Below are 72,089 nucleotides of genomic sequence, written 5' to 3' on the forward strand. Positions count from 1 at the left end.
TAAATTAAAATAAAAAGGGTAAGGAGTTATTTTTAATAACTCCCTCAACGCCTCTCTCTCATAAAAACGTGAAACACAGATTGTGAAGAAATCAACTTCAACTGTTCATCTTCATCCTCTATCTGTCTGCCAAAATTCTCTTTGTGTGAATTTTTCTCTCAATTAAAATTTCCTTCCCTTTCACAAAATTAAAAACGTAAGCCCACATAACTCCGGTGATTCTCACCTTGAGATTAATGAGGAATAACTTGTGGTGGTGCCCAAAAGAGATCATGTTGTCTTCGAGGACTTGCTGCAAAGTTCCATTCGTGTTCAAGAGAAGAAGTTCAGTTCGTGATACTTGGCTGTGGGGAGGAAAAGCAAAGAAGAAAGGTTCTTCAAGGATAAGCCTCTCGATCCCTTTTCTTCTTTGAACTTCACAGTAGAAAAGCAGGTTTAATGTAAAATGTTCATCATTGTTTCTGTCCTTTGTAATTTCATGTTTTGTAAACTAAAAGCGGGACACTACGCTTTTGTTTGGTTCTGTTTGGGGGTATTCTAAAACCTTCACATGGGTATAACCAATTATCAGTAAGTCAACCCTTCACGAATTGCTCGTAGCTACAACTAAGTCAAAACACCATTTTACTCCTGTAGTTACCTCTTACTTCTTAAATCTCACTAATCCTCTAATGAACAATATGTTTATGGTCATACCATAAAAAAATCCTCTTGAGCCAATGAGAGAAGGGCCCCATTGTTCAAGACCCGAAGTCAAGAGCAATTTATTTATTTATCCTAAAGACGAGAAGGAGTGAATTTCATCTTATATTGCTATGTTTCCAGCTCTCTGTTTGGACAAATCCACAAAATGTTAAGCTTCTTGAGTCGACGACTTGGGCTACTCTCACCCATACAAATCAAAGGACTACCCTTATAAATCACTCATGATTGAGGTTGAGTTATCTATGGTCATTTTATGAAATATTAGTCTCTTCAGTCAATGGTGCCATAAGAAAGATTAATCATTTCGTGATCCTGTCTTATACAAACTCTTTATATAGGATATCTCCACTCACATGTCTCCACATGAATGGTTTAGATCAAATCGTTTGTAACACTTATAACTTTTGTAACATTTACAAAGTCAGTCATCCATAATGTCACCAACATAAGACATCCAACCTTATCCCTAAACTATCGATCATTTAGGACCTTATCCATACTATAGATCATTTAGGTCATTTGATTCATATGTATGTTTACCAATACGGTTCAAATTACATAAAATAATATTTTTTTAATAGATAATTGCATATATAAAATAATAACTATTGTTTTAAATAACTTATCAAGTATAGGGCATACATCCCAACACCACCCTTATGTTGTACTTAAAAAATAATAATAATAACAAAAAAAGAAATTAATGGATATTGGATATTGGATATTGCATAAATAATTTAGGTGGAAATTGGATATTTCAGAAACAATAATTTTATATGATTGATTGGGACAAGGAGGGTTAAGTTCCTGGTTGCTCCAATTCATAGCAGGCAATTCAACTGGATTGACTTCTTCCTTCATTCGTTCGTTCCTCATCATCCATTCAAATACACAACTCCTTGGCCTTCCCCCTTGCATCCATTGAAGAAGAAGAAGACGACATTTCCACACAGAAAGCCGATGGGTGCAAGTAGCGATCCCAATCAGGATGCTTCCGACGAGCAGCAGAAACGCTCTGAGATCTACACCTATGAAGCGCCATGGCACATCTACGCCATGAATTGGAGTGTCCGCCGTGACAAGAAATACCGTCTCGCCATTGCTAGCCTCCTCGAGCAGTATCCCAACCGTGTCGAGATTGTCCAGCTCGATGACTCCAGCGGCGAGATCCGCTCCGACCCTAATCTCTCCTTCGAGCATCCTTACCCTCCTACTAAGACCATCTTCATCCCCGACAAGGAGTGCCAGCGCCCTGATCTTCTCGCCACTTCCAGCGATTTTCTCCGCGTTTGGCGCATCTCAGATGATCCTTCTTCTGTAGAACTCAAGAGCCTTCTTAATGGCAACAAGAACAGCGAATTCTGTGGCCCTCTCACCTCCTTTGACTGGAATGATGCTGAACCTAAGCGTATTGGGACCTCCAGTATCGATACTACCTGTACCATTTGGGATATTGAGCGGGAGACCGTTGATACACAACTCATCGCCCATGATAAGGAAGTCTACGACATCGCCTGGGGCGGTGTTGGTGTTTTTGCTTCCGTTTCCGCCGATGGTTCTGTCCGGGTCTTCGATTTGCGCGATAAGGAACACTCTACTATCATCTACGAGAGCTCCGAGCCTGACACTCCATTGGTTCGACTAGGCTGGAACAAGCAGGACCCGAGATATATGGCCACAATTATCATGGATAGTGCCAAGGTCGTTGTGCTTGACATTCGCTTCCCGACGCTCCCCGTCGTTGAGTTACAAAGACATCAAGCTAGTGTCAACGCCATTGCTTGGGCTCCGCATAGTTCTTGCCACATCTGCACAGCAGGGGATGATTCTCAGGCCTTAATTTGGGATTTGTCATCCATGGGGCAACCTGTCGAAGGTGGCCTCGATCCCATTCTTGCATATACAGCTGGAGCAGAAATCGAGCAGCTGCAATGGTCTTCTTCCCAGCCGGACTGGGTTGCGATTGCCTTTTCGACTAAGCTTCAGATTCTTAGGGTATGATGCATGTGAGTGATTCTATGTAACTTTTCAAATAGTAGCACATCTGGGATCTTACTTGTTCTGGCATGTTCCTTCATTTTCTTTTCGCAACAACACTTTGGTCATGCTATTAATTGTTTTTCATCCCTGCTCTTAGAATGTCAAATGGTTGATGTAGCCATATTTTACCTAGAGCTGTTTGTACTCTATTCTTTTAACCATTTTTCCTTTTTGTATATGCAGCAACACCTAGCTTTGGTTCTTCACCTACACAGATAGTCATGTCTGAGAACCATCATGTGTAACTTTGTTGTGCTAGTTAATGTGTCCAATCCATCCTTTAAGAACTACAGAACCTACAAAAGATGCATACTTAGTTTTCTCTATCTGATATTTACAGGGCTTTGTAGATAGACCTCTCTGTATGTAGCAAGTTACAGATATAGAATGATTTATTCCTTTAATGCCATGAGGATTCAACGTACAGTTTTCTAAATTTTGTTTTGTTTTCTTTTAATCGAAACTTCACGAAAGTTGATTTAAGACTCAAAGTTCGATTTATCCTTGGTAGTGCGTTCGGCACTCACTCAACTTTTGGTTGAATTGAGTGAGATAACAGTTGGTAGTGTACAGCTCTCAATTGATGTTGTTCTGATAAATTATAAATATTATCCAACAATTATGGAGTATGAAAATTGTGTGCATTCCTCTCAACTTGGAGAATCCTTTATTCTCATTTCTCAATGATGGAAACTAAAAGGGTTTTCTGCTGGATTTGAAGTGTGCTAACTTTCTTTTCTGGAATGGAGAGGAATTTGATGAGAATTAAGTCCATGATTGTGCCACATGGCCTCATCTTTGGTGCATGTTAAAATTGGCTGATAATTAACTTACATGACTCAGTACTTAGTAAATTGGCAGAAAGTTAGAGGAAAAAAGTTATCTAAAAGAGTAAAGTTTCTAATTTTTCCTCAAAATTCTAAGAAAACGGTTGAAATTTCAAGTTATCATTCTGTTTGGTAATATTTTTTTCTCATCTAAATGCTAGCAACAAATTCATTGAGTAATATGCCATGTAAGTTTATCAAGAATGTTGAGGAAAAAAAGCATGCAGGCGTGAGATATGGCATTGTTCACTTTGTTTGCCTCAAGCGAGATGACCACCCAGACATGAAGCTTGTCTCTTGCCTCTGCATCAGGTGTTCCCAAGCATTTACTTCAACAGAACTTACTTGATATGATTTAATATAGAAGGACTTATAATTGAAAAACGAAAATGAAAAGGAAGGATTGGTTCTGTGGGCATCATCACTCTTGAGTCTTTTGTGCACCAACCTATCAGTTATCACAACGTCTGTACTAGTCTAATTCACTTTCCCATTCTTCCACCACCCCACCCAGAATCTTTTAGCAGTATCTAGCCTAAACATTCTCTTCAACTCCCCGTTGGTAGTGTCTGCATCTCACATTTTTCTTTCCTACTTAATATTCCTTAAGAAAAAGGGTCGTGTGTGCTCTTTGTGTTCTCTTGCTCATAGTTCCCAGATCCTACTCTGAAAATTGAATCAGGAATTAGAATCCCAGTAGGTTAGCCCTTTCCTTCACTTTAATTACTTAGCTTTGTAAAATTAATATTTTATTATGATGAAATAACAATGATTCTTTATTGCTTATGACTTTTCTCTATCTTTGAAGTCAAAACACGTGAATTTTGTTTGATATTGAATATTTTAACTTTATATTTAAATTGTCATGTTTGCTGATATTATTTTATAAGGTATTTGGTATTTTGCAACATCACGTCATTCCTAACCTAGGTTTAGCCTTGTCTTTAGATCTTCTGCACCTTAGTACATGTTGCACCTTTAAGAAAATTGCATATAATTGTTCCATAGATAAGCTGGGAGGGGTAGGTTGGTTTAGGAATAAAATCAATCAAAGGATTTTTTTGTGGAATGGAAAAAAAACTGAATACATTTTGATTGAAGTTGGTATGCTTGATTTTTCCTTTCTATTTTCTGTTGATTGGCTTCATTATATTAGTTAATTTGACTTTTCTTTGTCATACTGGTGTGGATGGTCCAGGATTAATTTTTGCTCCAAATGGAGTCAAGCTGACCTGTTCATAGCCGTACCATCTAGAGTCAAGATAAAAGATTCTAGCATTTCATTCACATCTCAATTATGGTGTGAACAACTGGATAAATTTGTTGGAAGTTGATATCTTTGGTTTTTCCTTCATCCTTTCTTTTGTTCTATTTTTAGTTGGCTGGGTTCAGTATGTTGGTCATTTTGAATTTTCTTTTCGTCATATTGGTGTGGAGGTCTGGGTCAGTTTGTGCACCTAATGGAGTCGAGCGGATCTGTTCATAACCTAATGTCAAGAGTGAAGGAAAAACAAAAGTCCAACATTCATTTACATCTCTACCTCTCATTCCTCTGAATTCTGTGTTGAAGGAGGCTCACTCAAGCAGATTTCCATCATCTTTCTTAGGATTCACAATGGGGCTGCTGGTTGATGGTTCACACAGATTGACAAATCTTTCCTTAAATCTTGTGATGACATTGCCATTGGTTTTTTAAACCTGTGGAAAATTATACCACTCCAATTAAAGTGACTACGGGGGAGGGGAACGGTTTGCCAGCTTCTAAATGGATATTCACAGAGATTTTCAGGCCCACTGGCATGAGACTTCTGAACATATACCTTTCATCCTGATACCTTATCAGGTCTGGGCCTCTGGCTTTCCTATCCAAAGGATGCCTTCGGATACGTTGATGTAGTTGTCTACAAATTATTTGGGTTGGATCAAGGGTTGAGTTTGCTGAACTTTTTATCTTTGTGGGGGTTCTAGTTTCCCTCACCATACAGGAGTGACCATGATTCATTGAATCAAATGACCATCAAGGACATGGCAAAAACGGGTTTAGAAGCTAGAAACTTGGATTGTTTAGGTTCCAAGCTATAAGCCGAAGCTCATGATTTAGTCTGAAGCATACACCAATTAAATAAAAGATCCCACTTCTCAAAGTTGTCTATGAAGCAAAGCTCCCAACAACTGCTCTTCTTATTCTGAACTTCTTGGATGGTGGTTTTAGAAGTGAAATCCTGGAAGGCCCAAAGTCTATGAAGGAAACTATAAAGCTTAATCTGATTGTCATCCAACTGGACATCTTTCCAATCTCATTCTTCTTCCGTCCCCCACCCTTGGAGAAGAACAACCTTGGATGAGTTTCTCTAGAAGCTATGAGATCTAATGAGACATCTTGCGTGATAAGTGTCTTCTACATAATGCGCCAGCCAAATTCATCAGTCTTGCTTGTTTAGCCTTGGGTCATGCCAAAAGAAATAACAGATGCTTTTCAAGTTTTCTTGGAATTACATTAATGCAATTGCAGGACGTGTAACATACCTGTGAATTAAACTGTCGTAGTTCCTGATATCTAAGCTCATAGTTGTAAGAAGAGGGATTAATACGAATACAACCCTGTAGCAGCATGATAAGTTAGAACCTGAATCGACTTAAACAGTTGTTGGCCTGTGCCATGTACATTTATAGCTAAAACTACTGAGCCTGTTGTTCGTATTACCCCTTTATGCACAAATTGATGGTTTTTAGGTCGATTTTACTAAACCTGATCTCTACAGTTGCTAATTTTAGCATTAGTTTCAGTACTTCAATCAATCAATCCAGTCTTATAACATATCTCTGCAACAGCAAGTGGCGATACCATGCCATTTGTGACATTGTCATCATGAACTTTGTTCTGTAGTTCAATCCATTGATGGTGCCAACCCAAACCACGTCCTCATGTTCAAGAAATAAGAATCACAGTACAACCCAAACACAGTTCCAACCCCTTCCCATGTTCTGTAGTTCAATCATTGTTGCACATCCTTTACATTTTCCTCTTGGTGATAAAAATGTAGGCTTAGCAGATTGAAACTTTAAGTAGAGTTTCCCTTTGAAAGTTGGTTCCATTGATGCGTAATTTGCTACAACACATGGGAAGGGGTTGGAACTGTGTTTCTGTAAAATATGTTGTGCTAACTTGAGTTGAAGAAATAAGAATCAATAGATGGCTTTTTCTTCCCTCGGGTATAACATTCAACCATGAATGTGGAAAGGCAAAAGCAAGTTGGTGGAGGAAGAATTCCTCAATTGTGTAAATTCTGCAAGAATTCTATTGACTGTTCGTTTAGACTTTGTTTAATTTTCATGTCTAATGTTTTGAAACTGATAAGAGAAAATACTGTACTTGATCTTAGCCAAAAGGCCGAGGAAAAGCTATTTGTGTGTAATGATTTTCTAATTTGGTTTCTCAGTTTGCAGTTGAAATCACATTAGTTATCTGTGACTTTCAGTTCCTTAGTGGTGGATCACTAACTTGATATTATGTATATGCCAGATTTCTGATAGATACCTCCGACTCTATCAGAAATTAAAAGTTGAATGTTGAATAATGCTTTCATAACAAAGACAAGATTGCTCGATCAATTTTGTTTAGCTTGGATTGGAATGTTGAAGACCAACTAGATTTTTGCAAAGGAAACAACCACTTTGTTCTGGCATTTCTTGAATTCTATTTTACTGGAAAGTAGTTCCATGGAAGCATGTGATTCTCAGGTGTTCTTATTTCATCGTGAGATTGGTTTTAGCCAGATCTTGAGAAAATTGTACCGATGGTCTATTTGACAAGGTCAAAATGAAATTATGGAATCAACCCTTGATTCTTGATGATCGCTCCTGCTACACGTTAATTGTTTTATTTTATTTTTATGTTGCCCTTTTGAATGTATCGAGTAGTGATTAGGAAAACTAAAAAGAAAAAGAAAGGAGGAATGGGAATTACGTTGATGAATCACGAAAAGAGAAAAAAACTAAAAAAATAGCGAGTATTAAGAATTGAGAGCAAAAGTTAGGTGTCACAATCATACTTGAAGTAAGTAGATTGTGACCCCACTAGTGTAGATAGTGCAGTGGCGGCATGCACGTGTTGACATAGACAGAGGGTCAAGAGAAGTGTTGTGATGCCACCAAAGAGGATGATGCATCATGAACAAAAGTGGGCAAGTATGCCATGTTGAACATTTAGCAAAAAGACAAACAATCGTGTCATCGATGGTGTCACCAGATGGGGCCTCAGGCCGTAACCTCGGAAGTTGGGAAACGAGCGGCTCTAGAGTTAGATGTATGTTGCTAAGATATGCAAGCACGTTAAATTTCATATCAATTGGAGTTCAGACAAGCGCTCTACGTTGGTGAGTGACACATTCCATATGCATGGGAAGCAATGAGGAAAATGTTCAGAAGTACTATAGGGGGAGGCATGATGTCAGCTCTCCACCACCCTTGGACCCTGTGGCCTAAGTGAGTTAATCCATGGCACATGCGTGTGTCATGGTGTGGACGAGCGTTGCAAGACAAGTGTATTAGGTGTGTTCCATCGAGAATGAAATCTCATGGACAATGTCGGACGACACGGGTGTGTCGGCATTGCGCCCCTTCCCATGGGCTAGAGGTTCGATGTAGTACCTGGTATGTCATTTTGACTCGACATGGACTTCGAAGGGTTCAAGTCTTTATATGTTCAGATGGATGGATGTCCGGGAAGTTCCGAGTTGGAAAGTTGTCCATAGGTTCTTGACAATGATTCTCGATAAGCGTGCTTGAATAGGAGAGAGAAAGTTGATAACATTCTAACACTCGTGATGGCATCTTGAAGCATCAGTGGGACCCAATAGTTCCCAGTTGGCTCGATAGTTGGCCGAGTTGTCGTAATAAGTATTGAATGGCCTGGTGAAGTTCGGTAGGCAACTATTAGGCCAGTAGAAGCCCGATAGGTGTCGAAGTAGGCTGGTAGAACCCAGTAAGCATTATTATGTCCCGAAAAGCCTCGATAAGCTCCGTGGAGTGTTTTAAATTTGTTTTGACCCAACGAATGGTCTGAACACATCCCGGTAAAGTTCTGAAGAGATGTAGAAGTATGGGGGACGCGTTATTGGGAACCAAGATGACGAAGAGAGATGCGACATTGTGTTGCAATGACCTTAGCCTCATATTTGAGCAAGGTTGAGCCTCGGGACTTGGCCTAGAGTATAGGCAAGTTGGCTAGAGTTGCACATGAGAGAAAATACACTTATTGGCAATGTGTATGGTCAAATGAAGTTCAGTTTTGCACGAGTTCAGTTCGGTTGAGGATGAAGTAATGTCGCGTAAGGTTTGACAAAACTTCAAAGAGTCGAGCCAAAAGTTGATTGGGACTTAGGCTTCCTTTAAGGCTGACCATGATTGCGTGTGAAACATGGTGTCGCACGGTTGAAGAAGTACAACCATGATATTTAGAATTAGAGCCACAATTTTTTTAATAAAGTCGGACAGAAAGAAACCCAAAGATTGAATTGAAGACTTCACAGTTGCGTCAAAAGTGCCAGTTTGGTAGGGCAAATGTGAGTCAGTATCGGAGGCAATGAGTAGGTTGAAGCTAGACTTCTTAGTACTTAAGAGTGTCCTATGTCGACATGTCGTTAAGGGGAGCCTTACCCGTTAGTAAGCAAGAACCAAACTCATTTACCAAGAGTTTAGGTGTTTCGTTGACAAGAGATGAATAAAAGTGTTTCAGGTAGGGTGCCTTCAAAAGAACTATTACCACCAGAGGGATAATGCTATTGGTTACAAGCAGAAGAATTGGGGGTCAGGGAGACATCTGTCGGTCAAGTGCATTGGTGCATCAAGAGTCTGTATGGGTGGACATCATGGCTGTTAAGAGCCAAGTGATTGGGGAAGTAACTCGCAAAAATAGGTTGTTGTCCCGTGGGAATGCTCCCTTTGTGTGGAGCCAGTGTGTCCCTTAAGTCATTCCACATACCTAAGTGCGTTGAAGGTGACAAACAATCTGGCAGTTCAAAGAAAGAGAAAAGAAGCTACATCAAGAGCAAGAGAAGCATCTTCGCAACGTTGCCATACGAGGTGGCCAGATAGCCGAGTGAAGGGTAGTGTCGGCGAAAGAAGGGTTGTGTTTTTTTTTTTTCCAACTTTGCACCGTGTGAGCAGGTGCCACAATGAGACTATTTTGTGGTAGGCTTATGAGCCTCACCTCGAGGGGTGCATCATTATGTGTTGCTTATAGAATGTGTGTTGTGGCAGTTGAATAGGCTGAAGTCCTATGGGGTGGGATTAAACCCTGTTGCGGAGGCAGGAGTGTGACAAAGCATTGCCATGATTTTTTTGGTGAGTCCTAGGCTAAGTCCTAATGTTGGGCACGAGAAGGTCCCTGAGGGGGCGAGCCCATAACCATTGGCCTTCTTGTCGTGTGTATGTTGTGAGTCTCGAGGCAAAGTCCTTAAGTTGGGCGAGGTAGGTCCGTTGGTGGGAAAGCTAATAAGTAGTGTGTAGTTTCCATATTTGTTCTGACGTACGTCATTATAGCGAGTCCATTAGCAAGCCAACTCAAGTTCGGATAATCATTGAGATGATGTTGGGTTTAAGTTGTTGGGATTGGTGTCCTAATTCTCCCGGAGTTTCGTAGTTTGTAAACTGTACAAATTGTTATAAATAAAATAAGAGTTATTTTATTTGGCATTTACTCATATCCAATAAACAAAGCTTCATGGTTATTGCATGTAAACTTAAGCATGTATATGAGATATATAAGTGGATCATGTCTTAAGTGATAACCTAAAAAGGTCTGTAGATAAGGATTAAGGAGGGATACCTGATCCTGGTGACACTACGGATACAACCCGCTTTGTAGAGGTTTGCAAGTGTTGTAAACTACTATAGATTGTAGATCCTAACCATTCATGTAGAGACATGCGAGTGGAGTTGTCCTATACAAAGAGTTTGTATAAGACTGGACCACGAGATGACTAGTCTCTTTATATAACGTCATTGATACTTGAGACTTACGAGCATAGATGACATGACCTTAATTTTGAGTGTTTTGGGAACTTCTGCCTTTGAGGGCGGTTCTTTGATTAGTATGGGTGAGAGTAGCCAGATTGTCAACTCAACGTGCCTAGCTTTTTGGGGATTTGTCTGATTTGGGAGCTGGGAACTCAGTTACATAAAATGGAATTCACTCCTTCCCCGAAGTAGAGGTAAGTAGATAGATTGCTCCTTTAAGGGCTGATTCCGGGTCTTGAACATAGTGGCCACAACTTCTCTTTAGAAGAGATGACTCAATCATAATAGGACTATGACTTATGTTCATTAGAGGGATCGGTTGTACTTGAGGAGTTAGATGTAACTACAGGGGCATAACAGTTATTGGCCCAACTGTACTTATGAGCAATCTGTGAAGGGTTATCGCACTGTTGATTGGTTGATATGGACACAAAATATATATGTAGTAAGGAGAGTGCACCTGTCGGTCTTTAGTGGAGTGTTTGACAGTTAACGGATGGTGGATCCCATGACTAAATAGTTTAGTCAGTTATTCGCGTACCGTTGGAGCTTCGAGCTACAGGTCCATAAGGTCCCCTTGGTAACTCAATGGATTCAAGTTGAGAATTAGTTATTGGTGTTGATTTGAAATGTTTAAATTGACAATAGAAAATTCAATTATATATGATATGATCAGTGTGATGTATGAGATACATCAAGTGGAGGATTAATATAAATGAGATTTATATTAAGTATCATAAAATAGAAAAAGAACTATGGTTTATATGTTTCATGAGATGAAATATTAAAACTGTAGGTTATAAATATAATATGGTAAGTTGGTTATCATATATATTTATAATAATATTAATTATTAGAAAAATGTATATTTTTCTCTAATAACCAATTGAGTGGGGGGTTATTGGTGGTTTTATGGTAACAGTGAGATAAAAGGAAAAATATTTTCCTAAATTTACTAGAGTTGCTTAATTCGTAAAAGAACTCACGGTTTGCTGTCAAGTGAATTGGATTCACTAAATGATAGCTAAAAGAGAGACTAAACGATCATGGAGTGTTACTATACGATAGTTCACTCAGCTGGTCGTAGCTAAACGATCGCGAGGTATTTTTTATACGATGGGTTGCCTTCGTCTAAACTATTGAGCATTCGTTTATACGACAAACTTCTTCTCATCTCCCATTTGCTTAATCGTCTACACGATTTTTATTCCTCCGGTCTCTTCCTCTAACCAAGTTCACACAAAGCCACACTTCTGGATTTTCACACCGAGAATACCAAGGTAACCATTGTGGTGGTGTCCTCACTCAACTCAATTGAGTTTGAGGTTTCGGAGGTCGTTCGTTGGGTTCGTGTTTGTTGTTGATCATGTTGTGTTGCAGTCGTTGTGTTCGAGCATTCATGTATTGCTGTCTCGGAGACTGAACGAGCATTCGTGATCGAGGGAGATTGAAGAATGAGTCTTCAAAGGTATGTATTTGTTATCCTTTAATTTTCTAAAGCATGCTGTAATTTCGTTTTATGCATGACCTGTTAGTTTCCGTTTTGTGACTGTAATTGTTTATGTTCAATTTCGAATGGAATTTGGAATGATTATTCCGCTGCTCATGAAAATCATCATATCAGATTTCTTTCAATTGGTATCAAAGCCAGGTTATTCTGATATTCCAAATTTCATTTCTGATTTGAACTTCTTTTACAGTCGTGGTGGGTTTTCTACATTTGTGTTTAAATGTTAAATGCGTTGGTGGATGGCGTTGATGAATGTTTACGGGTTTAATTGCCTCTGTTTAAAGCTTTCTTTAAAATTACAAAGTGTTAATTTGTAAGGGCCCATGTGTTTTTAGGCATAATTAACAAACAATCGAGTCTGTAATTCAAAGTGTTTGAGTTTATCGAGTCGTTCATGATGAAGTTTCCAAGCATGGAGATGTGATTCTCATTGAAGAAGAAGACCAAGAGTTGGTTGTGTTGTGTAGCCTCAGGTAAATGATTGTTGGGATTTGGCTAAACGATTGTGTAGATTTTTCTACGCGATCGTGTACTATTTACTAAACGATCACTAAACGATGGGGTAATGTGTTTGCTCTATCGTGTAGACGCTAGAAGTAAACGATCGAGTGGGAGCATATGATGCTCATCATTTAATAAAAGATGCGCACACTAAACGATCATGTAGTTAGCATGCCTCATCGCATAGTCACTGACTACACGATCACGCGGTATACAATACTTTGGCGCTCGCTCAGTGATCATTTAGACGATTGTGCTTCATCGCATCATTGTCGTTTAGACGATCGTTTAAGGTTTGCTTTATGCATTGCATGCTGCACGATCGTGTACCTCATGCTTCATCGCATAGTAAAAGGTACACGATCGTTTAGCTCTGGAAGCGTTGGTAAACGATAGAGTAAAGTATTTACTCTTTTGTGTAGGCGATCACTCGAGTTTGGTACACGATCAGTGGAGACGCGGACTTCGACCGGATGGTTCAAGACCCGGTTCGCCTGTTTGAACCAGTGACTCTTTGCTTTTGTAATAGTTAGCTTTTGTTTCTTGAGGATTTGAGGCTATTTTTGTTTAATATACATGAGATGTATGTGGTTTATATGACATAGTGTATGACATACAGATTTGAAACCCATCTTAGGTTGTGCAATTATTCATGCATCATGTATTATAAGTGGCATGATGAAATTACAATAGAGCATGCACAAGCATCATGAAATATAAGAGTTATATTTATGCATGCAGTAAGCATATTCATGCATCATCTTTATATTATAAGCGTTATAGTATAAGGGTGAATGGAAGCATGTTTGCTTGGTTTGTTGCTTATTTGTATAAGTGTTATATAAACGTAACAATGAATGAACAATGCATGGAGCATGACACTTAGGCTAATTTATAAGCGTTATGAATGCCTTTTATGTGTTTGCTTCGCATTGTGGATAGTTTTGGTTGTTTATGTTATAAGAGTTATAATAGAAATTAGAACTAAAATCAATAAGAAAGAGTTGCATGCGGACTTAGGCGAACTCAATGTTTTAAAAGGGTTTTAAAATTGGATTGAGATAGACCTAAGTTCAAGGTTCTAATGGGATTAGCAACCTAAGTTTAATCTTTTTAAATCGATTTAATAGGATTAAATTGATTGACATAAAAGATTAAAATTGTATTAAATCTATCTATAAGGGACCTTTTGTCTAAGGCGGGTTCTGTCTGGGTTGGGGTATTTAAACTGACAGAAACGGAACACCCTTACTTGGGAACCTACCTGGAAAGGTGAATTAGATAGATTTTCTGCAAGCATGTGACAGTTGGTCAAAGATTCCGTTAAAGAGTTTAATGGATGATGATCAAAAGTTGTTCAACTATACAAGGTAAATGTTACTCTTGGGCAAACCTAAAAAGTCATCTAGTTAAAATTCTTAGTCGTGTTTTTTCTAAGTAAACTAAACCATAGGTTATAAAATACTCAGTGGGAGGAAGAGATATATATGATATGTCAATGATTCCACTCACGTTTCTCCCTGAATGTTCATGTCGTGAGATTCATACTTGGTCTCGTGGTGCCCTGAGAGCATCCCCTTCGGATGGTGTTTGCATGAGTCAATATCAAGGTGGACGAAGAGAGTGTTTATAGTAAGTGGGTGAAGGGTGTGTGTCAACACGTCCTACGGTCTTCTTCATTGGTTCGCATTGTGAGATCATTCTTGCACTCCCTTGTGGCGCCCTGGCAGCGTCCCCCTTCGGATGAGTTTTGTGCAATTGGTCAATATCAATGTGAATTCCAGAATTTGATAGGGTCACTTTAGTTTTTACCCCAATCATATATTTTTCCCTTTGGATTGGCTGCTTAGGGTGGAACTCTAAGGCCTAAAATGACGAGTCATACTTACAAGAAATTGTTAAGTAAGTTAATGATTTCTTGACCAAATCAATGATGGCTAGTCGTTATAGGAGCAAGAGTTGTTATGGTATTGATGGCTGATTGAGAATGTCTAAATTTAGAGGAGGGATGAATTGACCACCCTTCGGTGGCTTTTTTCCTAACCTTTGAAGCGTCATTGCGAAACTAGATGTCACATGGGATTCATGTTAGTTCTGCTAAACTATATTGGATGTTGTATGTTTTTTCAACGAGTATTTGCTTAAAACCTAACATAGGTCAATGTGTTTTTATTTTTAGCAACATGTTTGATTTTCCATTAAATGCTTCTAGTTTGACCGATTACATGGAAAGAGTCTTGTAAAACGCATTTCATCGAACGACCTTGAGTTTGTGATGGTTGAGGAGTGTCCTCAATTCCCGACCTTTGATGCACCGGGAAGTGTTCGTAATGCATACGAGGTGTGGATGAAGGCTAATTCATTGGCCCAAATTCACATATTGGCTAGCATACCTGATGCTTTGACCAAAAGGGTTGAGAACATGGTCAATACACGTGAGATCATGGACTCGTTGCAAGAATTTTTTGAATGTCAGTTCTTACTTTTTGAGCACAAAGGGATGGATGAAAATACCAGTAGTGTTAGTTCCTAACTTAAACTCCAGGAAGAGAAAGCAAGTGTTGTTAACTCTTTTAAAGTTCATCGACGATAAGTGTTATCTGACATGGAACTTTGAACTTATTTAGGTTCTGATATTAATCCCATTACTCTTCAAAAGAAAAGGATGTCTAAAGACAGTAAATATGATTTATTGGTCTTGAAGACGTGTTTGGTAGAGAATGATGATTCTGCCTGGATCCTTGATTTGGGTGCTACTAATCACGACAGTTCCTCTTACCAAGGATTCAGTTCTTGGCAAATATTGCCACAAGGAGAGATGACTCTTCGAGTCAGTACTGGTGAGGTTGTTTTAGTTGTTGCTATAGGCAGGTTGAAGTTATTTTTTGACAAGAAATATTATCTGTTACTGGATAATGTTTTTGTAGTTTCTCATATCAAGAGGAACTTAATCTCGGTTTCTTGTCTCATTGAACAAGGTTATACCGTCTCCTTTTCTGAGAGTAAATATTTATTTTCAAGAATGGGATGGAGATTGGTTTTGGTTCAATGGAAAGTAACTTGTATGTACTAAGGCCGTTAGTCATAAAAGCCTTGTTTAATACTGAAATGTTCAGTACAACGACAACATCTAAAAGACCAAAGATTTCTCCTAAGGAAAACGCCCATCTTTGGCATCTAAGGTTAGGTCATATCAACCTCAATAGGATTGAGCAGTTGGTGAAATGTGGACTTCTAAAGAGTTTAGAAGAAAACTCCTTGTCGGTGTGTGAATCATGTCTTAAAGGCAAGATGATCAAGTGACCTTTTACTGGAAAGGGTTATAGAGCCAAGGAAGCCTTGGAGCTTGTACATTTAGACCTCTGTGGTCCGATGAGTTTTAGAACTCGAGGTGGGTATGAATATTTCATCTATTTTATAGATGATTATTTAAGGTATGAGTATCTCTACCTAATACAATGTAAGTTTAAAGCCCTTGACAAGTTCAAGGAGTATAAGGCTGAAGTTGAAAACTTGTTAAGTAAGAAGATAAAAACACTACGGTCTGATCGTGGTAAAGAGTATATGGACCTCCAATTTCAAAACTATATGATAGAACATGGAATTACATCCCAACTCTCGGCCCCAGGTACACCTCAGCAAAATAGTGTATCAGAAATGAGAAAGAGAACCTTGTTGGACATAGTTCGGTCTATGATGAGTTATGCTCATCTTCTAGACTCGTTTTGGGGTTTTGCAGTGGAGACTACCTGTTATATATTCCGAACAATGTTCCTTCAAAAAGTGTTTTTGAAACACCTTTTGAGTTGTAGAGAGGTTGTAAAGGTAGTTTACACCACTTCACGATTTAGGGGTATCCAGCCCACGTGCTTGTGACTAACCCAAAGAAGTTAGAACCGCATTTGAAAGTTTGCCTCTTTGTAGGCTACCCCAGGGAAACAAGGGGTGGATACTTCTATGATTCGAGTGAGAACAAAGTGTTTGTCTCCACAAATGCTATCTTCTTGGAATAAGACTACATTAGGGATTATAAACCACGAATTAAATTATTTTACGTGAGATTTCTAGTGAGACTGAGACTACTGAGAGTTCAACAAGAGTTGTTGAATAGACTGACAAATCAACAAGAGTTGTTGAGGTTGGTACATCTAATCAACCAGCTCAAGAGTTGAGACCGTCTCGATGTAATGGGAGGGTTATGAACCCACCGGATTGCTACATGGGTTTGACTGAAGCCCAAAACGTCATTTCTAATGATGGGATCGGGGATCCATTGTCTTTTAATCAAGCAATGGAGGATGTTGACAAGGATAAGTGGATTAAAGCCATGAACAAGGAAATGAAGTCTATGTACTTCAATCAAGTCTGGGAGCTTGTGGATCAGTCTGACGGGGTAAAACCTATAGGGTGTAAGTGGATCTACAAGCGAAAACGAGGTGTAGATGGAAAGGTGCAAACCTTTAAGGCTCGACTTGTGGCAAATGGTTATACCCAGATTGAGGGAGTGGATTACGAGGAAACTTTCTCACCTGTTGTCATGTTAAAGTCTATCAGGATACTCCTGTCCATAGCCACATTTTATGATTATGAGATATGACAAATGGACGTCAAGACTTCCTTTCTTAGTGGTAATCTTGAAGAGACCATCTACATGGCTCAACCAGAGGGGTTCATAGTTCCAGATCAAGAGCAAAGAGTTTGTAAGTTTAATAGGTCCATTTATGTGTTGAAACAAGCGTCTAGACCGTGGAACATTAGATTTGACAGTGCGGTCAAAATCGTTTGGCTTTGATCAAAACGTTGATGAGACTTGTGTTTACAAGAAGATCATCAACAACTCAGTAGCTTTCCTGGTACTGTATGTGGATGATATCCTACTCATTGGGAATGATGTAGGGTTTCTGACTGACATTAAGAAGTGGCTAGCTGCCTAGTTCCAAATGAAATATTTAGGTGAGACAGTATGTTCTAGGGATCTAGATCATTCGGGATCGTAAGTGCAAGAGGCTAGCCTTGTCTCAGGCATCGTACATTGATCAAATGTTGATTAGGTATATGATGCAGGATTCTAAGAGGGATTTGTTACCCTTCAGGCACGGAATCGTATTGTCTAAGGATCAGTGTCTTAAGACACCTCAAGAGGTTGAGAAGATGAGACAGATTCTCTATGCTTCAGCTGTTGGAAGCTTAATGTATGCAATGTTGTGTACCAGACCCGACATTTGCTATGTAGTAGGGATTGTCAATCTTTATCAATCCAATCCAGGATTAGATCATTAGACGGAAGTCAAGACGATCCTCAAGTATCTTCGGAGAACAAGGGACTACATGCTCGTGTATGGAGATAAGGATTTGATCCTTACAGGATACATAGACTCTGACTTTCAAACTGATAAAGATTCTCGTAAATCGACACCAAGGTCAGTGTTCACTCTGAATGGAGGAGCTGTAGTGTGGTAAAGCATCAAGTAGGGATGCATCGCGGACTCCACTATGGAAGTCGAATACATAGATGCTTGTGAAGCAACTAAGGAAGTTGTTTGGCTGAGGAAATTTCTTACAGATTTGGAAGTTGTTCCAAATATGGATTTTTTGATCACTCTCTATTGTGATAACAGCGGGGCTGTGGCAAATTCGAAGGAACCTCAGAGTCATCGTAGAGGCAAGCATATCGAACAGAAATACCACTTGATCAGGGAGATTGTGCATTGCGGTGATGTGATAGTCACGAAGATCGCGTTGGAGCACAACGTTGCTAATCCGTTTAAAAAAGCTCTCACGACTAAAGTGTTTGAGGGTCATCTGGAGAGTCTGGGTCTACGAGACATGCGACATCTTGTCTAGGGTAAGTGGGAGATGATACTGGGGTATAGTGTATGCCGTAGTTTATTGTATATTATACTTGTAATTTTTCATGTATTGTACATAAGTCTTCCGAGGCATTAGGATAAATGGGAGATTGTTGGGATTGGTGTCCTAATTCTCCCAAAGTCTTGTAGTTTGTAAACTGTACACATTGTTATAAATAAAATAAGAGTTAATTTATTTGGCATTTACTCATATCCAATAAACAAAGCTCTATGGTTATTGTATGTAAACTTAAGCATGTATATGAGATATACAAGTGGATCATGCCTTAAGTGATAACCTAAAAAGATCTGTAGTATAAGGATTAAAGAGGGATACCTGATCCTTGTGAACTATGGATATGGCCCGCTTTGTAGAGGTTTGTAAGTGTTGTGAACTACTACATATGGTAGATCCTGACCATTCATGTGGAGACATGCGACCGGGAGTGTCCTATACAAAGAGTTTGTATAAGATCGGACCACGAGATGACTAGTCTCTTTATATAACGCCGTTGATACTTGAGACTTACATCTCACCTAAACGACCATAGGTGACATGACCTTAATCTTGAGTATTTTGGAAAATCCTGTCTTTGAGAGCGGTCCTTTGATTAGTATGGGTGAGAGTGGCCAGATTGCCAACTTAACATTCCTATATTTTTTGGGATTGTTCTGATTTGAGAGTTGGGAACTCAGTTACACAAGATGAAATTCGCTCCTTCCCCGAAGCAGGGGTAAGCAGACAGATGGCTTCTTTAAGGACTAATTTCGGGTCTTGAACATAGTGGCCACAACTTCTCTTTGGAAGAGAGGACTCAGTCATAGTAAGACTATGACTTATGTTCATTAGAGGGATCAGTGGTACTTAAGGAGTTAGATGTAACTACATGAGCATAACGGCTATTGGCCCAGTTGTACTTATGAGCGATTTGTGAAGGGTTATCGCACTATTAATTGGTTGATATGGACATAAAATATATCTGTAGTAAGGAGAGTGCAGTTGTTGGTCTTTAGTGGAGTGCCTGACAGTTAACGGATGGTGGATCTCGTGACTAAAGAGTTTAGTCAGTTATTCACGTACCGTTGGAGCTTCGAGCTACAGGTTTATAAGGTCCCTTTGGTAGCTCAATGGATTCAAGTTGAGAATCAGTTCTTGTTGTTGATTTGAAATGTTCAAATTGACAAGAGGAAATTCGATTATATATGATATGATCGGTCTGATTTATAAGATACATTAAGTACCATAAAATAGAAAAAGAAATATGGTTTATATGTTTCATTAGATGAAATATTAAAACTATAGGTTATAAATATAATATTGTAAGTTGGTTATCATATCTACTTATAATAATATTAATTATTAGATAATTATATCTTTTTCTCTAATAACCAATTAAGTGGGAGGTTATTTGTGGTTTTATGGTAACCGTGAGATAAAAGGAAAAATGTTTTCCTAAATTTATTAGAGTTGCTTAATTCGGATAAGAACTCACAGTTTGCTGTCAAATGAATTGGATTCACTAAACGATAGCTGAAAGATAGACTAAACAATCATGGAGTGTTACTATACGATAGTTCACTCAGCTGGCCGTAGTTAAATGATCTCAGGGAATTTGATATACGATAGGTTGCATTCGTCTAAATGATTGAGCATTCGTCTATACGATAGACTTTTTCTCATCTCCCGCTTGCTCAATCGTCTACATGATTGTTATTCCTCCGGTCTTTTTATCTAACCAAGTCCACACAGAGCCCACACTTCTGGATTCTCATACTGAGAATACCAAGGTAGCCATTGTGGTGGTGTCCTCACTCAACTCAATAGAGTTCGAGGTTTTGGAGGTTGTTCGTTGGGTTCGTGATCTTGGAGATCATTGGTTCGTGTTTGTTGTTGATCGTGCTGTGTTGTGGTCGTTGTGTTCGAATGTTCGTGTATTGCTGTCTCGGAGACTGAATGAGCGTTCATGATCGAGGGAGATGAAGAATGAGTCTTTAAAGGTATTTATTTGTTATCCCTTGATTATCTAAAGCATGCTGTAATTTCGTATTATGCATGATCTGTTAGTTTCCGTTTTGTGACTATAATTATTTATAGTCAATTTCGAATAGAATTTGGAATAATCATTCCGCTGCTCATGGAAATCCTCATGTCAGATTTCCTTCATAAGTGGGGGAGAGTGTTGCAATCCCATAAGAATCAAAGTGGATTGCATCCCCTAAGTGTATCATTGAGGATGTTGACAGTTTAAGTGCGGAAGGTGTCATAATCATACTTGAAGTACGTAGATTATGACCCCATTAGTGCAGATAATGTAGTGACGACACACAAGTATTTACATATCTGACAAAGACAAAGGGCCACGAGAAGTATTTTGATGCGATCAAGGAGGATAGTGTATCATCCAACACACCAACATAAGTGGGCAAGTATGCCATATTGAACATTAAGCAAAACGACAAACAATCGTGTGATCAGTGGTGTCAGTGATAAACTCAGTGGGGGCCAAAGGGCACTGGGCCATGACCTCGGAAGTCAGGGTTCCATCGTGAGTTTGGACGAGCGACTCTGGAGTTAGATGCATATTGCTAAAATATGCAAGCATGTTGAATTTCATGTCAATCGGAGTTCAGGCGGGCGCTCTACCTTGGCGAGTGATCGTTCGTCACATTTCATATGCATGAGAGACAAAGAGGAAAATATTCAGAATGTACTATAGGGGGAGACATGGTGTCAACTCTCCACTTCTCGTGAGCCTTGTGGCCTAAGTGTGCTACCCCATGAAACATGCGTTTGTCATGGTGTGGGCGAACGTTACAAGACAAGTGTCTTGGACGTCTTCCATTGAGAATGGGATCTCATGAACAATGTTGGACGACACAAGTGTGTCGGCATTGTGTCCCTACCCATCGGCCAGAGGTTCGATTTAGCACCTGGTATATTATTTTGATTCGATAAGGACTTCAAAGGGTTCAAGTCTTGATATGTCCAGATAGATGGATGTTTGAAAACTCCCGAGTTGGAAAGTTTCCCATGGATTGGTTGATATGGTTCTTGATAAGCGTGTCCGAATAGAAGAGAGAAAGCTGATGACATCCTGACACTGGAGATGGCATCTTGAAGCATCAATGAGACTCGATAGTTCTCGATTGGCTCGATACTTGCCCGAGTTGTCCCAATAAGCATTATAATGGCCTAGTGAAGCCCCATAGGCGACCATAAGATCGGTAGAAGCCTAATAGGTGCCGAAGTAGGTCGGTAGAGTCTGATAAGCATTATTATGTTCCAGAAAGCCATGATAAATGTCTGAACCACCTGGTAAGCCTGAGTAGAGTGTTTTAAATCTTTTTTAACCCAAGGAAGGATCCGAACTCATCCTGTGAAGTTCTGAAGCGATGTAGAATTATCGAGACGTGTTATTGAGAACCAAGATGACAAAAAGAGAAGCGACGTTGCATTGTGGTGATGATTAACCTCATATTTGGGCAAGGATGAGCCTCAGAACTTGGCCTAGAGTAGAGGCAAGCTGGTGAGGGAAAATACACATACGGACGACGTGTATGGTCGGATGAAGTTCAGTTTCGCATGAATTCAATTTGGTTGAGGATGAAGGAACCTTGCCTAAGGTCTAAAGAAGCTTTAAAGAGTCAGCAAAAAATTTATTGGGACTTGGGTTTCTCTTAAAGCTGACCAAGATTGCATGTGAATCATGGTGTTGAACATTTGAAGAAGTACGATCGTGACACTAGGCATCAATATGTGTACACAACAAGGTTGATTATGTAATTTCACTTTGTGATGATGCAAATAAAAAGTTACAAAACTTAGGTTTCTAGAATGTGGATCGGATCGATCATTTGAATAGGGGAAATTATCTTCTCTATATCTAAAGGTATCAACATAGTATGCATCTCATGGGAAATATCCTAAATTGTCCAATACTCGATTTAGGCATGTTTAGGAGTGATTTTAAAATAGTTAAAATCATTCAAAGTCTTTAATAATTCAAAATCACGTTTATGCTTGATTTTATATTTTTTAATTCTATTTATACACCACTAAAATTGTTTTTTAATGATAAGGAGTGCTTTTCAGCATGGTAAAAATGTTTTAGCATGGTAAAAATATTTTTAACTATTTCAAACTATTTCAAAATCACTCTTAAGTTGCAGCGGGTGAGTAACTAAGGTTTTGGACGTCTTTGTTCAACACTAGATTGGAATAACCTTTCCATTTCCATTATTCATGCTGTAATCGAGAAATATAAGGCACCAAAATCCCCATCCTTGTTTAGGTTGAAAATGGAGGAAATGGGGAGGAATTTTCTTTTCCTGAACTAAATGAGAATCCTCGTCTCTGCATTTACCCTGTTCCTAATTCCTACCCCTTTTACTTTCTCGATGTATTATTATTCGGATAATTGCAATGTGTAGTACATTTAATAATCAAGTGTATGCAATATTTTATAGAATTACAAAAATAGTAAAATCTATCAGTGATGGACTCTTATAAGCGATATGGTCTATTACTAATAGACTTCTATTAGCAATATGGTCTATCACTGATAGACTTTAAAAGCTGAATCTAAATTTTGTTATATTTACAATTTTTTGACATTGTGTTATATTTGTTAATACTTTGTGACTAGTTTTTATACTTGCAACTGTCCCTATTATGATTATATATGCATAATATTTAAATTTGAAATTTTATTGTTTAATGACTTAGATAATTATATATCTCTCAACCATAAAATTGAACATTTGGACTACATACATTAAGATAAATTGATAGGTTAATTATTTTGTTTATATGCTAAATTATGAAAAATCTTCTCGACCATTGTAATTTGTATAAAAAATATCCCTAAACTTTCAAAAGTTTCAAAAAATATCTTCAAACTTAAAAAAATGGGTTAAAAAATATCCTTACCATTAGTTTTGGATGAAAACTATTAGTGTTTTGTTTCTAAATTATTCTTCAACTTTCAAAAGTTTAAAAAATACCCTCTTCCATTTTTCACCCTTTTTTTCAAAGTAAGTCTACTAATGCGACTTTTAGAAGTTTAGATGTGTTTTTTAAGAAAAGGAAGATGTACTACCTCCCTCTTCCATTTCCTCTCTCTCCCCTACTTCAGTATATGACCAAACACTTCTCTATTTTTCTTATTTTTTTTTCTCTTATTCTCCTTTCTTGCTAACTATTTGACCTTTGTTCATCTTATTAAAAACAAACTGTGAAGATATATAAATTATAACAAAAAGAAAAAAAAAATAATGGAAGCACTGAGGAGACCTTAGGACTAAATGGTTTAACAAAGTTATATATTAGTAGTTGAGTGTGTTAATAGCCATATACGTTGATTTTGTATTTGGTAAAAACATTTCAACTTTTTTTTTTTTTTTAGAAAGAGTATTAAAGTAACTTTTAAAAGTTCAAGGATATTTTTTAAATGAGTATTAATGATTTGTGTTTATATACTAACAATAAGTGTTTTTTTTTTAAGTTTAAGGGTATTTTTCAAATAAAATACTAATAGTTTCCATCCAAAACTAAGGGCGAGAGTATAATAGTTTTTTCCTTCTAAATTTAAGAGTATTTTTAAAACAATTGAAAGTTCAAAGATATTTTTGATACAAAATACAAAGTTTTGGGGTATTTTGTATAATTTAGCCTAGTTTATATGAGGAGGTTTAAGGGTTCTCTTTAATTCTCTATGTGAAATTATCTATTTAAACTATTTAATTCTTTTTTTTTATAGTTAATAATATTTTGGCATGTTAGTTGTTGGTATTGAAGAGTTAATATAATTTTAATAATAGGGACTAAAATAAACACTTTTAAAAGTTTAAGGACTAAAACGAATGTTTTTCAAAGTTTAGGGACCAAAGTAAAACAAAATTCAAAGTTCAAGAACTAAAATAGGATTTAAACTAATATATATTTATATTTATGACTAAGTACTAATATTGTTTTTTCATATTTTATGAGTATTATACGAGATATCAAAGATATCTCTATAAAACTTTTGACATATCAATATATTGATGAATATATTTAATTCATTTATATATATATATAAACAAGATGAGGATTAACTCTTAGGGAAACCTGATCCTCGCCACGCCCATGAAAATCCATAATTATGTGGATTTTGGCAGACCCACATTTTAAATGTAAAAATGGGTTTTAAATTGTATTTTAAATCATACAATATATCCTTTGAAAAGTTTCTTTTTTACCTTTTAAATTTTATAATTTGTTCCAAAAAATTACCTTGGAATTTGATAAAGCAGTTGATGGGTAAATTTAGAAGAAATGCGCCATATTTTTTACAAACTATACAAAAGATTAAGATCATTATTACTATAAATTTAATCTCAAAAGTTATCGTTAAAATCTTCAATATAATCATTCTTTACTTATCAAGTGTCACACCAATTTAGATGGAAAAGGTTACAAACATTGTCATGCAAGCTTTCCAAATTTTACATATTAGCCGTTACATCAATATCCATCTTATTTTAATGGAAAAAAAACTCTTTAACCGATATTTTTTTCTTAAATTTTTTTTTTAAGTTTATGGATAAAAAACAAAACTTTTCAAAGTCTAGCGGTACAATTGAAACTGTTGGCATTCGGATCTCGTTCGCATTAGGCATAGCTACAGGTACCCAATGTCCTTGACCTTCAATCTGCTACCCTCTGGTCTGGTCTCAATATCCTCCAAGCTGACTTGTGTAAGAGATCTTTGCATCAGTGTAGTGCTGAGCTTATTGCACTCCAATGCTTAAGTCAGTACGAGGAGTAACTAATTCAACTAAGCATAAAAAAAAGTAAGGTCCAGGTCTCTCCCTTTGAGATCACTTACATTCTCCTTTGGGGTGGTTGAATGCGACCATTTATAAGTCAGTCCTTTGATACACATCTACGATGACCTGTGATTAGAAGTGAAGTTAGGGATGTTTATAGCGCTCGATGTTACAGAATGTTAGCTGGACCTGGCTTGATTATTTCTCAATTGTTATATATTTACTGGCTTAGCCAGTTCAAACCCTAGGAAAAAAATCTAGTACTATAGTAACAACTCCTTCCATTCATTATTTGACACGTGATTACATGATTTAATTAATTCATCATTTATTTATTTCGTGAACCTCACATCATTCTTAAATGCTATTATTGTGGCAATCAGTGAATGGAGGTAGTATGAAGAATTTTTCATACAAGAAATTTTCTCCAAATCCCAAGACGCTAACATTTTCCTATTGGGACGGGCACTTCCCTATGCCCTTTCCCGATACCCTTTGGGTTGGGCCTACCCATGAGTTTTGAGCCTTGCCTTAGACAACTCTTAACCGAAACCAATCCTAAAATAGTTCATACTTTTTCTTTTTACTTAATTTAATCAAAATCGTATTTATTTAATTTTTTGAAAAGAACAAAAATTGTATTAGCAATTAACAAGGACTAGAAATATATATTGTAATCTTTGAGTTGGCAATTGTTGGGACGACAATCTTCTGGTGCTTGGATTCAGAAAAATAAAAATGAAAAGAAAAAGAAAAAAGAAAAGGTGAGGACTTAGAGGCCCATAATGAGTTTGGCATTGGCCCCACAGTAGGATGTGTAAATTATAATTGGAAGAAAATGAGCATAGGGAGTGGAGGGTGAAGGAAGAAGGCTGAAAGACTATCACAAATCACACAGTAGAAGATACACAGAGCAGAAGTAACCACAGCCATTCATTGAGTGAGAGGCTATCCATAATCTCATCCCCTTACCCTTCATCCTTCATTCAAAGCCATTCAACTCAACATCCCACTCTTACTTACCAACAAAATATATATACATCCTTCTCAATTTCCCATCTCTCTACTGCTTGATTCTTCTTCTTCTTTCTTCTTTTGCTGCTGCTTCTTTCTCGACGCCCTCTGCCATGGCTACGGCTACTCTGTCAGTAGCCAAACCATCTATTCAGGTTAATACAGCATTCTCTTTTCCCATCCACCCTTCTGTAATCTCTCTCTTTTATGTCTAGTAACATTACTGCATCCTCTTGCATAGCAGGTTAATGGAAAGGGATTTGGAGAATTCTCTGGCCTCCGCAACTCGTCGACCTGCCTTCCCTTTGCAAGGAGAACCTCTGAGGACTTCCTTTCCGTCATTGCCTTTCAAACCTCTGCCGTGAGTTCTCTTTTCTTAAGAGTATCTCATGTTTGAGCATTGATCTCTTTTCATTACTTCGGTAAAAAGTCAAATGTGCATGAGGAGGTATTCCATTGGATCGTGACATTAATGTGTTAATAATGTTCAACCATTTATCTAAAGCTTTCAGTAATCTACATTGAGTCATGACATACAACCAAAAGTGTACTATGATTATATGAGTGAACATATAAACATCCATGGCGTACAATGAAAGCAGTTACATGGTCATTAAGTTTCGAAGGCATTTGATTGATCAACAACGAAGTTTATTTCTTGCTTTAATTTGATTATCATAAAAAGGGTATGTATTTAGATTTCTGAAAGCTTATATACCCGAGAACGTATACCACTTCATTTTATTTCTCCTCCAATCTTCATCAAGCACATACTATGGGTTCCTGTTTCATATCTATAAACTCTTGAGATTGGCCTACCTATCCAAGAAACATCATATGGGGTTATTTTGAAGTGAATATTCATACTACACTAATGATTGTTCATGTGCCTTACCTACATCCATTGAATTCTTGAAGGTGGGAAGCAGCGGAGGATACAAGAAAGGGATTGTGGAAGCAAAGCTTAAGGTAGCTATCAATGGGTTTGGAAGGATTGGCAGGAATTTCTTGAGGTGCTGGCATGGTCGCAAGGATTCCCCACTTGATGTCATTGCCATCAACGATACCGGAGGCGTCAAACAAGCTTCTCACCTCCTCAAATACGACTCCACCCTCGGCATCTTTGAAGCCGATGTGAAACCTGCTGGAGATGAAGCGATTTCAGTCGATGGAAAGATCATCAAGGTGGTTTCCAGCCGCAATCCTCTCAACCTTCCCTGGAAGTGGGTGTTCTAATTCTATGCTTCAAATTTTTGTTCATCATCTTGATGAGACCAGAAATAAATGACTAGATCAATGCAGGGAATTGGAAATAGACTTGGTGATTGAAGGAACTGGGGTGTTTGTTGATAGAGAGGGTGCAGGGAAGCACATTGAGGCTGGAGCAAAGAAGGTCCTAATTACAGCACCTGGGAAGGGTGACATTCCGACCTACGTCGTTGGGGTTAATGCTGATGCGTACAGCCCTGATGAGCCTATCATCAGCAATGCTTCTTGCACTACCAACTGCCTAGCTCCTTTTGTCAAGGTCCTCGACCAGAAGTTTGGTAATGCATACTGAATCCTATCACAAATTCTTCATTAGATAGGCTATTGCGGAAAAGTTAGTAAAGTTCAGGTTTTTGATAGAGTTGATATAAAATATATGGCAGGTATCATCAAGGGAACGATGACTACAACTCACTCCTACACTGGTGACCAGAGGCTACTCGATGCCAGCCACCGTGACCTCAGGAGAGCAAGAGCTGCTGCACTTAACATTGTTCCTACATCCACAGGAGCAGCCAAAGCTGTTGCCTTGGTCCTTCCTTCCCTTAAAGGAAAGCTCAATGGGATCGCACTTCGTGTGCCCACTCCAAATGTTTCTGTTGTCGATCTCGTTGTCCAGGTTTCTAAGAAGACATTTGCTGAAGAGGTGAATGCTGCATTCCGGGAAAGTGCTGAGAAGGAGCTCAACGGTATCCTCTCTGTTTGTGACGAGCCCCTTGTTTCAGTCGACTTTAGGTGCTCTGATGTCTCCTCAACTGTCGACTCTTCCTTGACTATGGTTATGGGGGATGACTTGGTGAAGGTCATTGCTTGGTATGACAACGAATGGGGTTACTCTCAACGGGTTGTTGATTTGGCTGACATTGTTGCCAACAACTGGAAATGAGCAGGATTGGTTTGCTCTCTCTGAGCTTACCTCATTTCTAGGTTGTTTTCTGCATTTCTGCTTAATTTTTCCCTTATTAATTTGTAATGAGAACACCAAAACCATTTTCCTTTACCCATTACCCATTACCCATTACCCATCACCCAATAAATATATATGCCACAAAACTATGAGAGTGATAAAGTACCAAAAATTGAGTCAAGTTTGAGATTTCATGAATACAAATAAAATATTTCTTGCTCTGTAGGATATGCTAAACTGAATTCAGTTATGCTACTTGAACAGTTGCACCAGAGTCTACTCTTTGAGTTCATCATGAGACTATAATTCTATTATAGAGTTCACTGGATCCATAAGTGCAGTAATACAAGCCAATATATGTATAATGAACTATTTACATACACTTAAAAGAAATATATATATAACAATCATATAATTTCTTTTTCTTTTCTTTTAAAAAAATAAGAATTTTGCAATGTAGTATACTCAAATATCTAGGATGCTATCTATACTCACAACAATCCGTTTTCCTAGAACAACCAATGTTTTCTTCTTGGCTTTTGTTGAACTGGAGCGTCTGCAAGAAAGACAAACACATTATTAAAATAAAAAACACAATTCCCAAGTAAGCGCATTCACTCTAAAAAAATCTTGCTACTCTGAGAACCAGAAAATGGATTTTCCAGTATAACCAAACCTTGGATTTCATAAAGTGAATTGTAGTGAACCTCAGACCAGAAACTTAACCAGAGCTCTGCATTATTGCAAAGGTAAAGGAGCTGTAAGAACCCTAGTGTTCCAAAACTACAGCAAAGCATTGTGTATAAATGCAACAGTGTTGATATTCAAACGTCTCAGCCCTACACATTAAGAAACTGAGGTACCGAGGAAATATACATCACAATTGCATGTTAGTTTGGAGACAGGAATGATACCAAGTCCCGTCCTGTGTAGTTATTATATATTGAATTTCATCAACATCAAATATCTTGCAAAATGTTTTATAATTACAGGTTCCAACTTAACCTTGCGGTCAAATAGATTTTAACCTAAGCAGCAAAAAGTATCAATTCTTCCATATTCATAGCCGAGACTCTTGGAGGAAAAAGACTAAAGGAAAGATATGTAATAAAAGTTGGATTTATGAAGGTTTTTGGAAAGACAACTTAGTGTATTTTAAAATATAAAACTATACTCAACTGCCAATTCAGTTTCTTGTAATTATTTTTCAATACTAGGGATTTGGCTTCCATCTCTTTTCGTACCATTTCATATGGCCAATAAAAAAATTTATTTCCATATCAGAAATCAATGAATGAGAATTTCAAGAAATATACATCATCTTACCACCTAAAAGCACAACTTTAGTTTGGAAAGCATGTCCATGTTTCCATATTTGACACATGCGAGACACTCCAAAACTTGTTAGCACACGTGTGAGACATAGTTGTATAAAGTTAAAACAAGCCTTGTACTTATTAGACATGTACTAAACACTTGTGTCTTAACACATCAAACTCATTTTTTAAGTAGATAGATGCAAAAACTTATTGACTTTAAATTTCTTCAAATATAAAAATGATATATATTGTTGAAAAAGGTAACACTTTAATAAACGTACTGCATTTTGGCTAAATTATAAAAAATGCTCTTGAACTTCGTACTGTATCAAAAATACCCCTGAAATTTTACAAGTTTCAAAAATTCCCTCAAACTTTCAAAAAGAGTTCAAAAATGCCCTTACCGTTAGTTTTAAATGGAAACTGTTAATGTTTTGAATCATGAATTCAGTTTGTACTTCACTATGTATCTTCTTGAGTTAAGAATTGTCTCGTTAAATTACTTCAATATTGGGATATGATGAGGATGCTAAAGATGTGTCAACCTAGTTGAGATATCTGGATACACCTACTGATCCCCTCGTCTTCTAGTTTGTATAGACTATTATGTCTTTTTGTACTTTGAGCATTAGTCTCTTTTCATTATATCAATGAAAAGTTTTGTTTCATTTGAAAAAAAAAAAAAAAGAAACTTGAAAAAAATTCAAAACCACCCGGAATGTTCATGTATAAACAGAAAGTGTTAATATCTCGTCGTAGAAATAACTATAAATTTTTTTAAAAAAAATTTAAAATGTTTCTACCATTAGGATTATGATCAATTTATTTGAAGTTTTCTTGAGTTCAAAAGAATTAATTCTAAAATAAATTATATAGATATTCTCATTTTTTTTTTCAATATAGATACTCTCATTTTTCTTTAATTTTTTCAATTCTTACACCAATTTTCTCAACAACCAAAATAAAAACTAAAACTTTAAGTTAAAACATAAAATCCCACAAAATCTCAAAAAAATCCAAAATCAACATCTCCCCTTAAAAATACCAAGCCGAAAATAGTCAAATCAAGAAAATGTATTTGGCTATTAATACCCACTCAAGTACTAATGTATAACTTTGTTAAATTATTTAAGTCTTAAAATTCCTGGGCACTTTCATTATTCTTTTTCTTCTTGTTATAGTCCATGTACCTTAACTAAAGTGATAGTTTTATTTTTTATTATTATTTTTTTAGAAAAACAAATGTCAAACAGTTAACAAAAAAGGGGAGTGAGAGGCTATTGAAGAAGAGAGGGGAGAAAAAGGATGGGAAATAGATATGTAAGACGTAACTGTAAGAGTACTTTTAAACTTTTTTTTAAAATAACTTTTGAATGTTCATGGGTACTTTTGATACAAAACATTAATAATTTCCATCCAAAACTAACGGTAAGGATATATTTGAACTCATTTTGAAAATTTAAGGGTATTTTTGAAACTTTTGAAAGTTCAAATGTATTTTTGACACAAAGTACAAATTTTAGAGGTATTTTGTATAATTCAGCCTTAAAATAACAAACCTACATCCATATCATATTTATGCCTCGTATCCATATCCATATTTCTTAACTTACCACGCTTTGGAGTTTGACATTGTGGAACAATTTCAATGAAACAAGTATCTCTGAATGACGTCAGGAGGCAAATCTTTGCTGCAAACTGCACACAATCAAGTAGCTGGATCAAGAAACTAACAGAGAAGGTGGGACTGAATGTTCTAATGGAAAATCTTCCAGAATTTTTGGAATATAATTCACTCATGGAACTGGATAAACAAATTCTTTGAAGTAGTTGGCCATTCATTGACGTATTATCACCCATCTCCTCCATTCTCTCTCTCTCTCTCTCCCTCTCTCGTCTAGAACACCCAATCCAAGAGTCTGACTTCAGTGAGGTAGCAAATACAGTAATCCAGTGTCTCAGTAATTTTCATCCATTGTCTACATTTCCAAGGATATGAGAACTTGCATATATTATACAAAATCTTAATTATCAAGATAACAAATAAAAATCGCCTTCTAATTTTAGCTATATATTATACCTTATCAGCTGCTGCTTGTAGGGTTACATGGTCCCCCCATTCGCCAGATCTGCATCATATACTAAGAAATCAAAAAGGAAACCTTTTTCCTCAAGAAAATGTTTAATATCAGTTAATCCACAGATGACCATCGACTCAATAAACACATGACCATCGATTCAATAAGAGAGAAAGAGAGGATACGATCCTGAACAATTTCACATACTTTGCCATTTTCTTGTAATAACGACTGAACTTCATTGGAACATAACCTTCGTACAGAGAACGGTGGTCCTTTAGCTGGAACATAATAATAAACCCAGGTGAGTAATACACACGTAGGATATTCACCCTTACTTGAAAACTATGTTCACTTCAATTTGGCACCAAAACATGGGTAAGACATTACCAGTCACAACTGACAAGTCTAACAGATCAGATTTAACTTATACATATTGATTAAAATTCGTATAAGAGCACCTCTGATATGACAAAATACAAATCAAAGTTTCAGATTCTAAAATCAAGTAAAAGTGAAAATTTGCCACTTTTTCTCCCATTCACAACTATTCAGACCACATTATACATAAACCTTCCCTACTTTCTCTTTCAATTGTCTTAACCAATTCTGAGCTTTTCATCCCAAAAGAAAAGGAGCCACTACTTTCCCTAGTTCAAGCACCTTGAGATATGACAATCTACCTGCTTTACAATGTCTTTCCGCACGTGCTTGTGATATTCAGGTGATTTGTACATCTGATCTGAAAGTGCTCGAAACTGCCATATAAGAAGAAACTATAGGTAGATTGTAGATAAACCAGAAGCTTCTACCTCTTACTTTAAAAATCCGTATACCTGACAATTTCCGTCACCAGAGACCTTCACTTCATGCAAACCATAGACATTTAGCCTGAAACACAATGAGATGAAAACTACTTCATCAAAAGTGGTAGGGGCAAGAAGAGAAGCCTAGGGAGATGGTAAATTTTAATGGCATTAAACATACACTTGAATTATACGACCATCAGTTTTTATCTGAGTAACTTTCAGCAATTCCCTCTTGACAACACATGGATGCAATTACCAGGCGATCCTCATTGGATTAGTTCTATGATGCTATATTCATCTTGTAAAGCTAAGCTCTTATCCAATGTATAGTTTTAAAATAAATTAGGAGCAAGGATTAAATTGAAGATGCAGAAGCAACATAATAAGAAAGGCTGAAATTAAGAAAGAAAGAAAGCCCATTATTAACTTGGTTCATGTCGTTACGGAGATACAGAATTGAACTGCACCTTGAAAGAAAAAAAATGTAGACTAGAATTTGAATGGCTTAAACTGGAATGTAGGCTAATAAGCTATCTCAAATGGCGTTGTGTAGGCAAAGTCGGTGATCATGATGCCCTGATATTCTTCATTATGCTTGTTAGTTTTTTAATGCAATTTTTTAGACTTGTTTGAACTATTCCTCAATCAGGGAACTAGCTATGGCACAGAAGATGACTTCCATTTAAGATTAAGCCTAAATCACTACCAAGAGAATACCAAAATAGTAATAACAATAATTTGAGCAATTGGACAGTGGTTGTGTGACCTTAAACAGGATCATGATTACAAAATCGCCCACCAAGTAAATTTAAGAGCTTAATGCACCGTCTCAACTCCCTGGAAGTAATTTTCATTCTACTGATGCTTGTTCATGAATGTGCACGTGTCTTTTGTTTTTGTTTTGTTTTTTTGGTAGGGAATATGCATGTGTTGCTTGTCAAAATTCTTTCGCAGTTGTTATTTATGTTAGATTTCATCGTTATTCTACAGAGAGAAAAGGTGGTATCATATATATATATATATATCGAGAGAGACTAGAGAGAGAGAGAGAGAGCGCCATCTGTTGACCAAGCGGGCAATCTATCTTTTACTTTCAGAAAGTGTGGGTTACATACCTCTGAAGAAGCCTTTGATATTCCAAACTGGCATCACTTTGGTTGGGGATATACAAATTTATCCTTGGAGTATGCTGGAATACCAAAGAGTGAAGTTAAACTCAAGTTTAACGTATGAGTTTAGGTAATATCTTTTTCTCAAAAGACGGAGCAAAATTGTTCATAAGCCAAGAGATGAGGAGAATAATCAGAAGACCAATAAATCAAACACTTCAGAACATTCTATTAGAACACAATTTCAGACCAACGATGGTTAATTTCAGGACAACGATCTAAGAAGAGAAAAAAACTTTTGGAATTTCATATGAGAAGTGATAACTAATAAGCTTGTCTTATCAAATTCCCCAACTATAAATTGAGAATTTCACAGTTAGTTCCTTAAAATCCGAACCAGATATAAAGTGATTGGTAGTTTTATCTCCATGCTGAATGGAAAAGCGGTGGCTTGGAAATTATTCCAAGGAAAAAAAAGCCTAAGCTATAACAAAAAGAAAAGAGCAAAAAATCATACAGCAATAGGGGCAAGGTTGGAGAGGCGTCTGGCAACGGCACCATCTAACTTAGCATACTCTTCCGATAATGCAACAGCAATCATGCGATCATCGTCAGTGTCCAGGTGAGAGCTCAATGAAGTAGAACTTGAACATTCTCCCATGCTCTGAGCTCCCGGCCTCATGCTGCCACTTAGTAATGACTCACCATCATTTATAAAAGAATGTAAGAAAAATTCATGCTTTCATGATGCAGATACTTAAACAAATGTGAAGTTGGAGCTCAATCTATTCAAAGAGCGAGAAAGAAACATAGTAAATAGAGAGCAAACATTACTTAACAATGAAAGTTCTATATTGATAGGAGAAGACAAAAGCATAATATGGGAAATCCTGAAAATGTGCGTGCAACCATCATAACTGGATAATATATCAAATTGATAAAGAAGGAACGCAACAAGAACAGAGTTCAAAATCAAAAGAAGGGATACTAATCACACGAAAACACCATCAAACACGCATAAACAGACAGACATTGATCTAACTAAAACTACCCAACTAAACCAATCGGTAATAAGGTAAAACGGAAAAGGGTTTGGTCAATGTTCAATCATTCAAACGTTGGACAGATTGCAACAACAAGTAAACTAAAAGAAACCGATGATGGATTGATACCTGAAATTTGCAGGTAAAAAGTAAGGATTAGATCAATTAATACCTGCAATTGCAATTAGAAGGGGGTGATGAAGATGAATGAAATTAGGAAAAAGGGAAATGTGGGGGTTGAAAAAAACGTTCCGGTTTGACTTCAGCGGTGGTGTGGGGATTGCTTGAGGTGGGACGGGATTAGGATATTTGGGGAAAAGGGTTGAGAAATTGGAAGCAAAAGGAAAAAAATGGAAGAAGCTTCAATGGAACGGCTACCAGATTCAGGCTGTTGCTTTCGCGGGTTTGTCCTTGTGAGGAAGTAACAGTCAATACCCGCAGCGGAGATGGGTGTGGGTCCCACACTTCTACGGCTTAAGCTTTCAGTAGCTAATCAAATCTTTACCATTTGGCGCCATCTGGACCGTACGTTTTCGATATCAAGCGTTCCAATTTTATTCTACTTTTATTATTTTTTTCTAATTTGGGGGAAGTGCAATTTTATTAATAGAAAAATTATATTTTTAGTCCCAAATTTGAGGAATATGTGTTTTTTTTTTTTTTTTACTTTTCTTTTTTTTTTTTTCTCAATTTTAGTATACTATATTTCAAAAGCATTTATTATCAAAGAATTGAATAAAACTGACCAACTAATTACACCTCAATTGTAATAATGTTGAATTTCACGAGTAAATTAGAAGATATAATAAGGTTTATGAATTAAATAATAACAAAAATCTCAAGAATTTGTGGAATGTCGAGGAAAGCTTCTAATAAACTTTGTCCAGAAAACAATTATTTACTTTTGCACGGGTTGTAAACAGGCTACAACAATCGTCTCAGTAGGAAATAACCGAATAATTTCAATAAAATTGGAACCTTAAACTACTCTTATAGGCTCTTGGATGTTTACTCTCAACTCGACTTGAGATCAAAAAGAAAAAGAGGAGAGAAGATTTCCTCAAATTGGAATGAGATACTCAAATCAATATATAAGTTACTATTTATAGGCTAGCAACTTAGTAACTCTCCAACATAAAAAAAAAAAAAAAAAAAAAAAAAAAAAAAATTAAAAATCAAATCAGATAAATATTAAATCAAACATAGCTCATTGAAACATTTGTTTGATTTAACTCAATTGCATTGTTACTTGAATTCAACTATTAATAATGTAAAATAAGATTATTAAGACCTCGTTTGATAACCATTTTGTTTTTTGTTTTTTGTTTTTGAAAATTAAGTCTATAGACACTAATTCCACCTCTTAATTTCTTCCTTTGTTATCTATTTTACCAATACTTTAAAAAAATCAAGCCAAATTTTGAAAACTAAAACAAGTAGCTTTTAAAAATTTGTTTTTATTTTTGGAATTTGGCTAAGAATTCAACCATTATATTTAAAAAGATGCAAATCATTGTAAGATATGAGAAGGTGATGGGTTGTGAATATGATGAAATAATGGGGTATATTGCGATGGTGGTGTATGCATTGCACATGCAAGTTTTCCTAGTAAAATCCAAGTATAAATCCTACCAGGTTACCTGGTAAGTCCAAGGTCGAACACAGGGACTATTGAGATATTATGCGTTGGTAAATTTCGATTCCTTTTCTGTGACAAAAACAAAACAATAAGTTGGTTGGTATGTTTATTTTAAATATAAATCCTATGCGGCGGAATTGAGAAAAAAGTTAATAACAGCGAAAGTTACAATGAGTATGTGGGGAACAAGTTGAGAAGGGATTTAGCTAACACGTCCTAGCGTTCAAATTATGTGATCATGCTACACACATACAACAGCATGTCGTCTCTCAATGCAAATGCTATAGTTCTTAACTTTTAGGACGCATGCGATGTATACGATAATGTCTATAGGACTTATGTCTAAGCCTTTATTCTTGTCTATGCGGTGATGAATAACACACACATACACAAGGCGACTGCATACTATCATATCCTATTTCTAGGGTGCATGTGATGCATGATAGCAAACAGAACTTATCTCTAAGTTTTTATCTCTTGCTTATACGGTTCTAATCTGACTTTCTCAAGCCTAGATTCTAACCTAACTCTCTCAAGTCTAGGTTCTTTCTTTAGACTACTCTCTCAAGTATCTCTAAAGGGTGATGGATGCATACATAAGACAAGATGATCGCATAAAATGAAAGATCTTAGGTCATGCTAGCTAAGTGCTTCTCAACCCATTCAAAAGTCTAGTTACTCATGTGCATTGTAAAGAGATTGAACAGATGTAGAGATGCAACTTCCATTTTATAGATAAAATCAAAATACAGAATGACAATGGAAGTAAGGATAGGGAGCCTGGTAGCAATGTCTTCCTTCCCGAGGCTTTTACACTGTGTTTTACTTTACTCTGCCCAAAAGAATGTTCTTGCTTCTGCAAGAGTCGGCTCTCTCTCCGTTTGAAGCGCTTCTCGGCAGTCTCTCGAGCTAATCAGGAACGGTCTTCCGGCGTCTTCTCTATTCGCTCGCCTTCGCCTTTTAAGTATATGAATTACAAACTAATGGCTATATATGATCTATCTTCTAAGTATATGGCGAATGGGAAATCCTAAAATTCTAAACTCCCTTAATGAAGGTGGCCTTCGGTATTTATAGAGCTTCAGGGTGAAGAGCTTTTCTTTCAAATGATTGCAATGATGGCAAGTCATTAAATCTCTGTCTGATGCGCCGATTAATGGTCACCAAAAAGTTGAATGTACTTACTACAGTGTGTCGTTAACGGCTTGTCAACTAAATTCGGATTCGACCATCATCAGCTTTCTGGCCCATCATGATTTATTAAGCTTTCACCTTAATGCGCCATCTTTATGCGGCCACCTTCTTGAGCAGATCTTCGCGAGCGTATACGATCGCATAGCTTTGCGGTCGCAATCTTCTAATGCGCTTGGGTGTCGGATTTCTTTGATCGCAACTTGCTTTGTGCCAACATATTTTCCTACACAAAAGAAGTAAATTAGCTACTTTAATGCGATGGACGCATGCGATCGCAATATTCTTAGCTTAATGCTTTTAGACACAATTTTGCATGTTTTTATTGTCGCATTCCCACATTGTTTTATATCTTCGCATTGTAATAACGTGAATTTCTGCCCGTTATCCGAAGGAAATAAACTTAATTTTCAAAAACCAAATACAAAAAATAAAATGGTTACCAAACGAGACCTAAGGAATTAAAAATATAAGAGTTGAAATTCATTCTTTGGTGCTTGTTTAAAAAGAGTACATAGAAGATAGAAGAATCTTAGTCATAGCTTAAGTGAACCCTGTGCCTGAAAGGAAATAAACCCTTCTTAGAGTTCTGCATCGAATATCGAGTCAACATTTTTTTGATATAAGTTTCTTTAGACAAAGTCAACATTCTGTTCTTGCGATTCGTAATGATTTGGATCTAAAATATATACCACGCTTCTCCCAAATTTTTCATTTGAAATTGGGCTGTCAGCCATTTCTTAATGTCAGTGAGGTACCCTACATCATTCCCAATAGGTAGGATATCGTCCACATAAAGTACTAGAAAAACTATTTTATCGTTGATGATTTTCTTGTAGATACAAGGTTCATCAACGTTTTGATCAAAACCAAAAGATTTGATCGTTGTATCAAATCTAATGTTCTAAGATTTGGATGCTGTTTCAACTCATAAATGGATCGATTCAACTTGCAAACGTTTTTCTCCTGACCTGGGGTTTGAATCCCTCGAGCTGAGACATAAAGATGTTCTCTTCAAGATTGTCATTCAGAAAAGCAGTCTTGACATCCATTTGCCATATCTCATAGTATTAATATATGGCTATGAACAAGAGAATTCTTGTAGACTTAAGCATAGCAACACACGAAAAAGTTTTCTCATAGTCAATCATTTTCCTTCGGGTATAACCTTTTGCTATAAGTCTAGCTTTAAAGATATGTACCTTTCTATCTACGTCTCTCTCTCTTTTATAGATCCATTTACACCCTATGGGTTTTACACTTTCAGGTGGATCTACAAGATCCCATAGTGAATTGGAGTACATAGACTCCATTTCAAGGTCCATGGCTTTGACCCATTGGTCATTGTCTATGTCATTCATTGCCTGTTTATAGCATGACAACCTAAGTTTCGGTTAAACCCAAGTAGCGGTCAGGTTGTATCACAACCCTCCCACTGCATCAAGACGCTCTCAATGATTGAGAAGGACGAGGCTGACCTAAAGTGTTGGCTTCTTCATTCTTGATGAAGGGCCATTTGCATCAATAACCCTTGTTGATTCTTCAGTAGCTTCATCTAATACTATTTTGCTTCGTGGTTTATGATCTCTCATGTGGTCTTCCTCTAAAAATGTAGTATTTGTCGATACAAATATTTTATTTTCTTGAGGGTCATAGAACAGACCACCTCTTGTTTCCTTAGGGAAACAAAAGATTGGCATAATCTTGAACGAGATTCCAACTTCTTAGGATTTGTCACTAACAAATGTCCAGGACAACCCCAAATTCTGAAGTAACGTAAACTCGATTTACACCCCCCCATAACTCGAAAGATGTTTCAGAAACATTCTTCGAGGGAGCATCGTTCAAGATGTGAATTGCAGTCTCTACTGCATACCCCCTAAACAAGTTAAGCAATTGAGCATAGCTCATCATAGAACGAACCATATCTAACAAGGTTCTATTTCTCCTTTCTGATATACTGTTCTATTGAGGTGTACCAGGTGCTGAAAGTTGGGATTGAATTTCATGTTCTATCATATAATCTTGGAATTCTAAATCCATGTACTCTCCACCTCGATCAGATCGAAGTGTTTTAATTGTTTTACCTAATAAGTTTTCAACTTCAGTCTTATACTCTTTGAACTTTTCAAAGGCTTCAAACTTATGTTCCACTAGATATAAGTAACCATACCTTGAATAATCATCTATGAAAGAGATGAAGTATTCGTACCCTCCTCTTGCCTTTACATTTATTGGGCCACAATGAACTGAATGTATGAACTCTAAGGGTTTTTTGGCTTTATAACCTTTTCCATTGAAAGGTATTTTAGTCATTTTTCCTTCGAAACTGGATTCATATGGAAGCAATGAATCATCTTCTAACTTTCTTAGAAGTCCATTCTTTATCAATCTCCTGATCCTATCGAGATTTATGTGGCCTAATATTAAATGCCAAAGATACGTATGGTACTTGGAGAAATTCTTCACTTTTTGTTTGAGTATTAGCAGTTATAAACATCTCATGATTTAAAAGTGCTTTTGATTCAGTTGGCCTTAACAAATATAAGTTGTCTTCTAGTTTAGCTGAACAAATAGTCACACCATTTTCATAATGAACGCCTCATTTGAATTAAAAGAAACAGAGTGTGATTGTTCAATTAAACACAAAATTGAAACAAGGTTCCTCCTCATTTTGGTAACAATGTATAAGTTTTATAAAAACAAAAATCTACTTCCAAAGAATAACTTAGCAACTCTCATTGCATAAGCTGAAATGGCATCTCCCATTTCAAGTGTGATTAGTGGCTCCTAAATCAAGTATCCAGGCATCATGGTTATTTTCCACTAAACAAGTTTCTAGAACAAGTAAATCATATTTACTTTATTTCTCTTTCTTCTTCTCAGCAAGGTACTTGGAGCAATTGCGTTTCCAGTGGGTATCCACTTATTTAATTAATTAGCACAATTAAATAACATTTATTTTATTTAATTTGCACATTAATTAAATAGCTATTTATACAATAAATTTAATTTAATGTATATATATTTAATTATCATAAACATCGTATGTATATGTGCAATACCTCTCTATTAATTAATTCTTTGTTAATCTAATTCACTTGAGCTAATTAATTGAATCTTTATTCAAATATTAATTTCCAATTCAATTTGAATTATAGGTCATATCCGTAATCAATTATATATTAATCACATTAATATATGGCTTCCTCAAATTAATTTGAATAATTCAAATCATCCCTCTTAAATATTCACTAATGAGCTAACAAGGAGACTTGGTAGACCTGTAGATTAGAAGCTCCAACGATATGAGATTAATTGGCTAAACTCATTAACCAAGTTAATCAATATTCGTTAATTGTAGGTACACTCCACTAAAAATCCACAGTTGCACTCTTCTCATTACAAATATATTTCTGTGTCTACGGATATAGACCAATAATAGCAAGTTAGTCCTTCACGAGTGTTCGTAACTCCAACTAGATCAAATTATAGTTTTACCCTTAGGTTACCTCTGATTCCTTAAGTACCAATGCTCCTCTAATGAATAACCTGTTTATGGTTCAACCAATAAACAAAAACCCATCTTGGACCAATGAGAGGGTAGGACCCTTTGTTCAATTCTCGGAGACACCACATAAGGGAACACTCATCTACTTACCTCTAAGGCGGGAAGGAGTGAATTCCATCTTGTATTATTATGTTCCTAGCTCCCTACTCAGTCTTGTCCCTAAAATGGTAGGCATATTGGGTCGACAAACTGGAAACCCTCACCCATAAAAATCAAAGGACAAACCCTCGTGAACAGGAGTTTATAATATATTCATGATTAAGACTAGGTTGTCTAGGCCATCCTATTGAAATAGAAACCTTACTAGTTAACAATGTTACATCTAGTGGTTATTATTTTACGATCCAGTCTCATGAAAACTCATTGCATAGGATACCCCCACTCACATGTCAACTACACGAATGCGTTGGATCATTGCGTTTGTATCAAATACAAAGTGGATCGTATCCATAGTGTTACCAAGATAAAGTACCCAACCTTATCCCTATACTATAGACCCTTCAGGTTGTATCTTGAACATTGATCCCTGTATGTCTCCACATACAGTTCAAGACTCATAGGGTAACTTTGGATATTAGTTTATTGAATCTAGGATTATTAAGACAAAATAGATAGACAACACAAACAATGACATTTATTGAATTAACATCTATAACTCTTTATTGATGACATTCAATTAATAACATTTACTATCTACGAGTTTTAGGACATAAAACCAAACATCTTTAACTTCGTCCCATCATATAAGAATTTTAAATCTTATCCAATGATTCCATCTATGAAGCCCTTGTGAAATCAACAGGGTGACTGACACTACTCAATCTCCGAGCTCCCTTAATGAACTTAAAATTCTTTCGGCTAGTACATAGGTATAAATCTTTTGTTCTCGTCACTGGCCACCATAGGTTTTGGTTGTTGGGAGGTTCCTTTCATAGTATCATTCCCTTGGGTTATATGAGAACACTTTTTTCTCAAATGACTGGGCTGACCAAAATTATAACAAATATTGGTTCTCTTAAGGCACTAATACACATGATATTTGTTACATAATCAACATAAAGGTCTCTTATTAACCATGGCTAATTGGCACATCTTCTGTCCATCAAGATCTTTCTCTACCTAAAGACGTCTGGTTCTATTGTCTCTTCCAGTTTCCCCATGTTCCACACCACCGGTAGAGTTTTCAGATCCTTCTACTGGCTATCTTTTCTACCTGCTACGATGAGGCACGGTTCCTATAATATAATTATATGACACACTCGCTTAGTAAAAGACAACTTTATCTTACTCATGCAATCCTAACAGATGCTCATTCCTACCAATGCAATGCTATTATGTGCTACCTACTAATGCAATGCTATTATATGATAACTCTCTAACCCAACTCCCTTATGAAGAGTTTGGAATACCCCGAAGCAGAGGCAATTGACTGTTGTTGTGTCTTGATTTCGTTTAACCGAACACAATATTTAGAATGATGGAAACCAAGATAAAATAAATTTAATTAAGCATGCATTTTCTACAGTGAAAACAGAGAAGAAAAAAGGGAAAAGAGAGAAGCTCACCCTTGAAGAATCTTTCTTCGTGTATCCTCTCAACAACACCATCACAAGCCGATCTCCTCTTGAATTCTCATTCACAGCAACTTGAAGACAACGTATAGTGAACCAAAATGACACCACCACAATTTCTTCCTTATCATTCTCAAGAATGAGAATCAATAGATAGTATATGGGCTTCTATATGTATCAATTTTGGTAAAAGGAGGATTTTGTTTTTTAGAGAAGAATTTCAACAGAGATTACACAGAGAGTTGAGAAAGGATGAAGATGATCTTTTTTTTTTTCACAGAACACTTCTGTATTTTTCAAATGAGATATCACGTTGGTTTCTAAAACCAACCACGATTCTCCATAACTCCCTCAATAACTCCCTTGGGAGTTATTAATTTGAATCTAATATATNCAAAAAATTTAAATAAATAATATCTTGAATTTAAAATAAAATAAAATATACTTTATTATATATTAATTAAACTGTGTTATATCACATTTAACATACAACGTATAGTTTATATTATATCACACATAATATAATCTATAGTTTATAATCTCTCATATAATCTATAACATTAATATGAATCATATTTATATTAATTCTAATGGTAGGCTTATTGAGTCGGCAAATTTGGTCACTCATTAAAACTTTGTATTTGATAACATTAATATGAATCATAAAAATGGTAGGCTTATTGAGTCAGCAAATTTGGTCACTCTCACCCATACAAATCAAAGGACTGCTCTCATAGGCAGGAGTTCACAACTCAATCAAGATTCAGGTTAAGTCACCTATGGTCATTCTGGTAAAATGTAAGTCTCTTCTAGCAACGGTGTTATAAAGAGAGACTATTCATTTTGTGGTCTGGTCTTATACAAACTTTTTGTATAGGATATCTCTGCTCACATGTCTCCACATGAATGATTAGGATAAGATAATTTATAGCACTGTACAACACTTGTAACAACTACAAAGCAAGTCGTATCCATAGTGTCACCAGGATCAGGTACCTAGTCTTATCCATCTACTACAGACCGTTCAGGTTATTACTTAAACATGATCCACTTGTATGTCTCCACGTACATGTTTAAGTTACATTTAATAACCTTGGATCTTAGTTTATTGGATTTGGATTAATGCAACTAAATGTCAAATAAAATACAACTTATTTTATTAGATAAATAATATGTTTGTACAAATACAATTACAAACTACAAGATCACAAGATTTAAGGCATCAACTCCAATAATCTTTCATTTGTCTTAAAGATAGTGGGGTATACAAATACAAAATAAAGTTAGAAGGTACAGTACATAAAAATAAGAAACTAGGGCATACATTATGCGCCTAGTAAAAATCCCTCACTTGTCCTAGACTAGATGAAGCATGTCTCGTAGACCTAGACCCTCCAGGTGACCCTATAACACTTTAGCCCTGAGAGCCTTTATAAATGAATGAGCAACATTGATCTCCGAAGCGATCTTCGTGACAATCATATCTTCTCAATGCACAATTTTTCATATAAGATGATACTTACGCTATGTGTTTTCCACATTTGTGGTTTTTAGGCTCCCTGGAATTCGCCACAACATTACTATTATCACAGAAAATGGTGATGGACTTTAACATGTCTGGAACAACTTCCAGATTGGTAAAAAATTTCCTAAGCCATACAGCCTCCTTGGTAGCTTCACAAGTTGCTACATATTCTGCCTCCATGGTAGAGTTAGCTATACAACCTTGCTTAGTGCTCCTTTAGACTACAACTCCTCCGTTCAGAGTGAAAAATGATCCTGAAGTGGACTTTTTAGAATTCCTATCAATTTAAAAATCAGAGTCTCCTGTAAGGATCAAATCTTTAGACCTATACACAAGCATGTATTCCCTCGTTCTCCTAAGATACTTAATGATGGTTTTGACTATTGTCCCATGATCTAATCCTGTATTAGACTGACATCTACTAACTATCCCTACTCCATAGCAATTTTCAAGTCTAATACATAACATTGCATGGTTCAGGCTGCTAATAACTGATGCATAGGGAATTCATCTCATTTTCTTATCTTCTTGAGGTGTCTTAAGGACACTATTCCTTAGACAAGATAATTCCATACCTAAAAGGTAATACATCTCTCTTGGAATTCTACATTAAATATTTGACAAGCATCTTGTTAATGTACGATGCATAAGGTAAGGCCCACGATTTGTTCTTTCGATCCCTGAAGATCTGGATCCTAAGAACAAACTGCACCTCTCTCAAGTCTTTCATTTGAAATTGCACCGCTAACCACTATTTTACATCAGCCAATAGGCCCACTGTTGGGTTTGATGCCCTAAATCTTGTGGTCTTGTGGTCTTGTGGTCTTGTGATCTTGTGGTTTTGTGGTCTTGTAGTTTGTAATTGTATTGTATAAATAATTTATTTATCTAATAAAATAAGAGGTATTTTATTCAATATTTAGTTACATTAACCCACAAAACTAATAAACTAAGATCTAAGGTTTTCTACTGTAACTTAAACATGTATGTGGAGACATACAGGTGGATCATGTTTAAGCGATAACCTAAATGGTCTATAATAGATGGATAAGACTAGGTACCTTATCCTGGTGATACTACGAATACGACCCACTTTGTAGTTGTTACAATTGTTGTAAACTGCTATAAATGATCTAATCATAATCATTCATGTGGAGACATGTGAGCGGGAGTATTCTATACAAAGAGTTTGTATAAGATCAGACCATGAAATGAATAGTCTCTCTATATAACACCGTTGCTAGTAGAGACTTAGATTTTACTAGGATGACCATAGGTGACTTGACCTGAATCCTGAATGAGTTGTGAACTCTTGCCTATGAAGGTAGTCCTTTGATCTGCATGGGTGAGAGTGGCCAGATTCGCCGACTCAATATGCCTACCATTTTTGGGATTCGTCTGATTGGGGGAGTTGAAAATGCATCTACACAAGAAGAAATCCACTCCTCCTCTATAGTTAGAGTAAGTAGAGAAATTGCTCCCTTAAGGGCTGATTCCGGAGCTTGAACAATGTGGCACCACACCCTCTCCTGGACCAAGAAGGGTTCGGTTATAGTAAGACTATAACTTGTTATTCATTAGAGAAATTAGTGGTACTTAAGGAGCTAGATGTAACTATAGGGGCAAAACGGTAATTTTGCCCTAACTATACTTACGAGCAGTTTATGAAGGGTCAACACACCGTTGATTGGTTATACCTAATGGAGTCATGGACACAGAAAAAATTGTAGTGTGAAGAGTGTAATTGTTAGTTTTGAAGGGATTGAATCCCAGGCGGAAGAGTGTGAACGACATACGTTTTAATTTTCAATTCGATTATAAATAGAAAACTCAGATAAACGTATGAAATTTAATTCACAAAATAAATAATAAAAAAAATCACAGCATGCTTTAAAGAGAAGAAAAGAAAGGAAAAAATGGACTTACCCTTGAAGAACCAAATTCTTCACGTTTTTCCTCTTCGATCTACCAAACAAATGCAATCTCGGTCTCACCTTCACCAATGCAACAACGGATCCCAAGTGATTTGGATCTTCTATCGGCACGACCACGAGGGCTTCCCCATTAACCTCAAGGTTGAGAATCAATGCAGAGTTGTGGGCTCGCAATCGATTAATTTAGGGAAGGGATGAGGGATTTTGAGAGAGATTTGCTTGATGAGTTTTTTCATAGATAACGTTTTTATTCTCCTTCTTCTTTTTTTCTTTTTTTCTTCTTTTTTTTTTTTTTTTTTTACAGAGAAAACGCAAGGAGAGAAAACCAAAAAAATGCTTTGAAACGTGAACCCCATCTCCCCACGTAGAATGAAGAGTTATGAGAGATTGAAGGGGAGGTTGGTTGAATAAAAAACTACGTCCCTTTTATTTAAAATCAAATTTAAATAAAATATATTTTAAATTTTTAATAAATATATAAATATATAATTACTAACTTTATTATATATATATACATAAGAGTCCTTATTCTACTGATCAGGACGGTTAGCTATGATGAACCTGTTCCATGTGTTGAATGTGTTGAATACCCCGGCTCACTTAGCAGTCGAAAGAAGAGAATCGCTATTTGTCGAACAAGTCCCCTAAGTCTCAATTGTATTATTATTAGAAACACAAAAAGAATCATTCTATCTATTTTGTTTGATTTGAGGTCAGAGGTGCGAGTAATGGCATAATCAGAAGCCAAACCTTGAACAGTGACTCGCTTGGGTAGCGGTTTCGGGTACAGAGGCGACGAGCATGGCCTAAGCCTAGTAGGAAAGTGGTGGTGTATACATACATATTCAAACCATATGTTATATCACATATAATATAACCTAAAGTTTATTTAATCTCTCATATAACCTATAGAATTAATATGAATTTAATTCACATTAATTTTAACCTATAATTTTTATATGAATTATATTCATATAATTAATATTTGAATCATATTCAAATATTTGTTTCTCTCACAAAAACTTTATATTATAATGTATCATATACATTATATTAATTTTTTATATAATTAAATCTCTTTAATTAATTTGGACAATTCAAATTAATCTCAAACCTAATTGAGCTAACGAGGGGACCTTATGGACCTATAGATTGAAGCTCCAATGATACTTGATTAATTAACTAAATTCTTTTAATTAAATTAATCAACCTACATTAACTTTTGATCACTCCACTAAAGATCGATAGTTGCACTCTTCGCACTATAGATATATTTCTCTGTCCATTGGATATATCCAATCAACAATGCGTTGACCCTTCACAAATTGCTCGTAAGTACAGCTGGTTCAAAATTACCATTTTGCCACTATAGTTACATCTAACTTCTTAAGTACCATTGATCCCTTTAATGAACAACTAGTTGTAGTCCAGCTATAATCGAATCCCTCTTTGATCAGGAGAGGATGAGGTGCCTCATTGTTCAAGCCCCGGAATCAGCCCTTAAGGAAACAATTTATCTACTTACCCTACCAATAGGGAATGAGTGAATTCCCTCTTGTGAAGCCGTGTTCCCAGCTTCTCAATCAAACGAATCCCCAAAATGGTAGGCATATTGAATCGGCGAAACTGGACACTCTCACCCATGCAAATCAAAGGAATTGATTAAATATAAGAAAATATTTCACAAACTCAAGATTTATAAATATGCACTTCATTTCCAGACTTCCTAAGCTTGCACTTCAAGCATAGATTTCTTAAACCCAGACTTCTAAAATCTGCACTCGAAACACAATTTTCTAAAACCCAGGCTACCTAAACCTCGCAGCCTAGCCCCTAGGTTTAACATTCTCAAGCTTAAGATTTCAAACCTGCGCACCAAAGACCCCCTAGAAGACTTGGAATGTAAATGGTGCCACAATTTAATTCATTATTATATGTTTTTAATCAATGCTTCCACTTCATGATTCTTTATAGGAAATTATAAGAAACTTTTTAATTTTCAATTTGTCAAATGGATCTTCCCCCAATTGAAAAATTATTTAGTATATTTTAGTTTTGTTCCTTTTGGTAGCAACATAATTATATGGAGCATATTACTTTTCAATCATAACAAAGATTTATCAATTTATATATTTTAAAATTTAAATGTTGAGCATGCAAGTTTTGTTAGTTTGTGAAATTTTTTTTTATTATTATTTTATTATTTTCAGTTAGATATTTGATTAGATTCCTATAGTTTCAACTTTATCAAAATCTTTGTTTGAACCAAAATTTTTGTTTGTTTTTCTTTTTCATATGTTTAAATTTAACATTTTTTATTTATTGTGATAGTAGAACTACCCATGATAACTATAGTAATGAGCAACAAAATCAAATTTGATAGATTCAAAAGATCTAAAATAAAGGTATTAGTATCATATATATCTCTAAATTTTTATTTGAAAATAAATCTTTTTGAATTACACAAACATGTCAGCAAAACCAGTAATCATCAAATATATTATTCATGAGTTTGTTGATAATTTATATTGTTATTTCATCACTTTTTAATTTCATATACAAAATTTACATTTTAATTCCCATGAAAACTATATTGATTCAAAATTTGTATCTCACCATCAAAATATATGTTCCTAGTCTTCCAAAGATTATCAAACAAGTATAACTCATTTTATATTTGTTGTGAATTAACACAAAATAAGATATATATAATTTTGGCTATTGACTATTTTATTAATTTCAATTCTCGTGTCATATATTTATTTATTTAAATTTAATAAAATTTATATTAATCTATTATTAAAATTTTATCAACAAATTTCATTTGCATCACACGTGTTTTAGAGCGAGTAAACTTAAAATTAGTAAACAACCGGTCTCCTTCGCCAACTTAACTCATAATTTACTTGTGGAATTTTCTTTTCTAATTACCAATAATGCTGGTCATATTACACCCCATTTAATGACATATTCTCTTCATTACACAATTTCATGTCACTATCTCAAGTTTCATTTTTTTTTTTTTTTTAATAAACTGACCCATTTCATTGAAAGAGTGAAATAATAAAAGGACCAATCAAGCAAGATAGAACCTATAGAATAGTTTAAAAAGAAAAGAAGAAAAAAAAAAGGAGAAAATTTGTAATGAACAGCCAACTATGGAGCATCATTTTGAAAGAGACAAAAAAAAAAATGATATATAACGAATTACAAAATTAGGATAAATTTTTGTTGTGTTTTTCTTCCCTATTAAAACTAGTAGCCGTTAATCTTAAGAAATGTAACTAAATCTCTTTCTATAACTTTTTTAGATCTCTTATCTAGAGATGTTCACAGGACAGGGATAGAGCATTTCGTCCTTGTCCCAATGAATTTCCCTACTGGAAATGGATAGAGATTCTTCACAAAGATTTCGACAGATCAAGTTTCCCGCCTTTATTTTTTAACAATTTTTTTAAAATTTCAATTAAATGTGTATTTTTTTTTTTTAACAATTCCTTAAATATTTCTAATATAATTTTCAATTAAATAAAATATTATCAATTTTACTAATAAAAACAATAATCAAATACAATTTGAAAAAAAATAATTAAAAGATTAAATTCTCATAACTTGTAAAAATTAAAATTTAACAATTATTAGAACATCTTATCTTAAATATTACAAAAGTCGAGGTGGGGCATGGGACGAAGCCAAGGACGGGGAATATAATCCCTATCCCCAACCCCGAATTGTAAATGGGGAAAAAGATTTTCCACTCCCTCCCTCATTTCTCGTGTATTTAGGGATTCCCCACTCCGTTCTCATGAACCTCTAACGGATTTTTTTTTCGACATCTCTACTCTAGCTCCAAAAAAAAAATGTGATTCAAGTCTCCGCAGCATTACAGCAAAATGAACCCACTATCACAATGCCCATATAATCTTTTTTTCTTTTATTTTAGGAAAAAAATACAATATTTATAAATTTAATTGAGAACGTCCCTCTTTTTGGGCAAACAATTGAAGATGAGCACTACCCGTTTACATCCAACGGAAAAATTTAACTACATTTATTTATACATAGAGGCATCTCTTCCACAATCCACCACATGCAAACTTGTGGATCATAATTTTGATTCAAGTCGTCGTTTTTTCATCCATTGCCTCTGTATCTATCATTTGGAGAATTCCCTCCTTTCAACTTCCAACAATAATAAAAGAGATTTGACCGATCCTCCAAATTTCGAATTCCATGAACTTCCATTGTAAATGTTGATGAGATGGTAAGCTCAGGTGGTCCGAAAATTACTTTATATACTCCTTCCATTCAACACTTGACACGTCATTTTCATGGACTTCAGAATGCCTCTCTTATGACAAAGAATGAAGGTAGTACTACTGCCATCCTAGAAATTCTCTAGTGTTATGGGTTTCATCACTCCAAAATTTAGATATATTCATAGCCACCCACTTTAATTACCTCTCCAAGTTGAAATGCACGTCCGTCTCATCATGACATTCTTGAAGCATAGTAGCGTTGGTGCAGGCCTTCTTTGTTCTGGAAGAAAAAAATTGTTAATTATTTTTTGAATAATACTCGGGTATGCATTTCTTCTAGCCGAAGTTCCAAACTTAAGGTAGGTTTGAAAGTGATTTTAAAATTTGTCATTTTAAAAATTACTTTGAAATATGCATTTAAGTTTCAATCATTCAAAATCAAATATGATTCGAACATTGCATTTCAAAGCGTAAATTAAATATTAAATTAATTTTGAGTGATCAAAGATTTTCATAGTTATTTTAAAAATGACAAAAATAATTCCAACAATTTCAGAATCACTCCTAAACATACTACTAGTGCATTGCTTACCTTCCAAAGCTAGACCCTTGGGAAGCTTCAAATACCATGCCCCTCAGTCATTCTGCCAGCAGACTGCAAGGAATTTACTCTGCCACGTGTAATTACAAAACTCCAGTGCCTTCACAGGTTTAATAAGCCTGAGTAAATTCGTCAAAGTAGATAGAGACCTACTTAATGCCAATACTGGGATAGAAAATCTTCCACAGATTTACATCTAAGAATGCTTTCGTTTCTTCTGGTGTTTGGCAGTGTACGAAGATTTTGCTGTATAATGTGAATTCAAAAGTTCTCGAGGAATAGGTGCTCCAGAAGACTTTAAAGTCTCCACTAAATCTTGAAATAAATTCTTATTTTCCCCATTCACAAACACTATGGCTTTGCCCTCCTCTCCAAGTCTAGATGCCCGGCCAATCTGGTGAACATACTCCTTAATGGAATTTGGCATATCAAATATAATCACTTGCCTCACACACAGAAGATCCATCCCTCGACCCAAAATCCCAGTAGCCACCATCACTTGAACTTCTCCCACCAGAAATGACTTCATGGCTTCTCGTCTCTCCTTCATTGACTTGTGCCCGTGAATTGACAATGCCTTTATCCCAGTGGTAACAGTAATTGCATTGGAAAGGAGATCGGCTCCAAGCCTTGAGCCAACATATACTACGAGAGGTGGCATAAAATGTTGTTTACTAGTTAATATGTCAAAGAGCTTTTGTTTCTTATTCTTTGATTCTACCCAGATAACAAGCTGCTTCAAAGCCTTGGTTGGTTTATTTGACATGCCCGCAGATATAGTAACAGTGCCATCTCCCATAGATCTTGCCATCTTCTCTACTTCGGGAGAGGTAGTTGCAGTATACATCAAGATTTGTGGTCTTGAAAGAGCCCTGAAAATTTGTAATACCTGATCACGAAAGCCTTTCTGGAGCAAGCAATCCACTTCATCCAGAACAAAAGTCCTCACTTCATCAAGTTCAATGTCGTGCTTTGTCAAAAGATCAACCAACCTGCCAGGAGTAGCAACAATCAGCTCAACTCCTTGCTGGATACGATGGAGCTGTCCAGCTAGAGCATCACCACCAACAACAAGGGCAGTTTTAAATGGCAAGCCTTTTCCAAGCAACTTCGCTTGTTCTTCAACTTGAATGCAAAGCTCTCTAGTAGGTGTAAGAACCATAGCTAGTGGCTTCTTTTCGCAATGGAAACACTCAAGACGAACACGCGCACAGTAGGAAACTATTGGGACTAGATAGGACACGGTCTTTCCAGAGCCGGTCTCAGCTGAAACCAGCAGATTTTTACCCAAACAAGCAGCTGGTATAGCTTGCATCTGGACAGGTGTAGGCATCTCATAGCCTGCAGTCTCAAGATTCTGGAGGAGCTTCTGAGGAAGGTTGCCGTAAGAAAATGACAATATAGGAGCACAATCTAGGTCTCCCTTTATACTGATTCCAAGTTTTCTCCTAAGCAACTCAGTTTGGTCACAAGTCAAAGAAGAAGAACCCGACTTAACATATACACATTCATCGGCTGCAGGAAGTCTTTTAAGAGGTGGCATATCTGGAGACAATCTATTTGCCACTTTGCGTAGAAGTGATTGTTTACATTCCATGCTGCAAATATCATCATCTGTCTCATCACATATGTATTCCCCATAGCGACCACATACAACACATTTAGGTTCTCCAGGCAAAGCGTCTCGCTGATCCTTACATTTCACTTTAACTGCAGATTCTACATTAGAAACAAAAGTTTAACGGACGATTATTAAAAAAAATCCAGATCCTTTATCAAGCATTTGACAGTTTTCAGAAAGAACAAATAAATCACTGGTACAACCGATGTAGTAAAATCCCAAAAGATATTTAATAGTTTTTTTATGTCCTTTCATTTTATATGATCTCTTATTTCAATTAGTTAATGTTACAGGCAAAACATGACAGTTATGGAGGCTGTAATAAATGCTGCCAACCTTAATGGATTGAGCAGACCTCAATTAGAATCATTGCAATATTAGCAAAGAAGGTACTTGTGTGCAAATGACTGGAAATCGAGAGGTTCATCACAGCAAATGCACAGATCATGCTCAAAAGAAGTGCTCTGCTGCTGAGTATAATCCCCAGGTAGGTGGCTTCATTCGGAATGTTATCAGAATATGTGACCTTTATGGAGAACTTGTCTAAGTAAATGATTTTCCATATCCATCCTGTAAGATTGTCACCCTATCGATTGGAAAGGAAATCTTTGGAATCTTTTCAGCACAATCGTTTCTTTCATATTTATTAGAGATAAAAGATCAATAACCCATCATACAAATGAGCTGGATTATGATAGACCTCCCATATTTAGGAAGTATGAAAGAAGGGCCCATAAGAAGGTTGGGGAGAAGGGCACAAATGTAAATGTGGGAGAGAATAAAATTAGTTAGAATGGGGGCCACCAAATCTATAACAAATTCGGTTAGTAGAGGGGAAATTCTGTTAGTAGAAGGGAGTGACTGTTTGTTATAAAGATAGGAGGATAGAAGCACGGGGGGTATGAATCTTTTTATTTAGAAACATGAGCTTGCTGAGCTTGTAACAGGGAGGGGGTCTCGGCTTCCTAGGCTATTTGAGCCAAAATAGTAAATATATAATTGAGACTCTATCAATCTGGTATCAGAGCCATTCGATTCGTGGGAAAGGGTATGGTGAAGAAGATGGAGGCAAGACTATCAGCTATGGAGGAACAACTCACCTTACTTCAAGTTGGGATGGAAAACAGAATGGATCAGAGGTTTGGAGAGATGCAGCAGATTACTGAGAACATGATGACTGCAAAAATCGAAGCATTAGGGGAGACTATGGAGCAGAAGATGATGCGGGCATTGGAGGTCTGGTCGAGGAAATCAGAAACAGCCAAGGAAAGGGAATCGGGGTCATCATAGAGGACAGTGACTGACAGAGGAAAACAACCAACGAGAGAGGAAGGCGGCGAAAGAAAGGAACTGTTGTTGTTCGATAAGCAACTGAGAAAGCTGGAAATACCAATATTCAAAGGAGAGCCAGGTGAAGACCCGATGGGATGGTTTCACAGAGTTGAAAGGTATTTTGTTGTGAACCGGTTATCGGAGAAGGACAAAATCGAGGCTGCGATTTTGTGTTTGGAAGGGGAGGCACTAAAGTGGCGTCAATGGGAGGAAGAGAGAACGCCGATGGACACCTGGGCCAAATTTAAAGAACAACTCCTACTGCGTTTCCTACCAGTCAAAGAGGAAGATCGGAGAGCACAATTTCTGACCTTGAAGCAGGACGGCAGTGTGCGAGCATACCGGCGGCGATTCGAGCAACTCTCAGGGCCGTTGAAAGACCTCTCAGATGAGACATTAGAAAGTAAGTTTGTTAGTGGGCTGAAAGAAGATATTCAAATCGAAATGAGAATGTTCAAATTAATTGGGCTGAAGGAAAAAATGAGGATGGCCCAAATAATAGAAGATACGGAGGAGGCTCGAAGAAAAAAATGGGGCAACCCGAACCCAACAAAGTCGACAAGCGCATCTTCAAACTCAGGCTCAACTCGACCACAGGTCAACCCACCTCCAACTCAAGTCTAGAACACGCAATCAGCTGCCCGAACAATCTCTCTCAACCCGACCCGCACGTCAGGTACATCTTCAAACTCTGTTACTTTAAAAGACATCAATGGAAAATCGTTCATGGCCAGCTTTCAAGCGGCTGTCCGACAGTGAGATGCAAAACCGGAGGGATAAGGGACTTTGTTACCGATGTGAAGAGAAGTATACACCGGGGCACCATTGTAAAAAGAGGGAGTTGAGTATCTTGTTATACCACGATGAGGAGGAAGGAGCTGAGATTAAGGAAACAGAGGACGAACCAGGGGAGGCCGAGATGCCGATGACGACTACATTGGAATCAATGGTGGTGGAGGCTAGCGAGCAAAAGGCAACGGAGCTGTCCCTAAATTCTCTGGCAGGGATCGATTCACCCCGAACGATTAAAGTCGGGGGGCTATAGGAGACAAGGACGTGATTGTTCTCATCGACAGTGGTGCATCACACAACTTCATCGACAACGAACTAGTATCGACCCTAAAACTGCCACAGACGCCAACGAAAAGTTATGGGATAATGCTGGGAACAGGGACATCAGTGAGGACAACGGGCAAAGGGGTAATTCTTAATCTCCCTAACTTAACTATTATCAATGACTTCTTTCCCTTGCCCCTGGGCAGTGCTGATGTGGTATTGGGAGTGCAATGGCTGATGACTTTGGGACAGGTCAAATGCGATTAGGGAACGTCAGAGATGGAATTTCAGGTAGGTGATTGGTGGATACACTTGCAAGGAAACCGCAACCTGATGAAAGCTCAAATCTCATTAAAGTCGATGATGAAATTGGTAAAAGGAGGGGGCCAGGGCATCCTTCTTGAGCTGAACTCACTCATGACCTCTGAAAAGGATGGAGAGGCGTGATCAATAGTAGAACCACAACCGGAAATACAAGAGATTCTAAGAAAATACCAATCCGTTTTCAGATCAGTGGAGGGGCTACCTCTAGTGCGGCATCATGAACATCACATTGAACTCAAGCCAGGGGCAGGACCAGTGAATGTCAGGCCATATAGATACCCACAATTCCAGAAGGACGAGATTGAGAAGCTGGTTGAAGAGATGCTCACTGTCGGGATCATTTAGCCCAGTGTAAGTCCTTTCTCAAGCCCTGTGTTATTAGTAAAGAAGAAGGACAGAAGCTGGCGATTTTGTGTTGACTATAGGGCATTAAACCAAGTCACAGTGCCAGACAATTTCCCTGTCCCAATGGTTGAAGAACTCCTTGATTAATTGGCCGGTGCACGAGTCTTCTCCAAGATTAACTTGAAGTCAGGATACCATCAAATTCGGGTAGCCTTCAGACATACACAAGATTGCATTCTGCACTCATGAAGGCCATTATGAGTTTCTAGTCATGCCATTCAGATTGAGAAACCCCTCATCTACATTCCAATCGGTAATGAATGATCTCTTGCACCCATACTTAAGAAAATTTGTGTTAGTATTTTTCGATGATATCCTAATCTACAGTTCTTCTTTATGTGATCATATGCGTCATCTATCCGTGGTGTTGCAAGCATTGGAGGATAACCAATTTATGGCCAATCTTAAGAAGTGTACGTTTGGGGCAAAGCAAATAGATTATTTGGGGCATATCATATCAGAACAGGGAGTGGCAGCAGACCCTTCAAAAGTGGAAGCTATGCTCTAATGGCCAACACCAACAACGGTTAAACAACTCAGAGGATTCCTTGGGTTAACAGGTTACTACCGCATGTTTGTATCTCATTATGGGTCGCTGGCTTTCCCTCTAACACAGCAACTCAAGAAGGATAAACTACAGTGGAACAAGGATACTCAGGAGGCCTTCAAGGTCTTGAAGCAACGGATGGCCCAACTACCTACCCTCAAGCTCCCTGATTTCAATCAAACATTCATAATCGAAACAGATGCCTCCGGGGTAGGAGTTGGAGTAGTATTAATGCAAGAAGGAAGACCGGTGGCATACTTCAGTAAGGCCCTCCCACCCACGCACCGACTCAAGGCTGCTTACGAACGAGAACTGATTGCTATAGTCATGGCTATACAGAAATGGCGCCCCTATCTATTGGGAAGAAGGTTCATTGTGCGAACAGACCAGAAAAGTCTCAAATTCTTATTAGAACAACGTATTATAGCAGGGGAATACCAGAAATGGGTGGCTAAATTAATAGGATATGAGTTCGAGATAGAATATAAGAAAGGAATGGAAAACTCGGCCGCAGATGCATTGTCTAGGCTGCCTACCACGATGGAAATGACCATGATCAGTGTAATGCGTGCCCTCAACCAGGAAGTGTTCACTAGTCAAATTGAGCAAGATCCGGAACTAAGAGCAATCAGGGATAACATCCGAGCGGAGCAACCACACCCTCGAGGATATGAACTTCAGGGAGAGCTCCTACTATATAAGCAGCATATTGTGCTTCCATCACAGTCACCTACCATCCCATTACTCCTACAAGAATTCCACAACAATCCAATTGGAAGGCACAATGGGATAGTGAAAATGTATCAACGGTTAAAGAAGGAGTTCTTCTGGACAGGGATGAAAGCAAGGGTAAAGGCATTTGTAGGGGATTGCTCTATCTGTCAACAAGCCAAGTACTTGGCCTTAGCCCCTGCTGGACTACTCCAACCTCTGCCAATACCTGAGCTCACTTGGCAAGACATCAGCATGGATTTTGTAGAGGGACTGTCAAAATCCGAGGGATACAACTCAATCTTGGTGGTGGTTGATAGGTTATCCAAATATGCACACTTCATCGCTCTTCGCCACCCCTATACCGCAGCAACCGTGGCTACTTGGTTCATGAAGGAAGTTTTACAACTGCATGGAGTACCAAGAAGCATCATATCTGACAGAGATAAGGTGTTTACTAGCCTATTTTGGGAAGAACTGTTTAAGCTGATGGGAACGTAACTCAAGAGGAGCTCATCCTACCATCCACAAACGGATGGACAAACGTAAGTGGTCAACCGAGGCTTAGAGGCATACCTCCACTACTTTACCATGGAAACTCCTTCGCAATGGCACAAGTGGCTAGCATGGGCTGAATATAATTATAACACATCTTACCACACAGCCATCAAATGTACACCTTACGAGGTATTGTACGGCAGACCAGCACCTACACTCATCCATTACACATAAGGGAATGCCATAGTAGGAGACGTAGACGTGCTACTCAAAAACAGAGATGAGATGCTCAAGCAGTTGAAGAAAACATTGGAAGCAACACAACAAAGAATGAAGGCTCTAGCAGATTCAAAACGAAGAGAAGTGAACTTTGAAGTCTCGGACTGCGGGTACATCAAGCTCAAGCCATACCGTCAAGGATCACTATTGATGCACAAGCACCCAAAACTGGCACCACGCTACATTTGACCTTTTCAGATAACCCAAAAGGTCGGACCAGTGGCATATAAGCTTGATCTACCTCCCAATGTCACCATACATCCAGTATTACACGTTTCACAATTAAGGAAAGCCGAGGGGACCATACTACCACGATTCTCTTCACCAACGGTGGGGCCATTCGGAAAGCAGCTAAAACCATTGTCAGTTTTAGGAGTTAGAAAGATTGGTTCGACGATATCATCACCTAATGACTTTGAAGTACTCATACGGTGGGAAGATTTACCAGTAGAAGATGCAACATGGGAAGGAGGAGCACAAATAGTTGAGCAATTCCCTGACTTTCACCTTGAGGACAAGGTGGTGCTTTGGGGGGAGGGTAATGATAGACCCCCCATATTTAGGAAGTATGAAAGAAAGGCCAATAAGAAGATTGGGGAAAAGGGCACAAATGTAAATATGGGAGAGAATAAAATTAGTTAGAATGGGGGCCACCAAATCTGTAACAAATTCGGTAGTAAAGGGGGAATTCTGTTAGTAGAGGGAGTGACTGTTTGTTATAAAGATAGGAGGGTAGAAGCACAGGGGGGTATGAATCTTTTTATTTAGAAACTGAGCTTGTTGAGCTTGTAACAGGGAGGGGGTCTCAGCTTCCTAGGCTATTTGAGCCAAAATAGTAAATATATAATTGAGACTCTATCAGATTACTATTCAGAAGTTTTAAATTCCTAAAGAAGGTCAATGTTTGACTAGAGTTCGGCTCTTGGAGGCATTGTTATTATTATTATTATTATTTTATGAGAAACGATCAAACTAAATTTCATTAATGGTATGAAATTACAAAAAGGTTAAGATAGCCATGAAGATCACAAAAAGCAATTCCACTGTGCAGTAAAAGTAGTAAGGTTGTGATCACAAAAGAATTTGGGTGAATTTACACCAAGAGAGAGATGTTCAAAGAAAATAGAGAACTCGGTCACTTTGTCCTCAAAAGTGTAGTGGTTGCACGCGAGCCATATGTGGTATAGGAAGAGTTTAGTGATGATTGATGAAGGACCATATTACTTCCTTTTCCTTCTTGCAGGGGTGGCTAATGAAGAGCAATTGGAGAAGAGTATGTGGATCATTTGGGAAGACCATGAAGTAGTTGAAAGCAGCCAAAATCTTTGTTCAGAAGGATTGAGCATGGTTGCAATAGATCAAAATGTGTATGAGGGATTTGCTGTCGTTGTGGCAATTGACACACCGACCAGGAGCTGAAACAATCCAAGGAGCTTTCATGATCAGAATATCCAAAACAATCTTTGTGGAAAATCGAAGGGGATCTTGGAGGTATCATTATAGCTTAAGTTGTCAAGAAAAGAAACTCCCTATGTCTACTTCCAAACCTATCATATGCAATCTTTGTGAAAAATCTTTTTGGACTGCAGGTACAGCCAAAAGTGTTTAATCTGTTTTTCAAACGAACTTAACATTACTTGGCCTCCACAATGAAACAATTACTTTTTTATTGAACACAAATATCTCATCTTCCAAGAAAATTAAAATTTATTCATTGCTGCAAAAGAGAGAATTTATCAATATGCTTCAATAGGATAGTAGCTGCCTTACACATGTTCTCATTCTTCCAATCTGAAAATAAGACAGCAAATTTCAATAAAATAAAATATTTAAACTTTTTCTAAAGAGACAGAGCTCAAAAGTACAAATCCAAAAATCAAAGATTAATTACTTCATCATTTTGACAGCCTCTCAAATTGTGCTCTAGGAGTGACGGGAGAAAAAACTTGCTTTAGACAATACAAAAAGTGGAATTCCAGATTTGACCCGTGGAAGAAAAATGGGAGGAAACGTGGGAGATAGCTCACTTTTAACACCTCAAGACGTGTACCCAATTCTTTCCACTATGTAATTAAAACTCCTGTTATTAACAATAACATAAGTCAGAGAGCCTTTCCCCTCTAGTTTCTTCTTGTACTTTTCATATTATCAATAAAAAGTTAGTTTCTTGTCAATAATGATTCGTTTAGTTTCTTATCCAAACAAATGGAGTCCAAAGGTAGTGGAAAAGAAATCTTTCTCATCTTTCTCAATTGAAGTCAACAGAAAATTTAGAGGTAGCAGAGCTACGATTTTCAAACATGGAAAATATTAACCACACTCCATCTCTCCAGGCTCCCTTTCTTGGTTAGCTAGTCACTTTAGCAACCAAACTGACTTCCCTCTCGCCCATAAATTTTGAAGGAGTTCCAAGAGGTGTTGATTATGTCTTTGACACTTTGTAAAAATGAATTAAAAAATTAAAGAAAAAATGTTGATTATGTCTATTAGATGGAAAAAAAGCTCAAACAAAGAAAGAATGTATTTCTGAAATAGCAAAGCTGGACTCAAATGGTAAGAGAAAACAAAATTCTGGTTCCCCCTGGAGAAAATAGGAAAGGACGGTCTTCTTTTCTCTTGTCGATAGAGGACTACCCCTTTATAGGCTCTTCTACATACAAAAATCCCCCTTTCTTCTAAAGAGAAGTACGTGGCAGGCCTTAAAGACGGGAAAAAAGGGTACCGGCATTAAAGTTAAGGCTTCCCTTGCTGATGTTAAAAAAATTGAAAGTGCTCCTCTATGATCCAGCCTTACACCCCTCTTTGTCTTGAATATTGATGACCATTACTGGGAAAATTAATCGTTTTAAAATAAGAAACTGATATAGATTCAAAACGAAAGACTAAAAGGCTACCTAGGAGTAGAGAGAATCCCCTCCCGATACAGCTACAAAAAGAATGCCCTTCCGATCTGTACACTTGACAACATGCTGTTTCCCTCTCTATTTGGTCAGCCAAACTTGACCCACGTTGCCTCTGAAAGGATTGAAAATGCTATCTGTAGCAGTACACAGAAACTACTTCCTCATTGGCAAAATGCACGTTTCTTTCACACTTGAAAAGTATCAAAACCAACCTATGCCTATATTATATGCAGAATCCAAATCCATCCATCGTTCTACAATTGGATAAAGGTAGGAGACTTAGTCAAGTCAATCATCTCAGACCAACCAGAAGTAACTCTTCTCTTGAATCCACGCGAACTTATTCTGCAGTTGGGAGGCAGGGTAGGCACATCTATAACTTCATATTCAACAGGAATAAGCACATTATTACACGTTGAAACTTTGCTGATTTCAAATCTGTAATAACCATGAATAACAATTAAATGACCAATTGAAGAAAATGACTAGAGCACCACTTCCAAAGAAGCCAAAAGGGGGTTCAAGCCGCACAACTCCAAAGTAATTTTTGCCTTTCCCTTCAAACACCAACCTGAAAGAGCTTTGAAAAGCCACTCCCCACCGTCCTAAGCCAAAGCTGATTTTGAAATAGGATCCAACCAATATAAGAAACTTCCCTGGGAAAATTATATTGCTGTATACTGGAGAGTATTCATGTTTTTTTCTTCTTTTGGTAAGAAAGGATTCATTTCAAAATTCTTTGTGATGATGGTTCAAAATCCTTCGAGTTCTTCAAGGCCATGGTAAGCTAGCATAGATGCGCTCAATCATACATTTGGAAATCTATTTTGTTCTAAGTGGACAAAGACGATGCAGTGGACTTATGCTCATCTCAAGAGCTTCCTTTCAATCATTTTAAAAAAACTAAACTATAGGGAAGCTACCATACAATACTTCATAGACAAGCTGTTGAACCAGTTTCTAAAACCAACTCCACTACCTGGAACATAGAAGCTGAAGATATTGCAGAAGAATAATTAAGTTCCAAGAGAAATAATAATCTGCAGATTCAGATTATGAAACAATTGCTGACAGGAACTCCGAAGTCTATGAATTCAAGGCAGGTAATTTAGTTGTGGTGGACACATCAAAATCCTAATTGGGACTTATATTAAAAACTAAAGCAGAAGCAAATTCCCCCCATCAGATGCCAAAGAATATTTTACTTCAAATTTACAGACAAATGAACCATTTAATTATGAACTGTACAATAATTATATACTTCGACCATTTTCCTTTCAGCCTAAAATCAAAGAAAATGTAATACTAGAGCGGTAAACTATGCAGTGCAATTCCCAGTACATTGTCACTTCCCTACTCCTATCCCAGTTATTTCAGTTAGCATCATAGTCAATTAGCCTGACTACCATGACAGTTAAACAGGTGCCATTCTAAGTTCCGCCAACATCAATGCATTGAGAAGACTAAATCCAAATTTGAAGAGAATATCAATAATTAACCACGCAAGCATCAGGTCAGCAACAATATTGATGAGTATTCAAAAACACGAATAACGAAATCGAAATATTTCGGGGGCTTGAAGAAAGGAATACAAACACAAGGAACCTAGCCAAAACCAACCAAACAAGCATAAAAACCATCAAATAGTACGTATGGAAGTAACGAAGAAGTATGGACATACATGTTCATGTGTCTCAAAGAAAAAAGGCCCTCTTACCTCTAGAATCATCGGTATCTGTCAATTTTGTCAATGCTTCAGGCACACCGTCCTTGTTTCCATTTTCCATGATTAAGAATTCAGAATTGTTATGCTCGGAGTCAAGCATTCACATTAATTCCTGCAAAATAAATAAATAAACAACCTCCACTACAAATTTATGTTGAATATTTTTATTGTGAAAGAAAGTGAAACAATTGAATATTGAAACATAAACAAATTAATTTAATTATATAGATTAAATTCATGGTTAGAAACTTTTAAATTGGATTGAAACTTCAAATTAGATAATGTTTCATTTACAAATTTAACATATATGAAAATTAGATTTGTATTTCCTTCAATTTGAATGAGTTTTATTTGATTGTGGTCAAGTAACAACTCAAATAAGTTAAATTTGACAAATGTTTCAATTTTTGTATTTATTTGATTTTATTTTATATTTTGGAGAGTTACTAAGTCGCTAGCTTATAAATAGCAACTTGTTTCTTCATTTGTAGCATCTCATTCCAAATTGAAGTGTTCTCTCCTTTCTTTTTTTATTTTGATCTTGAGTTAAGTTGAGAGCAAGTATCCAAAAGTTCTATCAGATTCAAGTAGTTCGAGATTGCATTTTTACCGAAGTTAGTCATTGTATCCTACTAAGACGATTGCTATAGTCTGCTTGCAACCATATTGAGATTCTTAGTTATTTCAATTCATAAGCCTTGTTGTATTATTTGACTTACTTTTGGTTTGAACATTATTATTATATACAGTATGTATTATATCTAGTTGAGGTTTGATCAGCTTCCTAGAGTATTCAGTTTATATATATCATTACTCCCAACAATTTAAAGAGTCAAGCTGCTAGTTTGGGATCACCAAATACATCAGGGGTCAGTAAATAACATCCTCGCGTCTAAGCCTAGGCTCACTTGAATCACTTGCGGAATTGTTTAAACAGAAACTAACAAATTTTCACATTTTCAGTGGGAACCGCCACAAGAAAATTGGAATGGCCAAAGTGCATCTTCCTCTATCCTAATTATTATATACTACGACATGATTTTTTGAGCAAGAAATTGTATCAATTTGGATATAATATATATCCCCAACAGATTTTTTCAAGTTGCGTATAAATATATATGAAATCTCGAGTGCTTAGTAATAATATGAGAATGGAAGATTTCGGTGGAATGATCTGCAACAAACAGGACAGAATAGAACAGAAGAAGTTGAGGAAGATCACCTGAAATATATGCCGATCGCCTTTTTCTAGCAGGAGAATGAACGAATTCGCTCAATTTCCCACCGGAAAATTTCGCTCCTTTTTTTTCCGTTGTAACCCGGCCCGAAACTTAGCGTTAGGGTGTTGCGTTTGCTAGCGCTTAAGCTCAACTATGGTTAAGTTCTCATGAAGAAGGAACAAAGTTGGCCAATAAGGACTAACCTCAACTAGTATCTATAGGTTCGTGGTTGAAATCTATCACCTCCAATTTGTATTAAAAAAGAACGAATAAAATAGATCTTCTATCTCCAATTTGTATTAAAACGGAAGGAACAAAATAGAAAAAATTGTTAGAAATAACATAAAATATTTTATCTTTCACAACTAGTAACTTTTATGAAAAAGCATTCAAATAGTTTTTTCTTGTGATTCTCATCTAAATTTGAATAAAAAAAACTAATATTTTCATCTTATATTCAACCTATCGGTTCTTTTATGCTTTTGAAATATCGCACAACCGAGATTCTACATAATTTTCCAAAATAGTATGTAATCTTTACAAATCTCATACTAAATCTTACATCTTTTTAAATTTTCTTCAAATTCTGTAATCTTTCCAAAATCCTATAAGTATTTAAAATCTTATGTCCAATTTTGTTTGTAAAATTATTTGAATTTACAAATAGATTTACCAATTATCCAAATGAATCGTGGTGATTATAGTGTTGGGAATGGTGTCCTAAATCTCCTTGTAATCTCGTAGTTTGTAAACTCTGTGTAAACATATTGTTATTAATAAAATAAGTGTTATTTTATAAGCATTTACTCAATCCAATAAACTAAGATCCGAGGTTATTTTATGTAAATTTAAACAAGTACGTAAAGACATACAGGTGGATCTTGTTTAAATAATAACCTAAGTGGTGTAGATGGATAGGGTTTGGTACCTTATCCTGGTAACACTATGGATACGACCCGCTTTGTAGATGTTACAAATATTGTAAAGTGCTACAAATGATCTGATCCTGATCATTCATGTAGAGACATGCAAGCAGGGTATCCTATACAAAGAGTTTGTATAAGACCGGACCACGAAATGATTTGTTTCTTTATATAATACCGTTAATAATAGAGATTTACATTTCACTAGGATGACCATAGATGACATGACCTGAATCCTATGTGAGTTGTGAACTTTTGCTCATGAAGGCGGTCATTTGATTTGTATGGGTGAGAGTGGCCAGATTGCCAACTTAACAAACCTATCATTTTGGGGATTTTTCTGATTGAGGAGCTGGGAACTCAACTTCACAAGACGGAATTCACTCCTTCCCCGATGCAGGGGTAAGTAGAAATTGCTTCCTTAAGGGTTGATTCCGGGTCTTGAACATAGTGGTCACACCCTCCATTGGGAAGAGAGGACCCGGTCATAGTGAGACTATGACTTATTGTTCATTAGAGGAATCAATGGTACTTAAGGAGTTAGATGTAACTATAAGGGCAAAACGGTAATTTGATTCCGTTGTACTTACGAGCAATTTGTGAAGAGTGCAACTGTGGTCTTTAGTGGAGTGTCCGACAGTTAACGAATGGTGGATATCGTGATTAAAGAGTATAGTCAGTCATTCACGTATCGTTGGAGTTTCAAGCTATAGTTTCATAAGGTCCCCTTGGTAGCTCAATGGATTCAAGTTGAGAATCAGTTTGTGGGTTAGCTTGAAATGTTCAAATTAACAAGAGGAAATTTGATTATATATGATATAATTAAATTATATGTGATATAATTGATATGATGTATTTGATACATTATTATTTGATTGGAGGAGTTAATATAAATATGATTTATATTAAATGACATAAAATAGAAAAATAACTATGGTTTATATGTTGCATATGTTGCAATATTAAAACTATAGGTTATAAATATAATATGATAAGTTAGTTATTATATTTATTTATAATTTATTGATTATATGATAACTAATATTTCTTTTTCTAAATAACCGACCTTAGTGGGTGATTATACACGGTTTTATGGTAACTGTGAGATAAAAGGGAAAGTAGTTTTCAAATCATTCAATCGAACATCTCACATAATTCACTATCGAGTAAAAGGAGTTTTACTACACGATAATTTTACAGAGCCTAAACGATCAAGCGTCGAGTGTACTATACGATAGTACTCGTTTACTAAATGATCGAGCATCGAGTCTATACGATAGACTTCATCTACTACATGATTGTGTGATCGCATACTCGATCGTTTACTCCAATATTTCCCTCTATCCAAAATCATCTAGAGTCCACAACTCTTGGATTCTCACACCGAGAATACCAAGGTAATCTTGTGGTTGTGTTCGATTGATCGAGGATCAAGTCATACTCGTTGGTGCTTGATGGAGATCGAGTTTGAGTTCTTGTTTGTTGCATTATTGAACGATTGAGGGAAATACGTGAAGAAAGAGTTCTTCAAAGATATTGTCACTCGATCCCTTGTATTTACTTAAGTAACATGCTGTAAATGTTTGAGTTCTTTCACAATGGAATTTGGAACGATATGCTTCCGCTCAAAGGTCCTCTAGTTTTAGAGTTCCTTCATATAATGTACTTTTTAAAATGTGGAAAGATTTAGGAAAAATTATATAGAATCTCTGTGTTCATCCCAACTAACTTTCTTTTTAGATTTAATTTTTTATTTCTTATACTTATTGGTGCATTTTAGAAAATAATATAACCAGGGAGGTTTATCCCTGTTTTACCACTTGTTAGGTATATTTCTAAGTGCAGGTCTGACCACATACCTAACAAATTGGTATTAGAGCCCTCTACCATCCTAGGAAAAACTAAAAGTATGGTGGTAAAGGAGACCAAAGACAAGCTGGAATCCCATAACAAGGACATTACAGGATTGAAGGAGATGGTCTTCGCAATGTGTCAAAATGTTGATCGACTAATGGAGGAAATGAGGGAGATAAATCTAAGTAGGGATAATGAAGGGTCACTGATGGTAGAAGGATTTTAGAGGAAGGGAAAATTGACAGAAGCAGAGGATGAGGAATCTTTGCAAAGGAGATACAAAGGAGATAAAAGCAAGTAGAAGCGGTTGGAGATGTCCATTTTCAAGGGTGATCATCTGGGTTCGTGGTTATACCGAGCAGAACATTACTTTGAGATCCACGAGCTAACAAAGGAAAAAAAAAAGATCGTGGTGGTAGTGGTGGCGAGCTTTAGTCTTAAGGTCATTATCGATGGACACATATTCGGAACCCTATTCAAACATGGGGGGAGTTGAAGAAGAGAATGTTTGAACAGTATAGAATGACCCGAGAAGGAAGCCTGACCCAACGATTTCTTGCAATCAAACAAGAAGGATCATATGGTGAATATCGGAAAAAATTTGAGAAATATTTTGCTCCATTGTCGTCATTATCAGAAAAGGTGTTGATTGGAACATTCATCAATGGTTTGGAACCAAAATTAAAAGCTGAAGTTGAGAGTGCCCAGCCACAGGGATTAGAAGAGGTAATAAAGATGGCTCAAACTCAAGATGAGAGAAGGTCTAGGCACTAAAAGAGATCGAGGGTAATGCCGATAGTATTCAATTGGGAAAAGAGGTGAAGTCTAGTGGGCTGGGAAAAATGGGCCAAGGGTAGTGTAACAAGCCCAATATGATGCGAGTTTAGGTACCCAAGAAATCGAGGGCCCAACGAAGGGAGGATTCGACCCGTCACTTTTCGAATGCTGAAATCAAGGGAAAACAAAATTAGGGTTTATGTTTCAAATGCGATGATAAATATTCTCCCGATCACTGTCACAAGGCAAGAGAATCCCAGGAATTACGACTACTCATCATTGGAGAAGGAAAAGATATCAAAGAAATTGAGGAAGATCCGAAAGAAATCATAAAAAAGGAAGATACCGAGAAAGTAGAGCTAGCTTTGCACTTGGTTTTGAGGTTTTCGGGACCAGGCATGATGAAATTGAAAGGGAAACTTGGGGAAACTAAGATGGTCGTCATGATAGTGAAAGATCTCTTAACGAAGAGTTCCATGAGCATGTTTGGATCGCTCCAATTTCACAGTGACCGAAATACACCATATACATTCAAATGCACAATTATGCAAACAAATAGTAATTAGCAGCATGCTTTGAATAAAAAAAATAACAAGGGAGAGAGTTCTCATACCAGTTGAAGATGCTCTTTTAACTATAGAACTCAACTCTGCGGAAGACCTCTACCCGATCAACCAACGCTCAGCAGATGCATCGACTACAGCAGCACGAATAAACACAAACCAATAAACGCAGCAGGGATGACACCACCAGAAAGGAGCCTTAGGTATTCTCAGAGTAAGAACCCAAAGCGTGGTCTTTGGTGAATTTGGTAGAGATAGAAGGAAGAACTGATCGTGTAGGCAATAAATAAGTGGGAGAGAATATGAAGCTATCGCATAGCAAAATGCTTATCGCTTAGAAGAAACTACACAATCGTGTAGATTTTACTGAACGATCGTTTAGAAAACAGTAGGTGATCGTTTAGCAAACAAGACACACTATATGATCGTTTAGGAAAGATAACCGATTGTTTAGGTGCTAGGTAGGCGATCGTTTAGGTGCGAGGTATGTGATCGTTTAGGCGCTGAGCAACTATCGTATAGGCTCTCGAGTTTAAGTGATTGATTACGTTTTCACACCAATGCAAACTTTCTGATCTTTTTTCGAACCATTCAAAATGAAACAAATTTCACTTTTATTTATCGGTTATAATAAGCAACGCTGTTTCCCACTAACACACGTCCAAGAGAGATTTTAGGTTAATTATCATATAATTAACCAATTAAATAATTAATAAATATAATCATATTATATTTTTACCCTATAGTTTGATATCATATATCTACTATAGTAATTTCTTCTCTACTTGATATAAATCATATTTATATCTAATTTTCTCTAAAATAATGTATCTCATACATTTAGCCAATTATATCATATATAATTAACCAGTCCAATTACATTATATATAAGCGAACTTCCTTTGGTCAATTTGAACATTTCAAATTAACCCAAACACTGATTCTCGACTTTATCCAAGCTACTCAGGGAACCTAATGGACATGTGGCTTGAAGCTCTAACGGTACATGAATAGATGACTAAACTCTTTAGCTACGAGATCCACCATCCGTTAATTGTCAGGCATTCCACTAAAGACCAATAGCTGAACTCTTCTTACCACAGATATATTTTTGTGTTCATCAGATATAACCAATCATAAATACGATGACCCTTCACAGATGCTCGTAAGTACAGTTGGACCAAAGTACCGTTTTGCCCCTGTAGTTACATCTCACTCCTTAAGTACCAATGATTCCTCTAATGAACAATACAACATAGTCCTACTATGTGTGAACACCTCTTGGGCCAAAAGGTGTGTGGCGCCACATCGTTCAAGACCTGGAATCAGCCCTTAAGGGAGCTATCTATCTACTTACCCCTACCTCGAGGAAGAAGTGAATTTCATCTTGTGTAGCTGAGTTCCCAGCTCCCAAATTAGACGAATCCCCAAAATGATAGGTTTGAATCGGCGACTTGGCCATTCGCACCCATACAAATCAAAGAACCGCCCTCAATGGCAGGAGTTCCTAATTCACTCAGAATTAAGGTCATGTTACGTATGGTCATCCTAGTGAAGTGAAGTCTCTGTCATGAACGGTGTTATATAACGAGACATTAACACTTCGTGGTCAGGTCTTATACAAACTCTTTGTATAAGACGCCCCCGCCCACATATCCCCAACACGAATGATCAAGACCAGACCATCTGTAACAAGTCACAACACTTGTGACTATTCTACAAAGCGGGCCGCATCTGTAGCGTTACCAGGATAAGGTTTCCCTCCTATATCCTTATACTACGGGCCATTTTGGTTATCACTCAAGACATGATCCCCGTTACCTTTTTTTTTTTTTGTAAAAATCCAATTAATTTAAATCATTAATGTGAGGAAATTTTAATTAAATAATTAACTTTATCACTAAATTGTTTATTATTGTTAGTTTTATATGACAATTTGAATTTAAAGATAAATTACTCAAATTTTGACCTAAAAACCAATTAATTTTTTTAGTAAAAAGAAATAAATATAAATCAAATTATTCACATATATAATCTAAATTTAAACATTCAATTTAAACATATTCATTATTTTTCTCAATAAATAATTAAATTTAAAATTTAAATGTAATATTTATATAATAATAATAACATAACATTAAATAACTATACTAAATAAATATGTAAAAGCTAATCGGAGCGGGGACGGGGCCGGGGACGGAGAATGCATTCCTCATCCCCGTCCCCGTTTAGTTCATGGAGAATTTTTCTCCCCTATTCCTCGTCTAATTGGGGACGGGGCCCATGGGGATATTGGATATCTCTAGTTCTGATTTTGTTTTATATAAATCGAGAAATCAAAATCTAAGGTGTTCACATGCTTCCGCCCGGGATTCGATCCCTTCGTAGTCTAGAGCTAAGTTTCTTTGTAATTATATGAAGTTTAGATTGCATATTTAGAATCATTCAAGCTTGACTTGATCAATCTTGCTTATAGAGGGATTTGAAGGTCAAAGGTTGATAGGAGCTACAAGCTTCATGTCCAATCTTTGGTTGTGTTGATCTTTTAAGTAATCTATAATCTAGCCTATCTAAGGGGTTGAGATTATCTTGATTTTAGATTTTGTTAGTATTCAATCTCAAAGTTGTGTTCCTCAACAAGGTTGTTAGATCTAATTCTTGTGAGTTTACTTATCATTTGGTATCAGAGATGCTTTAATTTACTTATCATTTTGGTATAGAGGTGCTTTTATTTACTTATCATTTTGGTATCTGAGCTTAGGTATTTACTTATCATTTTGGTATCTGAGCTTAGGCTCAAGATCAAATATATATACTCCTTTTGCATATTTATTCAATTTAGTTTTTGAATGCGTCTTGTCATTTGATTGTGTTAAAGCTCCAATGTTTCAAATTCCATCCAATCGATTAATTCTTAAGAGTTACCTTTCGTATTCTTATATTATTTCTTCATCTCATCAATGAGGATTCTTGAGCTTCTTCATGTTTGAGTTAAACATATATAGTTATTCTCATTCTCTTTGAACTGTCAATTTGTGCACTAGCCCTTGTATGTTTCTTGTATGCAATATTGTAGATTCGAGGATGAATCTTCTTGAAGAAGGAGAAAATGATATGAATTGATGAATCTCAATCACACCATATGAACTTGAAGAAAGATGACAAGAAAGAATCATGCATGTTGTCCAAATTTACAAACTAAGAAAGAACCATTAAGTGTAATGAAGTGAAATCAGACTACATTTAATTAACAAAGACTTCAAGCTAGTTCAAATGGAGTTTATTTCCTCTTGGATGGTTGCAAATGCTTGGAATGTGGATGAAAAACAAATAAATTTTTATTTATGGTGTCTAGTAAATGTACATATTTTCAATTTTAAGTTCTTTTATGTATTTTTTAAGTTACATTTACACAATGGTTGGTTATGGTAATAAAGATGAAATGTTACAACTCTTGAAATGTCTTATAGAATGTCTAAGTTCTAGTTTGAGGCTATATAGAGTTATGCAATTTGTATCGAGAAGGGAGAGAATTTGAAAATACATAGTAAAAGAACCTTTGAGTTTTCTTTTAGTCTAAAGCTATGTTTCATCACAATTCTATGAAATTTAGATTCCTATTCGAAATCATTCAAGCTTGATTCGATCAATCTTGCTTGTGGAGTGATTCGAAGATTAAGGGTTAATAGTAGTCACAAGCTTTGTTAGATCTTTTTTCTTTTTGTTGATCGTCTAAGTAATATGTAATCTAACCTATCTTAGGGATTGAGATCATCTTGATTTGAGTTTTTTTTAGTATTAGATCTAAAGGTCTTGTTCCTCAACAAGGTTGTTAGATCCAATTCTTATAATTTCATTTATCATTTGGTATCAGAGATGCTTTGATTTTTTTTTTTAAATAAAAAATGAACGATTGAAATGGAATTCAGAAATTGAAATATTACGTTAGACTTACTGAATATTGAACAGCTAGTAAAGGAACGAAAGTTTGATCAGAATAGTAGGAGGAAGACGAATTAGTGAAAAAAAAAACGGTAGAGGTAATCAAAATAATGAAAGACAATTGTTCGATTAGTTTAATATTTTTTCTCTAAATCTCGAGGGCATTAAAGTAATCATGTATGTTCCATTCCACTACTAGTATGAATGTAAACGACCTCAATGGAAATCAAATTACCATTACAAACTGCTTATGTGGATTAGGCTAAAAAACAATCCAATTTCTTTTGCAATTGAGGTATGTTACAAT

At 36.5% G+C, this 72,089-nt stretch overlaps 4 protein-coding genes across 9 annotated transcripts; 2 read left to right on the forward strand and 2 right to left on the reverse strand.

Annotated features, from left to right (window-relative positions):
• The first annotated feature begins 1,483 nt into the window (after positions 1-1,483).
• Positions 1,484-3,181, forward strand: LOC120088241 (WD repeat-containing protein LWD1). 2 transcript variants are annotated; one of them, XM_039045394.1, is made up of 2 exons: positions 1,484-2,700; positions 2,929-3,181. In XM_039045394.1, exons 1-2 carry the CDS (start codon positions 1,666-1,668, stop codon positions 2,962-2,964), a joined length of 1,071 nt encoding a protein of 356 aa, XP_038901322.1. In that variant the 5' UTR covers positions 1,484-1,665; the 3' UTR covers positions 2,965-3,181. The 2 variants fall into 2 exon arrangements, with proteins under 2 accessions (XP_038901322.1, XP_038901329.1); XM_039045401.1 differs by having other exon boundaries at positions 1,485-2,711.
• Positions 3,182-26,274: 23,093 nt separating this feature from the next.
• Positions 26,275-28,668, forward strand: LOC120081786 (glyceraldehyde-3-phosphate dehydrogenase A, chloroplastic). Its single transcript, XM_039036952.1, has 5 exons — positions 26,275-26,431; positions 26,521-26,637; positions 27,195-27,499; positions 27,579-27,823; positions 27,929-28,668. The coding sequence occupies exons 1-5, from the start codon at positions 26,390-26,392 to the stop codon at positions 28,429-28,431; spliced, it is 1,212 nt and encodes a 403-aa protein (XP_038892880.1). The 5' UTR covers positions 26,275-26,389; the 3' UTR covers positions 28,432-28,668.
• On the reverse strand, positions 28,390-35,222 carry LOC120081793 (OVARIAN TUMOR DOMAIN-containing deubiquitinating enzyme 12). Of its 4 annotated transcripts, none has more exons than XM_039036972.1 (10): positions 34,983-35,222; positions 34,285-34,456; positions 33,774-33,847; positions 32,686-32,740; positions 32,533-32,607; positions 32,057-32,130; positions 31,852-31,900; positions 31,385-31,469; positions 29,129-29,185; positions 28,390-29,008 (listed from the first exon to the last, which is right to left on the reverse strand). In XM_039036972.1, the coding sequence occupies exons 2-10, from the start codon at positions 34,447-34,449 to the stop codon at positions 28,962-28,964; spliced, it is 681 nt and encodes a 226-aa protein (XP_038892900.1). In that variant the 5' UTR covers positions 34,450-34,456; positions 34,983-35,222; the 3' UTR covers positions 28,390-28,961. The 4 variants fall into 4 exon arrangements, with proteins under 4 accessions (XP_038892900.1, XP_038892908.1, XP_038892915.1 ...); XM_039036980.1 differs by having other exon boundaries at positions 34,285-34,450; positions 34,940-35,222; XM_039036987.1 differs by having other exon boundaries at positions 34,940-35,222.
• Positions 35,223-50,152: 14,930 nt separating this feature from the next.
• LOC120081372 (DEAD-box ATP-dependent RNA helicase 41) lies at positions 50,153-63,933 on the reverse strand. Of its 2 annotated transcripts, none has more exons than XM_039036201.1 (4): positions 63,726-63,933; positions 62,495-62,615; positions 51,093-52,811; positions 50,153-50,780 (listed from the first exon to the last, which is right to left on the reverse strand). In XM_039036201.1, the coding sequence occupies exons 2-3, from the start codon at positions 62,601-62,603 to the stop codon at positions 51,298-51,300; spliced, it is 1,623 nt and encodes a 540-aa protein (XP_038892129.1). In that variant the 5' UTR covers positions 62,604-62,615; positions 63,726-63,933; the 3' UTR covers positions 50,153-50,780; positions 51,093-51,297. The 2 variants fall into 2 exon arrangements, with proteins under 2 accessions (XP_038892129.1, XP_038892120.1); XM_039036192.1 differs by having other exon boundaries at positions 51,093-52,820; positions 63,726-63,931.
• Between the last annotated feature and the right edge of the window lie 8,156 nt (positions 63,934-72,089).

The sequence above is a fragment of the Benincasa hispida genome, chromosome 1 (assembly GCF_009727055.1).
Source record: "Benincasa hispida cultivar B227 chromosome 1, ASM972705v1, whole genome shotgun sequence".
Classification (NCBI taxonomy): domain Eukaryota; kingdom Viridiplantae; phylum Streptophyta; class Magnoliopsida; order Cucurbitales; family Cucurbitaceae; genus Benincasa; species Benincasa hispida.

What these genes read in the sequence shown, in the direction of transcription:
- LOC120081786 (XM_039036952.1), top strand. Translation starts at nt 26,390, where the DNA reads ATGGCTACGGCTACTCTGTCAGTAGCCAAACCATCTATTCAG. An exon ending in TTGCCTTTCAAACCTCTGCC is followed by an intron (nt 26,638 to 27,194) that starts GTGAGTTCTCTT and finishes GAATTCTTGAAG; the next exon opens with GTGGGAAGCAGCGGAGGATA. An exon ending in GGTCCTCGACCAGAAGTTTG is followed by an intron (nt 27,824 to 27,928) that starts GTAATGCATACT and finishes AATATATGGCAG; the next exon opens with GTATCATCAAGGGAACGATG.
- LOC120081793 (XM_039036972.1), bottom strand. Translation starts at nt 34,449, where the DNA reads ATGAGGCCGGGAGCTCAGAGCATGGGAGAATGTTCAAGTTCTACTTCA. An exon ending in CCAACCTTGCCCCTATTGCT is followed by an intron (nt 33,848 to 34,284) that starts GTATGATTTTTT and finishes TTGGTATTCCAG; the next exon opens with CATACTCCAAGGATAAATTT. An exon ending in CTGGTGACGGAAATTGTCAG is followed by an intron (nt 32,608 to 32,685) that starts GTATACGGATTT and finishes CTTATATGGCAG; the next exon opens with TTTCGAGCACTTTCAGATCA.
- LOC120081372 (XM_039036192.1), bottom strand. Translation starts at nt 62,603, where the DNA reads ATGCTTGACTCCGAGCATAACAATTCTGAATTCTTAATCATGGAAAAT. An exon ending in AGATACCGATGATTCTAGAG is followed by an intron (nt 52,821 to 62,494) that starts GTAAGAGGGCCT and finishes TTTCTAATGTAG; the next exon opens with AATCTGCAGTTAAAGTGAAA.
- LOC120088241 (XM_039045394.1), top strand. Translation starts at nt 1,666, where the DNA reads ATGGGTGCAAGTAGCGATCCCAATCAGGATGCTTCCGACGAGCAGCAG. An exon ending in CTAAGCTTCAGATTCTTAGG is followed by an intron (nt 2,701 to 2,928) that starts GTATGATGCATG and finishes TTGTATATGCAG; the next exon opens with CAACACCTAGCTTTGGTTCT.